This window comes from Bombyx mandarina, chromosome 07 (assembly GCF_030267445.1).
Source record: "Bombyx mandarina strain Sakado chromosome 07, ASM3026744v2".
Lineage (NCBI taxonomy): Eukaryota > Metazoa > Arthropoda > Insecta > Lepidoptera > Bombycidae > Bombyx > Bombyx mandarina.
In genome coordinates, this window is record NC_143214.1 from 2598072 (window position 1) to 2670160 (window position 72089).

A 72089-nucleotide genomic window follows, 5' to 3' on the forward strand; every position below is an offset into this window, starting at 1 on the left:
TCACAGAAAAAAATATGTTAGCTGATGAAGGGCTAAAGCTTTTGTTTTAAGCATTTTTAAAGTGCTTTTAGCTAAAATATCTTCTCATTTCATTATAGTGATGACTACAAGTCGCAACAAAAAATCTGTCCAATACGAACGCAGCTTACCTTATATCCGATACCGAGAATCGACCGATTTGCGGCTTTTTAAAATGGCCATCACAAAATCAAAACATTAACCACAATCAATGTTTGATTTCACGTGGAACGTTCTTGTTATTGTTACGCTTTTTGTTATTGTGGCGAATGTTTTGTTCGATCTCAAATAACTACTACATCTTTATTAATGTGTTATTTTCTGTATATATGTATTTCGGTTTAAAACAATCATTTTGCTTTAAAGAGTTATAGGAATGATAAGCATGATGTCTTTTTACAAGATTTACCAGTTTACAATAACTAAATGCCATAATTACCGGTTTTACGGTAGGCAGCGGCTTGGCCCCTGGCATTGCTGAAGTCCATGGGCGACGGTAACCACTCACCATCAGGTGGGCCGTATGCTCGTATGCCAACAAAGATAAAAAAAAAAAAACACGAATGCACTCACTGTCCTCTCCGAGATATGAGATTGAAGTCAATACCTCAAAATATTATTTGTTATTTAAATCAAGCATTTTTAATTACTTAGATAGGTAGACCAGCTCACGGTCTACCACGTGTTAAGTGGCTACCGGAGCCCATAGATATCTACAACGTAACACAACGTAAATTCCGCCGCCCATAATGATACATGATTTCTAAGATCTCAGTTTTTACACTACAACGGTTGCTCTATACTTCAATCTGAAACGCATTATAGCTTCACGGCAGAAATGGAGAAGGTGGTGGCACCTACCCGGATGAGCTCACAAGACGTCCTACCACCAGTAAATCAATTAAATCTTAAATCAATTAGACACATTTTGTTTTAGAGTTACAGATGACCACGCAAACTTACTTTTTACAAGATTTATCGGATTACAGTTCCAAGAGTTCTTAGTTACTCACAATACACATGGCACTGTACACTTCGAGACATGATTAAAGTATTAAGTGCGTTGGCAGTATCTAACGAATATTTACTCGAATTAATGAGTTTTTGAGTTTAATTAATAGAATATGTTTACTTTATTGTTGTGGCCGTTTGTAAATATCCTTTATATAAGCATTAATCTAAAGGTTGATGCTTGGCCACATGATTTGACCCATAGACCAATCCCGCGTTGCTCGATAGAACCAAATCCGGCATTGAGCGTTTTAATAATATGTTATTGGAACATTTATTTTTTATTTTTTACCAGTTACATTATCTGTCTTTTAAATCATTTTTATCTCGTTTATTAACAAAAAGTCAAATCAAAAGAATTTAACATAACTCAACCCACACAGTAGAGCAGATCTTCCAACGCGCTTGAAGGAGGCACAGTCCTCAAGATACTGGCTACGTTGCCTCGTTGGACAGCCAGACTCACTCTCTGTGCAAAGTACCAGCCAGCCTTAGCATCATGTGTAACCTCCTTCAAGCGTTTGGAGATTTCTGTTAAAAATTTCTTTGCTTCAGGGCCCCAAGGGCCCATCGTTATTGGAATAAATATTAGAATACGTCTTAAAAGTTGACTTAATTTATCAAAATAATAGGTGGCTTGTTCTGTCGAGTTGCATACGAGTTTTAGCGTTTGTTGACCAAGGTAATAACGTCTTATTACTTTGTTTATAGCAAAATTACAGTTGCGGAAAGTGATGAAACAAACGAACGAACTTGCACGCTGAATGCAAACAATAAGTGCCCAATAAACATAAACAATAGAAGCTCCGGGGTGTCTGAGGAGCGCACTTAGTGTTCCTGTGCATAGTTCGCTTACACTATGCTAAATAGCCCACCGAGTTTCTCGGCGGATCTTCTCAGTGAGTCGCGATTCCGATTCGGTGGTAGATTCTTTTTTATTGACGTGACAACGTCTTGTAATTCGATGGAGCCGGCTGCACGCACGAAAAAACCTGACTCATGCGGCGTTACCTCGCTCGGAGGCGTTCCACATAAGGTTTGAAGTACAAGTGAGAGCGCGCAACGAGCGAGAAAGAGGCACAATCGGCCTCCGCGTTCGGCAGCGTTCGACATCTGTCTCTCTCCTACTTGAGTGAGCGATGCATCCGCGTGGACAGCTGCTATACAGTAATACATTTACATGTTTTCGTCAAGTATGAAGTTCAGTGAAAAGTGCATGTGGTATTAATTGTCCATACAAAATATCTATCAAACAAATAAAATTAAAATTTTCTTTTGATAAATGAAACCATTCCATCAGTATTTTCTTAGGAAGTTGTCACGTTCAACTATCGTCAGTAAGCCGACTTTACAGACAACCGATTTTTTTATGATTGAAAAATTGTTGGTGGCCCGGAGGCCTTTCTAGTTTCACCAGGACAGGTGGGCGCGCAAAGGCTCAGCTAGGAGGGGTGGGATTTGCTAACAACTGCCCGAGCGCCTCTGAAGGAGACCTAACAACTCAAGAGCAACTGCTTCGCCAATGAATCTACTACCGGATCGGAATCGTGACCCACTGAGAAGATCCGGCGAGAAACTCAGCGGGCTGATGAATGGGTTAGGGGGTAGATTCTGCAACGCATTGATCTTGTTAGGGCTAGTGTTAGCAAGCTCTCTCAAGTTGAGCCTGTGAGCTCACGTACCCGTCCGGGCGTAGCTGGAATAGCCTCTTAGGCTACCAGCGAATAAGTGGGAAAAAATATATACATATATGCTAAAGATGTACATACAGGGTGTTCTTTGTTGGGGCTCCCATTAGACTAGATCAGACTCCTTAGTTCGATCGCAATAATTGTTTTGTTTATTTTTTCCAAGAAAAGTAATACATTTCATTTTAAAGCAAGCTGAGTCTTTGACTTTCATTTGCGTAGTCTGACCAATTTATAAAACTGTTTTAATTTTTATGTTTAAAAAAGTTGTCAAACAAGTATGAGCCTACTTGTTTGACAACTTTTTATACGAGATAGCTCCATTATTGCCGAATTATAGACGAAAGCATAATTTTATTTGTTCATTATGCCTGCTTAAATGTCATTACTAGTATATAAATAGGCAAGATCGATAACAAAGCTTGTACTAACAAAATGAATTACAGCATAGAGTACGTCAGTTATGGCCAAATCTTAAATGGCATTGCTCTAATTGAACTTTATTCGCGTTCCCGTGACACTTAGACTGAAATTAACACCTCGGTCTTTGTCGTCATAGCTGCTAATAAATTAAATCTACGTATATTATTGATAACAATTATATAAATAAAAAATATTAGAGCTTAGGCGTTGTGGCCTGAAAGCTAAGACTTATAATGTGCTTGTATCGGCGAATTTCTTGTCATTGAAATCCCTCAGATATGTAAGTACCAAATTTTCATAAAAAAATACATACCGTACCGAAAAAAGAGGTAATTATTAGAATACGAAGAAGTACCAGAAAAAAAGGATCGCATTTCAATAGTTGTAGCAGTCATGCCTTCCAATTTGGAGTTTAGGACAGTGGATATTATAATATTACCTATATTATTAAAACTCCGACTTTTTCTCAAGATGTGTGACGAGGCTTACGATGATAAACCTCATCATGAAGCAGCAAGTCGCCTGTGAGTCTGCCCACTTTATAGTCATGGACCTACATAAATAATAGCTTCACTAAAATTATGACACAGCAAAATCTTTACTTGATAAGAAATTCAATGTATAATAATTTTACTGGTAGGACCTCTTGTGAGTCCGTGAGGGTAGGTACCACAACCCTGCCTATTTCTGCCGTGAAGCAGTAATGCGTTTCGGTTTGAAGGGTGGGGCAGCCGTTGTTACTATACTTGAGACCTTAAAACTTATATTTCAAGGTGGGTGGCGCATTTACGTTGTATATATTATGTTTAAGGACTCCAGTAACCACTTAACACCAGGTGGGCTGTGAGCTCGTCTACTCATCGAAGCAGTAAAATAAAAAATGTAAAATTTTCTTGTTGAATTCTGTGAGCTAACAAATTAAATATCTGTAGCAGTTACCTTGTTATTACAGACGTCTGCTTAGCAGGTGGTGTTCAAGAACATTCACCTCAAGCATTACCTTGAATTCAATTTGTTAATTTCAAGATTTCAAATCGTATCTACTTCTACAGGGAATTTCTCAATAACACTAACCTTCTAACTTTATTAACACTTGAAAGTGATGTTTTAAATCTACCGTTAATTCGATAAGATTTTACTTAAATAGTACATCGGTTTGTTGATTTGTTTGTATGTATTCTACGCATTATTTTCACATCTATCAGACGGTTTTCTGATATTTCTGTTTAATTGAATATTTTATTTTCAATGGTCCCAAAATATCGACATTTTTTCCAAGCATACAACAAGTAACACGCAAGTAATGACAAACAATAGATGCAAATTGATGTTCCTATTAGTTGAGATGAGATTCACTATATTCTATCTATATATTAAAACGTGAAGCAAAACCTTTGTATCCCTTTTTACGAAAATTGCGCGGACGGAGGAGTAAGAAATTTTCCACACTTATAGAGAATATTGAGAAGAAGTGCACAATGCTAATATTTTTTTAAAAATAATGCATAAAAGATACATTAAATCAATAAAGAAAACATTACACACACTTCATACCATGTATTTGACGCGCACACACATGCATACTATTATTTATTGTCAAACATTTGTTCTTGGCGTCTGTTGTCAAATTGAGAAGAGATTAAATATTGTTTGTTTTTGTTAATATTTTTTATAGTGTAGTTTTGGCGAAATTTGTGATTATGGAAGTATAAAATACAATCATAATAGTGTACAAACTTACAATTCCAATTAATTATAGTCGAATTTCGACTATCGCGGGACCTCTAGTTTAGATTAATATCCTATATATGTAACTATAGCTATCATACAGCAAAGGTTTTTCGACAAATTCTTGAATCGCGCTAATTAAATTTACAAAATAAGTTTCCATTTAAGCAATTCCAAATAATTACATTTGTGTGGTCAGTCTAGCAAGCAATTTCATTCGCTCAGTCGAAGATCTTCCCTTTGTTTGATTTTACCAAGACCTCATTACGAATAAGACGATGTTATTCACTTTATAGAAGTTATTTATAATTTACCCTTTTTAAACAGGAATGAAACTAAATCTTTTAAGCTATTGCATAGCTTTTATCGCGGGCCTTGAGTGCGGCTTACTGTAATCATGAAATTCCGTAACGAAAAAAACCTTACACCCCTCACTCCGCCTACCATGTAGCTCGCGTTCAACACATTCACACGTTGCGCTTGTGTAGTGTTTGTGAATAAGCGCGTGGCGTGACGTCACACTGCATGCGCATCATGAAAAGTCTGCCCATCTCTCTCTCTCGCGCGTTCTAGCTTATGAGTGTGCACAGGACAGTTAAGGTTTTGCTTTTATTAATGTTTAATAAAGCGTGGTCTTGTCTTATTATTGTTTTAATATTAAATTATAATTGTCTAATTATAATTGCATAAGTTGATAAAAATGCTATGCAATAGCTTTACCGCGGCGGTTCTCGAGTGCCACACGTTTTTTTTTTCTATCGCTTATCTACATAACAAGAAATTACTCGCATTTGTTTCCACAAATTCAAAACTATTGCTAATCACTCTGAACTCATAGTTTCATACTTGTTAGTACAGAGGTCACGCAAACTAAAACGTAAATTAGATACGTATTAGCTAGTAACAAAATAAGTTTTTATAAATTCATAAAACAATTCGAACAGTCTTCGAGGAAAGCAAGCGAGCTCTACGTAGAGTCATAGTGTGAGTCACGGGTCGTGTAGAGTCTTTGACCGTTGGACGTTTTATTGTAGCTAAGTTTTATTGTTACAATGTCTTAATGTATAATGGATCTTAAGTATTTGAGCTATTAAATTTATTATATTGTTTTGTATGGATTTTTACTTTTAAGTGATTTATTCAAGTAGACGTCTTCTTTTGACTCTTGTTATCATCATCAACATTATCATCATCATCATCGATAACCCTACAAAACAGACCTCTTAACCTGCGTTCTTTTTCAATACAATACTTTTAATATTACAAATATTTGTGTTTGAATATTTGTTACTGAATCACGTACAAAAATGACTAAATGGATTTGGATAAAGATTCGCACAAAAGTATCTAAGTAAGATTAACTTATAAATTTTTCTTATGTTAAATACCAAAACTCGGGCAACGTGGCGTATCATTTTATAGTAAATACGAAGATGTTTTTGATTATTCATGATAATATGTAAAAGCGAATTTAGTAATCCACGGCTTATTAGAATGGACTAGAAAAGTGACACAAGCAAACTTATCAAAACGCAAAAAAAAACATTTTATAATTCGTTATAAATTGCCAATCAAATAGGGGGGCAGGTCTGCTCTGTCAATAAAGTAAGTGGTATTGTCCAATTTTTCAACTGTTCTACTTTTGCTTATTTTTTTAAATAAGCTCTACTGGCTCTTGTGTCTATATGCAAGCGCTACTAGAGCACACTACAACAGCTGTTACAAGAGCTACTATTCTCAGGAAATGTTAGTAGCACCATTTTGTTAGTCAAATTAAACTAGAATCATATATGGTATAAAGAGGTTAAGGAATTTTTAAACAACGCTAATCAGTATTGCGAAGTTCATATAGGCTTTAATCTCAACACACTGTTAAAATGTCATGCAAACGCTCTTACTCTTTAGCAGTCAAGATTATAAGATAGGTGTATAAGATTTTCAAGGGTCGAACTGTTGAATAAATATCTTCCCAACTTCTCAAACTGGGAATATGTGTTGACTCGATTTGGTGACAGAAAGGTTAATAAGAAGTGTGTTGATATGATCATCTTCGCAAACCTTTTTTCCTCACTGTTCGCTGTTAGCCTAAGGGGCTGTTCTAGCTTTGCGTGGACGAGTAGGTGGCAATTTTGACTTAAACTCAGTCAAACATTCTATTTATAGAGATTAATAAAGTGTACCTATATATAATTTGAACGCAATTGAGTATAGATACTCAGACGTAGTCGAAACCCACGATAACTCCTTTTAAGCATGGTCTTATTATTGATTTGTACGCATAAATGTATATTTGTTAATATATTGATGTTTTGTAGTCGTCCTGGTCTAAAGGATAAGACGTCCGGTGCATTCGTATATAGCGATGCAACGGTGTTCGAATCCCGCAGGCGAGTACCAATTTTTCTAATGAAATACGTACTTAACAATTGTTCACAATTGACTTCCACGGTGAAGGAATAACATCGTGTAATAAAAATCAAACCCGCAAAATGATAATTTGCGTAATTATTGGTGATAGAACCTCTTGTGAGTCCGCACGGGTAGGTACCACCGCCCCACCTATTTCAGCCGTGAAGCAGTAATGCGTTTCAGTTTGAAGGGTGGGGCAGCCGTTGTAACTATACTGAGACCTTAGAACTTATATCTCGAGGTGGGTGGCGCATTTACGTTGTAGATGTCTATGGGCTCCAGTAACCACTTAACACCAGGTGGGCTGTGAGCTCGTCCATCCATCAAAGCAATAAAATAAAAAAATAAAACCTTTAGGCAATAAAAATAAAATAAAAAATATTTCGGAATATTTGAACGTCATTTCTATCGACTTCAAGATGTCCAATTAATTTTATAATTTGCACGCCCGTCAAGACCGGCCCTTGACGTGCGTGCAAATAATAGACAATAATAAAAAAGTTGAAATTAATCGTTGCTTTTTAAGCGGGTATTTTTAGTTTTTAAGCTACATCTATTATTTCTACTTAGCAGCAGACAGTAGTTTGAGTGTATATATCTAGGGGTTGATTTAAGCAACATTTTTTTCAATACTACATGAGAACCATTTAAAGTTTAAAATTTAGAAAAAATATCGAAACAAAAAACACTTCTTCACCTATTTGAATAGAGTAAACATAATTAAAGTTCAATTAAAAACATCGAACTGTTGATGCTGATACCAAATAAAACGGTCCTTTAATTACAAAGATAATTGTCGCGTGTTAAGTAAAATGTCGCTTAAATCAAATAGTCACCCGTCGATATGCTGGTTGTTCGCTTCATCACCGCTTATCTCGCGAATAAAAACCAAAAAAAAATGATAAGCTAATAACTAAGATATCGTAATTATTCTCACTAGTCTCTTTCAGAATTTTATGTCTAATACATACTTTTTATCATTATTTAAGTTTGAATTCTAATCTAAGGCTAATTAAAAGGTTCCTTAAAAACCAATAAATTTCTAAATTAATCGGAAGTAATAAAACATTTGTTTATTCATACATAAAATCTAATTTAAAATTAACACGATTCTAGAACGTTTACGACTTTTAAATTTTCTCTTGAGCGTTAAGTAAGGTAAGTTGATGAAACCAACATACGTTTGCACTTATAAAAATATACTTTTCATACGATTTTTCACGAATAACAATGAACTTGACGGCACATTTATATTTGTATTCAGATCGAAAAATTTGAAACTCCCCAACGTTCTATCAAAGTAGTAAAATTTTGAAGTGTTCGAATTTTAAAAGCTAATTTCGTTCGATCCTGTTTTGACGTTAACGCCTATTTCATCATTTTATTATCAAACACCCCATTTTGTTTTAGGAAATGAATTTGTCAGCAAAAGGCGATAAAATATATTTATTTTGAAATGTAACACGCTTATTTTCATTTTATTATGTCTCAATAATTTAAAGGCAATTGTTATTATTAATGGACAAAATTAACGAGATTTCTTGATAATAAGTTATGCATATTTATGTAATTACTATACAGTTGAATCACAGACACAGGTAAAAGATGGGTAGATAAAAATAAACAGTCATAGACACATCATTGCACGAAAACATAGGACAAAATTTATCACACATAATAGACTACTTTGTGACAAAAACTTTTCCGACTTCATTAATTTCCTTGTGCATTAAAAGCGTTGGCTTAATAATGCAGAAGTCTTTGTGGGGCTATAAAATCAGCGATACATTATTTTTTTTATAAATTATTTATTATATTAATACGTGAAGCAAAAACTTTGTACCCCTTTTTACGAAAATTGCGCGAACGGAGGAGTATGAAATTTTCCACACTTATAGAGAATATAGAGAAGGAGTGCACAATGCTAATATTTTTTTAAAATAATGCATAAAAGATACTTTAAATCAATAAAGAAAACATTACACACACTACCAAGTATTTGACACAACACATACATAAAAATATATTCTTTGTTTACTGCTAATTGATAAACTTTTGTTATTGTTTAAAGTCTGTGGTCGAATTGAAAATAGATTAATATTGTTTGTCGTTAATATTATTGATCTATAGTGCAGTTTTGGTGAATACTGTGGTAATATTATCGAATTATAATAGTGTTTGACAATAGAACCATAATAATGTTTAAACTTATAATTTCAATTAATTATAGTCGAATTTCGACTACTGCGGGGCCACTAGTATATTATTATTTGTTCATTCCATAGAAGCAACCCTCTATGTTTCTCGTCGGATCTTCTAAGCGGATTCCAATCCGAAGGTAGTTTCAGCGAAGCATTGTTCTTGTTAGAGCTGGTGGTAGTAAGTCAGGTTGAGCTCCATGTGCTCACATACTCAACTGCGTGTGGTTGGAATAGCCCCTTAGGCTACCAACGATTAGGTAAGAAAAAAATCTGTCTCATATTATTATTATTTACGTTAAGAGATAAGAAACAACACAGAAGTTTTAATACTTACAAACTAAATACATAAGTTACCATTGGACATTATATCTAAGACTGCCAAGAGATTTAAGTGCTATTATGAACTTTCTATCTTGTCTGTTTGTTTGTTTTAATCACATTTCATAATAATACCTATCATAACCTATAGCCTAGTCTATTCGTTTTGAGATTTTCTGTCACTGAATCTAATTTGAACGTCCTGGCAATAAGCAAAACTTCTAAATTATTTTCAGATAGTGTAATAACAAATTTCATGGCCCGATCTCACTCTAGCGACAGGATTAAGATAAGAGGATTCGTGGCCATTTTCAGTAAACATAGCATTTGAAGGATACAGACATGATTAAATACATGAGATTTAAGCTTTTCGAATAAGTAACATTTCACATTGCCGTTCTGATGTTTTGAATGTGAAATATGAAAGTAGCTAAATATTGTCATATTTAATTCGATGTTTGGTGATAAAGCAATTGTCACTTTTTAGATGCATTTTTATTCACATTCGTTGGTATGTGTTTGAATTCGGAACGTCAAAAGTGTCAACGAGCGACGTCCGCTATGACACTTTTTTTTTTCAATTCCAGCCGCCAAGGGCAACGCGTCGATTTCACATTTCATATATTCATGTCGGTACTTGAACCATTGTACCATGGTTCATTTGCGGACTAAATAATAATATTAATAATGGTTGGTTCGAAGTAAGTATCAGTTGAATGGAATATTTGAAATGTATTCAACGGATAATTACTTTTAATAAATGTATCTTTTTTGTTTGATTGGTTTGTTAATTTTGAGTATGTTTCAATGATACTATGTACACATATGGACTTATTGTTGTCTGAAATAAAATAAATCATTCATTCATTCATATATCTTTAATTTGTCACATAAGGACTAATAAAGATATCAGAACCAATAAATACAGTCCACTTTCATTAACCACAACGCAACAGTATGAGATCCGTTAAAATAACTATTTGTTGTGCTGGAATTAACACATAGGTAAAAAAATTCCTTTATTGACTTTTGACAACAAGCCAAAATACTCTATCATCATGATTACTCGATAGAACCAAATCATTCTTTCCTGTTTTCGTAATAATATGTTAAAGTTAAAAAACAAAACATAACTAAACGAACAAGTAAATGTATTTTCATTAAATCACTCATCATAATTCAGTGACTGTTTGAGTCATAATAGTGGAATCTTATCGCCGTACGTAGGGCTGCCACAAATGAACGACGAAAATGATATAAAAAAAGGAAAACTTAAATCCAAGATCCATATTAAAGATGTTACGGTGAAATATACAGGACATAGGACAATAACATATAAGACATAGGAAGAAGATCTTCGTGTTCATGTTCATTGATGCAAAATGATAAGATGCCATTCCTTAATATTATATAGAATAATTAAAAAAAAAAGTGTTATTTTGTTGATGGCTCTGAGAGTCTGTCTCCTTTATTGCAGTGACATACTAAAGTCAGTCGGGGTTGGCATACATATATTATTAAAGCTATTATCAAATCTAATTAATTTTGGCTTCCATACTACTTTTTTCTGTATAAACATTACTCCTTTGTCTTTTTGTGCATCCTTGACAGAGAGACGACTTAGAAGAATGTGTGTCTGTAGAATGAAAAAAATAAATATAACATGAACTTTTATTGTGAATTCGTTACAATTTTACAATATTTATGTAAAGGTTGAACATTTAAGACCTTATAAACAAACTCACTGCTTAATACTCAAGTGTAGCTTCCATACCCGATCCTGTAGACCAAATGGTAAGTAGTCAACGTCGCCCAAAACACGTCATTACGGATCCTCCCGATCCATTAACGGTGCTTTTAGGTACCACAAGCACTGGTCACCGTCCTCGTCGAACCCGCCGCTTGCGACGAAAGGCTCGACGAGCGAATTAACCCACAGACACAGCCCACTGAGTTTCTCACCGGATCTTCTCAGCGGGTCGCGTTTCCGATCCGGTGGTAGATTCTGCGAAGCACTGCTATTGCTAGGGCCAGTGTTAGCAACACTTCCGGTTTGAGCCCCGTGAGCTCACCTTTGAGTTAGGGTGAAGCTGAAATAGCCTCTCAAGGCTATCAGCATAGGTAGGAATAAAAAAAATGGGTCAGCAATAAAATTAACTGAATTACTCGACCGCACAATTTTAAATGAAAACCTAAACATTGGTATACGCAATCTACTTAGTAATAGTACTTGGACATTTGCTAGCATGCAAAAGGAAATACGAGTACAGCCATCACCGTTTGTTTTATAGTTTAATTTCCTTGATAATCGTAGTCGGGGCGTGTTCGCATTAGCTTTTTATGATGCCAATAAAACATAAAACTTATTCAATTTGCATGCATGCGTTAAGTTTGATTAAATTTTCGTATGTAATGTTTTCGGCTTGGTTGTTCCATAAGCTGCAATGTCTCGTGTCGTTTGTATGATAAATAAGACTTCTGTGCTTGAATGTACCCAGTGAACTATGTTGGTTAATAAAAAAAGAAGATAAGATCTTTAAATTAAAAACCCGGATTGTTTCTGACGAATCCGATAGGTGAGTCACGTGTTTTAAACTTATTGTTACATTTAAAGTAATATTTGTTGTTCATTGAATCAAACAATAAAACTAAATATATTAAGGAAATAAAAATAGGTATACCAGTCCCGCTGGTATATATGATTGTTCTTCATGGTTGTTTTTCGAATGTAGATTTACGGCCAAATCCACGGGCCATGTGTGTTAAGCGTTCCATTTTGGAAGGCGGAACAGCACTTGGATGAACGAAATTCAGACTTCGAATTTTGTGGTTCGTGGGCAGTGAAATATTTCCGCCTGTATATCATAGTAATTAAAGATACTAGTTCTCTGACCGTCCCAGTGAGCCAGCAATGAAAAACGTATTCCCATCGAAGATTACTATCACAATTGGCTCCAACGATTCATCGATTTTCATGTCTTTATTAACAATACTATTCCGATTCCCAACGTTGAGGAGGATACACAAAAGGCTTACCACCACAATTAGCTGTCATTATACGTCAAACTTACAAAGGACTATTGCGAGGCTACATGAGAGAGCGCATACCTTAAGGCGAAGTTTGACTTTACCGGATTTTTGTTTTGCACGGAACATCATAGTAGCGGGCAGGACATGCGGTGGAGGTCCAAAGCCAGAAGCCCAATGCACTAGTCGGACTAGATACGCTTTACTCTCAATACTTCAGTCCACGATAACAACCACGCAGCCGAGAATAGGCAGGGCTAATCCAGGATAGAGTTATTGAAGGATACCACGACCTTAATCATTGAGGATTGTCGTCGCAAGACGGAGGGCTATATCGCGTTCATGGTAAAATGGTAAATTGTAAGTTTTAACTATTATTTAATTTTTTATTGCCCTTGTAGGCAGACAAGCATACGGCCCACCTGATGGTGAGTAGTTACCGTCGCCCATGGACTTCAGCAATGGGCGAGCAAAGCCGCTGCCTACCTATTAATTATTAACCGCTGTCTATTAACGTGGAAGGCTTTAGATGAAGAGGTGGACCTAAAATGAATGGATTGCATGAAATACGATATGTGTAATAGGGGAGTGAACGAAGTAATGGTATACGATAGAGGAGTATGGAAGGAGAAAATATGTTCCGCCGACCTCAGGTGACTGGGAGAAGGGCTGGAGAATTATGAGTAAAAAATTGTAATATCCTGAAAAATAAAAATTAAATTTTCTTACTACTGGATTGAGGTTCGTTTCCTGATTGGAGCCCGTGTCTTTGCCAAACGTATTTTTTCAGCATTCACAACACAGAAAAAACAAGCATGGCTCGGTTAGTGTTATGACTACATACTCATTTAGTGCCTGTTCTATGAGTAGCTCATCATATCTTTTATAATGTTTTCCTCGGCTTGGTTTGTATGTACGCGGCATTATTGTAAGTTAGGAATCTGAAAGAAAATAAGCTTAATAAAATAGATGCCTACGTAATTTTAAAAATCTCCCGACACATTATTAAATTCTTTCACGTATTAAAATCGATCCACCTATTTGGGATCTACAATGGCACAGACTTAAACACGAGCAAATAGCTAAGAGCTGTAAAATTTTACCACATTACTTTTTGCTTCTTGGACCATAACTTTAAAATGTTCATAATTACATCACCAATAAGTAATTGGTACTTCAAAAATCAAGTGACAACCCTGTCCCTATAGTCCCTTTACTGTCCCTTGACATACTGTGTCGTCCCTATTTATTAAATACCCCATCCCAATAGACCCCCCAACCATACCTAAGGACCCCCGAGGCGTATCGAAAAACCTCTTAATATGTTAAAAAATTATGAGTCTTAATAAAATGTAATTTTATGATTTTAAAAGCCTTTCAATTGTACTTACATTATGATATCCAAACTCCAGAATAAACATGAACCTCGCTGATATAGTTGTTTCGATACAAAAATCACAAAAACAATGTTTAAATCGATCGAGTAATTGATGAACTTCTAGTGCACTTTCAAACAAGCAACTTCAGAATGTTGTTTTGACAATTTATTTCTACTTTCATATCAAATAGGTGCTGCTAGTTCAAAAAATAACTATTCTCCTATACATTTTTGCCATTTTTTAAGCTATGGTTAGTAGATTTTCAGAGTTATTGATATGAATATTTCAATCCCAATTTTATCCCCATTCACCCCTCGATTCCTATTAACCCCGTTTGACGGTAACTGTCCATTTTATATAAAATGAGTGGAAAATTATACTATTATATATTTTTGCCGAGACTGTTATTCAACACTAAAATTGTGATTTGGAACATTCTTCTCAAATAGTAATGTTACGTTACAATAAATAATTTTTAATAAACTTCAATTAAATAAAAAGTAAATGGCTCCCTCTGAATTTGTAATTTTTGAACGTACAATTGTAGGTTGCAGTAGGAATGAGTTTTTTAGTTTCTTTCAAACACCAATCAATATTACTGGTCAAATTGAATACTCTTCGTAACACGTAAAATGTTCTGAAAATGACTCACAATGATTCATTAGTATGTAGTACAATATTCAATTGGCAAAGAACATTAAATGAAAATATTAATTGCGAGATTAAGCTATAATATTAGTTTAAATTATTTAATTTCTCATTTGTTTGGCTCGTTTCAATTTTATGTTGTTAATTTACTGCTATTTTACTTCCTCGTTTGAGTTTCATTAGCAGTCTAATCAGGAGGCTCATCAGACCAACAATAATTCATTATTTTCGAAAACAAGTTTTCTTTTGTTTAAAAGCACCTTCTCCTTAACACGGCCACTGTTCTCGAATTTGTATGAGACTTCAGCGCTCATACAACCGCCGCAATTACACGGAACTTTGATTCGTCTCTTAATATACGTGGATACAATTTACATATTTCATTGTGATGAAAGTTAGACTTACATATTATTATATTTTACTAAACAGACAAGCATAGATTTATCCGCACAGCTTAAATTTACTTCAGGATTTGACTAGCGCACTTACACTGCACACATCCTAGTGCAACAAAAAATCAATGCAATTGAGACTTTAAGTTGTCATGTCAAGCCTAGCTGCTATTTGATGCACTTAATTTTTGTCTCATAAAAACTTAGCGACTTACCACCAATAGGCTAGAAGGCTTATGATCTTTCAGTCGCTAATTAATAAGTATCATACGCTATTCCGTTGGCAAGGCATATTTCTGCTTCTACCTATCTGTTTATTTTTCTCAGATTTGAAAGGTTTTTTTTTCTTATTTATGCTGATAGCTTTGAGAGGCTATTTCAGCTTTTCCTTGACGTGTAGGTGAGCTCACGGGGCTCTAACCGGGAGTGTTGCTAACCCTGGCCCTAGTAAGAGCAGTGCTTCGCAGAATCTACCACAGGATCGGAAACACGACCCATTGAAAAGATCCGGCGAGAAACTCAGTAGGCTGTGTCTATGAGTTAATTTATTCGTCGAGCCCTTCGTCGTAAGCGGCAGGTTCGACGAGGACGGTGACCGGATTTGAAAGGTGAGACAACCGCTAAACTATAAAATTGTAACTTAGACCTCATGCTTCAAGGTGGGTGGGTGACTGCATTCACTTTGTGATGCAGCTTTCTGGCTGCTTTCCATAACTACTCTACATCAGATAGGCCATCCATCACCAGATGGTTCATCGGTCTATGCAATAAAAAAAAAACACAAAAGCTTACGTATACCAAAATATGGATATCTAAAATAACAATGAATCCTTGTTCCGCTTAGAGACATCTGTAATGAAATAGGGCTTAGAGGCGGAAATCGTGCACCGGAGAAGTCATTAATTAATTTCCGTGTAATAATCATAGTTAAAATCTCGTTTTTGTACCCGCCTCGTGGATAACCCTATTGTATTTTACGGATGTAGAGCGAACGGAATGAGCAAAGAACGAAGATCGAGTTATAGTGAGTTTTTTGTCAACATATTCAGAATATCGCCGAAATTACCGCTAACCGAATGCTGAGCTGTGAGATCAGATCAATCCGACGTTTTGAAGGGGGTCAAAATCATGTTGTGTTCAGAGATTCCGTTACCTACTAACATACATACGTCTGAAGCTAATAAAAGCGTATTAAAAAGAAATATAAGATTACAGTGCTGTACCGATAATCGTTACGTAGGCAATAAATAAATACTTCACAAGTTCCCGATTCTTGTCTCTTCCAAAATAAAGCAACATCTTTGGTCGTGCCACGCGGGCTTCGTATCATGTCTAATCGTAATAAATTAATTAAAAACAAAAATACAAATCGGAATATTAAATAAACTGCAGTTTTGATATGCGGCCATACTTCACTAAGAACCTGTTATTAAATTTGACGGTTCTGCGGGTTTGATTTAACTAATAGAGCTTAATTGCCGTGTAGTTGATGCGTAAACAACTTGTTTATGGTGGCTGTAACGTCAGAGATGTACTTTTTCATGTTGTTAATAAATTAATAAGCTTGTAATGAGGATTAAATTGATTCACTAACAGCTGGCTTTGAATTACCAAACAAAAGTAGTATAATCCCGTATCTGGAAAGCTAGAGCTGAATTTTTAAATTAATTCTAATTCAATCGGTTTTCGCGAGTCGTGTATATAATTAAAAATACTTTTACGGTTTTATTTAATTATTTTAATCGTTTTTAACCCTTTCAAATGCTTTCCGGTTTTAGTGATTAGAAACGATGATGGTGTTCCTCATTGAAATTTGAATATTGCGCTAACTACCGTCTAATTTTCTGTAAAATATTGATATTCACGTTCTTAGCAATTAAGAACTTACCATCGCACCCCCACTACCGGAGCAGAATTCATCCAGACTATCTGGAATCGCTGTGCTCATCCACAGTGCGTTACCTTAGGTTTTTTACCTTACCTTGTGGTTACCTTAGGCTTAGGTTTTTTTTTTACCCTACATAATCGTTGGTAGCCTAAGGTTGCTACTCTAACGGACTGATAAGTGAGCTCGCGGTCTCAACCTGTGAGAGATTGCTAGCACTGAACATATGTGTCTATGGGTTAGTTCGCACTTCGAACTTTTCGTAGTAATAGACGAGCTCGATAAGGATGGCGATTGGTGATTGAAGAGCCTTAAAAAAACCGAGAGAAAACCGTAGATATAGATATGTAATTAGCGGTGGCCACGATGAGTGGGTTATGGTGTCGCGCCGCTTTATGAAAATAGTGTTCTAACGCCTACCTTTGTATCGGTTCTGGAATAAGGTCGTTGTGAATATCAAAGCTTGGGAATGAAGGGTGTTTCCCGAGCTCTATTACATGTTCTTCTTTAAACGATTTCTTCAAAAATTTTATTGCTATATTTCATCTATATTTTTATTTTTTTTCGAGTTTTAACTGACTTACAGATTGACGTTAAAGGCATTGTTTAGTGTGTGGTAAATCTTGTTAGGTAATTCGATTCTTACAAATCTGCTTTTAATTTTCTCAAATATATTCTGCTACACCTGGTAGGTTTCTCACGTTTGAAATGTCAGCTTTCGACTATCGTAAAAATCGTGAATCGATCGTAAAAAAATCGCAAAATCATCTCGAAAAATTCATCGATCGATCACAATGGGACATTACCTTTTTATTGCCTCTAATGAATAAAGTTTAAAAAAAACTATCAATCCACACACGGCACTAACAGTCTATTAAATAATAAAAAAGTTTAAGGTAACATAAAAATTTGTAAGCCTTGCCTTTGTTGTTATTATTTCGTTTTCTCTCTTTTGTAAACGGTACGTGTGGGGTGAAAAAAGATGCGTCATTAACTGTGAACTTGCCCTCTTTTTGAACACTAATCTTTGACACGGTTAACCGATGTACGTTACAAATAATATAAACCAATTTCGGCTTTATGGTTTATAGTAACAGAGTCTAAATTAGCATCGAGTATATGCTACGAGTACTTGACGTTTTAGATGAAGTCGATCCTAATCGGGATCATAGTTGAATCAAAGCATGACCAATTTGTAAAAAGTGGTTGTTTTGTATCAAAACTTTTGACTTACATTGTGGTCGATTTTTTTTCTTTATGTTTTTAAATTGTCACAGCCCTTATTACGGTACCCTTCATGTATTAGCCCCACGGTAATATTACATTAAAATTATTAAACAGTAAAATATATACTTTTGATTTCATGTCCCAAAATTATCTTCTAACACTTCTAACAGTGCAGGCAGACTCACGGTTTCGAAGTGTTTTTCTAGTTCTTTAAGCATCACAATATGAAAGTCGCAACCGATCTTAAGTCATGAAATCGAAGTTTTTATAATAGCAGCACTTACACGATTGAGTGTGCTTATTGCGAGTTTTTTAACTACTCGATCGCGTAAAAGCTAACTCAAATTTGTAGGGAGTTGAAACAGGGTCCCTATGTTTGCTGCTAGGGGCTCTGAATGGATGATAGCTTTTGAAATCAACAGTATGGTAATACTTATCCGTTCATACTTCCACCAGAAATAACGAGATAAGTACGATGTAGTTTAAAAACAACAAAAGAAAACGCTCTTAAATAGCAAATCTAACTAAAAAATATTTTCAGTACATTTAATACTGTTAAAACTGGTCAAACTATTAGAGATAAGTTATAAAATTATTGTATTATCATCAGTATTGGCTCGTGTGCAAATTTTAAAGTTAACTTACGTCTTGAAGTCGATAAAAATAACGATCAATCATTATTTTACATAAAACAAAAATACATTTTTTTATTGCCTAGATAGGTGGACGAGCTCACAGGCCACCTGGTGTTAAGTACCGGAGCCCATAGACATCTACAACATAAATTCCTCCACCCAATTTGACTTGAGATATAAGTTCTAAGGTCTCAGTATAGTTACAACGGCTGCCCCACCCTTCAAACCGAAACGCTACTGCTTCACGACAGAAATAGGCACGGTGGTGGTACCTACCCGTGCGGACTCACAAGAGGTTCTACCACCAGTAAAAGCCAAGCTAATACCAAGCTAATAAAAAAGTGTGTTTAAAACTAATAATTACGCGTTTGATCACCATACATAACACACATGTAATTATATCAAATGGTAAACAATCATGTTCGTCCCCAACTTAGTACACGTCAAAACCAATCAGATAACAAGTATCAATCAGGGGAAATTTGCAAACAAATCACAATATTCATGACACTCTCATTCGGTAGCTGATAATACGCATGCAAACTGATAATTAACACATTAACATCCGAATAAAGCCAACAAAAGGTGTGTCCCGGGCAACGTGATTCGGTTAACGTGCGCTACGACTGCGGAGAGATAATGTATGTACGGTCGATGAGGGTGCGATAGTTCAATATTAAAAACACGAATTCGCTCTGCCCCTGGCATTGCTGAAGTCCATGGGTGACGGTAACCACTGGCTAACAGGCGGGCCGTATGCTCGTCTGCATACAACGACAATAAAAAAAAATTAAACCAACTCCCACAAAAAAAAGAGTACCTATGTAATCAATGTACCCATAGATAGAATGCATTGAGTTCCTCTCTAATCTCGATCTACTGAGTGGGTCGCGATTCCGATCCGGTGGTAGATTCAGCGAAGCACTGCTCTTGATAGGGCTGGTGTTAGCAAATTCTTTCAGCTTGAGCCCCTGAGTTCACCTACCTGTCCGGTCATAGCCGGAATAGCCTCCTAGCCTAACAGCGAATGGGTAAGGAGAAAATGCCGTCTTCGCTTCACGGTAACCATCGCCAAATAACAAACATAATTTTCATTTTATAAAAAAAAAAATATAACCGCATTCGTTCCAAGTTTTATAAGTTACGTGAACCGTGCACTTTATTCATTCGCATAGCTTTTACCAACCCACTCGCGTCTGAAGTGGTCTGATTACCCTATTTATTCTATCAAGTTGGTAATTGTTTATTGAATGAGCTTCACCGAGGCCCGCCATTAGGCATATTGTTCCTTTGTTTAACTATTGTACGGGATTCGTGTGTGAGATGGGATGGTTAGAACATTGTTTGGTTATGTTGGTACCTATGCGTGACGTAAACACAATTCTGTCCTATAGATATGGACTCGCTTTTCTGAGAATATGCGCGCTGATACTCCATTTTATTTTTTTGCTCGGATAGGTGGACAAGCTCACGGCCTACCTGGTTTTAAGTGGGCACCGGAGCCCATAGACATCAACCACGTAAATATGCCGCCACCCACCCTGAAACATGAGTTCTAAGTCTCAGTTTTGACAGTACAACGGCTGCTCCACCCTTGAAATCGAAACTCATAACTGTCTCGCGGTGGAAACGGTAGGCATCAGCTTGGCTCTGGCCCTGGTATTGCTGAAGGCTATAGGCGACGATAACCACTCACCATTAGGCCGTATGATTGTATGCATACAGGGGCAATTCAAAAAAAAAAAATAGATAGGGTACTAACCTACCGGTACAGGCTTACAATATACCCTACCACCAGTAAAATTTGATAGGCTGACGACTTGTAGGACAGGATATCATGAGGCAATCAACAATTTTGAAATGGTGAAGTTTCTATTATGATCCAGTAAAATCACAATTTCAAGTTTCAAGGCATCTTGTATTCACTTGTTAAAAATATGACACAATCAAATTACGTATAGTTTTATATATATGCGAATGTACTGTTTTTGTGTAGCGTACCGAGAAGTTAATTTTTTTCGATCTTATAAAAAGGCCCGCTCGCTTATTTTATGTCTAAGGATAGCTTTAAAAACTAACTTCCCTGCGAAATTCCACCTTTACGATTCGACGCGCCAATAAAATGTAAAATGTCATCATTACGAGGAAAGTAAAATAAATAAATAAAAAAATCTATAAAAAAACAACATTCCCACGACATAGAATCAATAAAAACACTTTGACACTGTAATGACGTAGGCAACCGCGGATAATAACACAGCACCAATATTTACAAGGTCAAAACCTCCGCAAAAAAGTGGGGTGGAAAAAAAACCGACGGAAACCGAAATTGAATGATTTCAGGGTAAAATAAAAACATTATTTATTGCAGATGGGTCCTTTAGAGTATTTTGGGCGTAACGGTAAAGCCAAATTTAAACAAAACTTTATCTTAAAATTGAATTTGGGCAAACAGTAAATAAAATGAACGGTAGGTATATTAAGTTGATTAATGCAATAAAAACAAAACAATTTGTATTGATAGTTAAAATATTAAACAACGAAATCTAGACCATGTTTTTTCGTTTAAAAAGATCTTAGCATTTTGTTTCAAAGTTTCATCTATACTCTAGTTAGTTAATTAATAAAATTTTGTATTGAATGCTATATTCTTGGTTGACCAATATACTTGAGTATACCACAATAGAATAGGATCATCGACGAGCTATATAATTATAATATAATATGTATGTATAGGTGTTATCCAAGTTTCATCTATTTTTTAAAGCGCCCTTGTAGGGAGACCAGCATACGTTCCAAATGGATAGTAATTGGCAAAAAATACCTTTGGAAGCGAGCGCACTGTGGATGAACGTAGTAGCTAATAGAGGTATTTCACATATTAAGGTCACATAGAATCAGGTTTTAGTGCTGAAGGACAAGAGAGAATGCAATGTTGCTGACGAGGATGTCGAAGACAGAGCGAAGTGGAGGAGTAAAGTCAGGAAAGCTGACCCCACCACCATGTGGGATAAATAGCTGGGAAGAGAGAGATAGAATCGGGTTTTACAAACGGATATATAATTAAAAACACTTTTTTTTCTACTACCTTTACTAGAAAAAGTAGTAGAAAAAAAGGGTTTTTTAACCTCGAGGGGTTATTCTAGATTCACCGAACTTAGTAGGTGAGCTCACGGCTCTCAAACTGGGAGTGTTGCTAACACTGGCCCTAGCAGTGCTTTACAGAATTTACCACCGCATCGGAAACGCGACCCACTGAGAAGATCCGACGAGAGACTTAGTAGGCTCAAAAAAAAAAACACTACATACAAATTCATTGAATAAAAAAATTGCTTGACGTTCATTGTTATAGTCAGAAAGGTGCCACACTTATTTCAACTTTGCGACCCTAATGAACCCATATTTTTTTGTATCCGTTTTTATAAAAACTTGTTTGACCCACAACGTCTCATGAAAGCGTTAGACCGTGTATTTTAATGACAACATGATTATAATCTTGTTTTTTTCTATGACAAAATCAGCCTTTGATAAATTGTTTTTATTTGGACTATCGTAGCGCGTATTGTACGTAAATTTGGATCCGTATGAAATTTGATGTGAGCGTGTATAGTAAAAAAATAGTTTAAAAGGGTTTTATATCATTTAAAAATATAAAGTATAAAAGACTTTATGAGAATATCGCTTTAAAAAGCACTTACAAAAAATAGGTTGCTATCAGTGGTGGTTTGTGTCGTAGGCACTCAGGCGGTTAGGGCTCCAGAGTAAGATTAATATAAGAATGAATGCTTACTGCATCAGACACTTAACCTAGTTACACAAAAACTACATTTTAAGGTTATTTAAATTACTTTTACTAAGTAATTCGTAAGTGTAGTTTACCTTTATTATTTACTAGCTGACCCGGCAGAATTCGTAATGCTTCAATCGATAAATAATAGACCTAAACTTTTGTTTAAAATAAACTTACAACAAACAAAAGAGGACACATCAAAGGAAAAACAAAATTGTTATTTCTATTAATTCCTAGCATTTTCATAATTATCTACCTTTTAAACCTTCAGTGGACTTTCACAAATAATTCAAGACGAAAATTAGCCAAATCGGTCCAGCCATTTACGAGTTTTAGCGAGACTAACAAACAGCAATTCATTTTTATATTTAAAGAAGGAGAAGATAGAAGATACGAATCGCGAAAACCGAATAAAATATTGTAATTTATTAAGGTGATGTTATTATTTTTCTTATGGTGTAAAACTTTCATTAGCCATTAGCAAGTACCGGCTTTGTCAAGCCTCAGACATTGCTGATGCCCATGAGCGGCGGTGACTACTTACCGTCAGGTGGGACATAGGCTGGTCTACTTCCGGAGGCAATAAAAACAAAGGAAAAAAATCAAAACATTGTTCAAAAATCATAACAAAATTGACTAAGTAGGTCTTCATGCCCACTGAGTTTCTCGCCGGATCTTTTCAGTGGGTCGCGATTCCGATCCGGTGGTAGATTCTGCGAAGCACTAAAAAAAAGGTCTTCATAAAAAAAATAATGTTAAATAATTTTTTTTAATACGATTCCCTTTAATGTGTACATTTTAGACAAAAAAACTATGCTTGCGAGATTTGATCCCCGGTATATTTAAAATAATCAATCGATACGAATGCATCGGCCATCTTTTAGGCCAAACGATCGTATTAAAGTGATACACAAACCAACTTTGCTTTGGCTTTATGCATAAATAAAACACGGAAGTGTTTACAAACTAGAACAAGTGCACAACAGTAACCAACTGTTAATCTCCCTGATGATAAATGGCGGTCCTTTGCTCTACATCGAACTTTTTATATACAGCGGGTTGCTTTATCATCAGTTTTTTATTTATTGCTTAAATGCTTGGACGAGCTCACAGCCCACCTGGTGTTAACTGTTAAGTGGGTACTAGAGCCCATAGACATCTACAACTTAAATGCGCCACCCACCTTCAGATGTAAGTTCTAAGGTCTCAAGTATAGTTACAGTGTTTTGATTATTTTTTATTGACTTTGTATGCTGATGCGCATACGGCCCAGCTGATGGTAAGTGTTTACCGTCAGAAATTCCAGAGGCACAACCAAGTCGCTGAGTCCAATTGAGTACTCTCCGCAAGCAGTGATCATTTACTATCACATAGGCCGCATGTTCGTTTACAAAGACATTGAAAAAAAATAAAACATCTCATGAATACAAACTTTATATTAATTCGACCAATATGCCACGGGTCTCTCTACTCTTAGAGACTGATGTGGACCACTGGTGGTAGGATCTCTTGTGAGTCCGTGCGGCTAGGTACCACCGCCCTGCCTGTATCTGCCGTGAAGCAGTAATGCGTTTCGGTTTGAAGGGTGGGGCAGCCGTTGTAACTATACCTGAGACCTTAGAACTTATGTCTCAAGGTGGGTGGCGCATTTACGTTGCAGATGTCTATGGGCTCGAGTAACCACTTAACACCAGGTGGACTGTGAGCTCGTCCACCCATCTAAGCAATAATAAAAAATATTAAAAAATTGTTTGAGATGATTCTATCATACCATCGAACCGCCCGCCACTGGAGCAGAGCTTATCCATACTACCTGGAGCCACCGCGTTCATCCACAGTGCGTTTCCGGAGATGTTTTTTGGCACGTACCATCTGGCTTTGGAATGAGCTCCCATCCACAGTATTTCCCGAGCGCCAAGACATGTACTTTTTCAAACGAAGCTTCTGGAGAGTACTTAACGATAAACAGACCGTGCGAAAGACAATTCCAAGATTTCACGAAGCAATTCGGGCTAAAACCAAGCTCTCCGTAAATTTGTGGCTTATAAATGTAGTATTTATAAAAAAAAACAATTTTAAGGTCTAGTTGTCTAGTAAATAAATTCTAGTGGTCCCGCAGTAGTCGAAATTCGACTATAATTAATTGGAATTGTAAGTTTGTACACTATTATGATTGTATTTTATACTTCTACTAGCGACCCGCCCTCGCTTCGCTTCGGAAACATTAAAACACACATGAAACCAAAAAAAAAAAATTAAAAAAAGTAGCCTATGTTCATCAGGGACAATGTCGGCGTCTAATGGAAAAATAATTTTTCAAATCGGTCCAGTAGTTTTGGAGCCTATTCGAAACAAACAAACAAACAAATATTTCCTCTTTATAATATTAAGTATAGATAATCACAAATTTCGCCAAGGCTACTCTATAAAAAAATATTAATAAAGACAAACAATATTTAATCTATTCTTAATTTGACCACAGACGTCAAGAACAAAAGTTTGACAATAAATAGAATGCATGCGTGTGTGCGTCAAATACATGGTATGTAGTGTGTGTAATGTTTTCTTTATTGATTTAATGTATCTTTAATGCATTATTTTAAAAAGATATTAGCATTGTGCACTTCTTCTCTATATTCTCTATAAGTGTGGAAAATTTCATACTCCTCCGTCCGCGAAATTTTCGTAAAAAGGGATACAAAGTTTTTGCTTCACGTATTAATATATAGATAGAGATCACAAAAAAAATGACAATTTACATTTTTTTATTATTATCCTAGCACTACCTGTGTGTATAATGGTCGTGACTTAACAAACGTCGTAGAGATTATGTGCGTAACTGTATTAAACAGCTTACGAGTACTTAGTATCGATTGTTGGGTATTGAAAAAATAATACATGCATAAATTTTATGTATGTATATAAAATATGTATTTTTACGAAAGTTCAATGACCTTTGTACTTTTTTATTTTATTGCTTTGATGGCATTAAGTGGTTATTGGAACCCATAGACATCTATAACGTAAATGCGCCACCCACATTGAGATATAAGTTCTAAGGTCTTAAGTATAGTTACAACAGCCGCCCCACCCCTCAAACCGAAACGCATTACTGCTTCACGGCAGAAACAGGCAGGGTGGTGGTACCTACACGTGCGGACTCATAAAAGGTCCTACCGCCACTACTTTTGACAGTTTTGTCGGAAAATTTATTTGTAACTTCTAAATGAAAAAGAAGAGCCTGAAGATTCATCCTGTTCTAAAATATCAGATCGATTCCATAGTGTCTATGTTCCATACCAATGATTCTCGATCATTTTTGTCGCAGTACATTTTTATTGAATTCAAAATCTGACAGCAAACAAAGAAAAGCTTACTACAAATTTCACAAGCAAATTTCGATTAATCACCATTTAATAATCAAAATACTTTTAATGAGAAATATATAGGCACATTATTTCTGAAATTTGGAGGTACTCTTTTAAACGTATGCGGCAAATTGCAAACCAAAGTGTCGCGACACGGTGGTTCAGAATAACTGTTCTATAAATATGAAATAACTCGTCCTAACTGATTTATTAAAGCAGAGTCCTATCAACGGGCTAAAATTTTGAAAATTTGGGAGTTGTTACCTTTTATGTTGTAAAAATATTGACTCACTCATCATCATAATAGTCGGTTGCTCTTGGCAGAGCAATCGTGGTCATGTGGAATTCTTGTTTATTAAAGCCTTGATAGATGTTATCCATAGTCATCGTGGCCCAAAGGATAAGACGTCCGGTGCATTCGTATGTAGCGATGCACCAGTGTTCGGATCCCGCAGGCGAGTACCATTTTTTCTAATGAAATACGTACTTAACAAATGTTCACGATTGACTTTCACGGTGAAGGAATAACATCGTGTAATAAAATCAAACCCGCAAAATTATAATTTGCGTAATTACTGGTGGTAGGACCTCTTGTGAGTCCGCGCGGGTGGGTACCACCACCCTGCCTATTTCTGCCGTGAAGCAGTAATGCGTTTCGGTTTGAAGGGTGGGGCAGCCGTTGTAACTATACTTGAGACCTTAGAACTTGTATCTCAAGGTGGGTGGCGCATTTACGTTGTGGATGTATATGGGCTCCAGTAACCACTTAACACCAGGTGGGCTGTGAGCTCGTCCACCCATATAAGCAATAAAAAAAAATATTGCGAACTGAGGCTTGGCGCACGCACTCGTTAAGTGAGGTTTCAGTAAGGTCTTTCACCTGATCAGTCCAGCGCATGGGAATTCGTCCACGTGATCTCTTACCATTGACCCTACCCTGAACAACAAGTTTCTCGATAGACTCTGATGGCCGTCGCGATACTTGTCCAAAATATCGAAGAATGCTGGATTGCACTGTTGACGACAACCTTTGAGAGATATTTAGTTCTTTTAGGATCGACGCGTTGGTGCGATGGGATGTTGACTCACTAATATCATAAAATATGAAATGTTTATTTAGTGAAATAAATTGTACTTGTTTATTAATACATACAGTAGTACATATAGTAAAAATGCCTTTGTTACAAAAAAAAAACTTTTGAAGACAAAAAAGCCAACATCACGTGGTGTTCCCAGGCGGTCACCCATCCAAGTACTGACCACGCCCGACGTTGCTTGACTTCGGTGATCGGACGAGAACCGGTGTTTTCAACGTGGTATGGACGTTGACGGTTGTAAGATACAAATTATTGTTGTTAACGTAATCATTCTCATAGTTCGTCTTTGTGTATTTCATAGCTAATAACGATGTCATATTATTACGTGTACAAGTTATTATAGGAACACTGTTCACATAACAGAAATATAATAATATAACGTACATATTACGGTATGAGTGAAGATAAATATTATTCTTTTTACACGCTTTATATTAGCTTCACTTTCATGTGTGTTTTTATGTTTGTAACTGACTCCTTTAGACGCGATTTTGACCCACTTTAAACGGCCAGATTTCATTCCAACTTTTTAGATTTATCGAAGACAATACACTAATTTGATAAGATTATTCCATTATTCAATTAGAAAAATAAGATTTTTGCCAATTTATATAATTTTTATCTATAGTCGATAAGACAGGAGTTGATGTCAAAGTACTTAATAGTTTTAAAAATACGCTTTTATAGAAAATGTCATTAAAAAATTAAAAATAAATAATAGTTTAAAGAAACTTATAAACACGCATTATATAAAGTTCGACTAAAAAATAGAACATAAATTTGAATATTTTTATATTGAAAATAGTGTAAAATATATTTTATTTAAAAAAAAGCTTGGGGTGCTTTTTAAGATATTATTGAAATAATAATTCTTCTACTCACATCTGTCAGAAAAATATTTATAACTAATAACACCATGCACTCCACGCTTTTTTACAATAAAATATATTTTACACTATTTTCAATTTAAATTTATTAAAATTTATTTATTCGCTACCTAGTTGCTGGTAGCCTAAGCTATACAATCTGCTCACGGACCGATATTCTCAAATTTTAGATATGTCTCGAATTTATGCTTTCCAAATATTAAGTAAGGGATTATTTGCTACCATCATGGTAGGACGCTATGATCCAGACGGATAGTTAGTTACCAGTAACACGGGCAGTTTGTAGAATGACTTTTGTAAAATAAAATTTAAGAGCCAAACTTATAGTCATAGCTCTGATAGTCATAAAACTGCAATGTTTGCTTCTAGACCACGAATACAGGCTCATGTACCCAACAGAAACATTTCTGCTCCGGATCCACAACGCCCATCGTAGAAAATTACCTAATATTTCCGAACACTGTCAATTTGGCACGTTAAGTACATAATACTATACACAAATAAAGCCTTTGACTGCATTCAGTAATACCAAGTACACATACAGGCCGAAACGCGTATTAAGCTCGCACACAAATATTCGGACAAAGGTACTATCGCAAACACAATTGTTGCCTTATACAGAAATAAGTCTAAGAAACAGCGTATGTCAGGATCTATCTGAATGTATATTATAAATGATTACCTATGATAAACAGCACTTATAGCGTAAATTTCCATAAAAAATACAAAGAAATATAGAAGACTACACGTGTTTTATTAATGAAATCAATAGGATTTTTTTAAATTGATTTCTATATTCCGATTATTACAATTACAACTTTTTTTAAAAATCAAATCAACATTAATTATAAATTATAAATATAAATGTTATTGTTCCTGACGGTACCAGGCCGCAGATTAACATTTGTCGGCGCATCGCACGCTCGATTGAAATCTACCTTGCACAGAATTAGGCCTGCCGTATTCTAACCAACCATAATTCGATGTTTGATTTTCAACTAAACATCGACATGAAAATGATAATATTGGTTCCGTAAATACGAATTAGGGACGTAGCTGCATCATTTACCCGTTTTTCCAAAGAGGCAGCCATTAAGTCTATTCTAAATAGAGCCTACAGCTTTAAGAGGCAGCAAAACTCAGTTGAGGATCTTCCCACTGTCGTCCCTTAAGAATGTGGAGAGGTTTTGGAACGAAGTTCCTTATGTGACGATGCGGAGGGGTACCCTAACCGGGAAAAAACGTCCGTAACGTAAGATTTTTATTAGTAATGCACACAGTGTACGACTTGACTTTATAATAACTTACAAAAAATAACAATTTTTTTATCATATATTTCGTATAAATCATTGTGAATAAAATAAAGTTGATAGCTTTGTAGTTTTTATTTTATTTTTATCAATAAAAATATCATAATAAAAATGTATACCCGAATAATTATTTTCTTTATACCTCGAATAGAACTTAAAATTAAAAATTTTATATTAGGGAACTTCGTTCCTATCCGGTGACCCACGACACCACACATCTTTTTAATTGTAGATGTTGTAGAAGTTATTTTTATTAGACTTTACAGAAGAGGACTTTGATAGTATGGACGAACGCTGCTCTATTATTATACAACTTGGACTGAGGACCTTCGAATTGGAAATTGCTTATCATAGCAAGGTGGCAGCACTTTGTGATTTTCATGAGCTCTGTTAACCACATAATACTCATTCTTGAATATCTCGTTTCCTCTAAGCCTTCTATTTTGAATAATAATAAACATTTATTCCAAACATAAATTTACCAAAAATTTTAAAAAAAATAAAAGAAAAACAACGAGGCTTGGAAATGGTTACGGCTCAGCAATGCCTAACAGTACCGAGAAAATCGGTACTGGGGCGGTGATTTTTCGCCGGCACCTGCGGAGGGACGTGCGCACCAGCATCAGACCGACCAATCATTATCTGAGCTTAGAATAACAACAACAATAACAATAAAAACAATGAAATACATATTATTATATTAAATTATAAAAAAAATACAATTACAATGCACAATTACAGTACGGTGAATACTAGTTGTTTTTTTGTTCCATTTTGAAGATGATGAGATAATACCATTGTCTGTTAATAGGAACTAGTGATCCCGCAGTAGTCGAAATTCGACTATAATTAATTTGAATTGTAAGTTTGTACACTATTATCATTGTTTTTTATACTTCTATAATCACAAATTTCGCCAAGACTACATACACTATAAAAAATATTAACAAAGACAAACAATATTTAATCTATTCTCAATTTGACAACAGACGTCAAGAATAAAAGCTTGACAATAAATAGTATGTATGTGCGTCAAATACATGATGTGTAGTGTGTGTAATGTTTTCTTTATTGGTTTAATGTATGTTTTATGCATTATTTAAAAAAAAATATTAGCATTGTGCACTTCTTCTCTATATTCTCTATAGGTGTGGAAAATTTCATAATCCTCCGTCCGCGCAATTTTCGTAAAAAGGGATACAAAGTTTTTGTTTCACGTATTAATATAAATATCACATTTGACGCAAACACTAAATTCTAAAAGCTGCACTCGTCTCATCGGCTGCTTTATCCGCAAAGCCCTAGATCGTTATCGCATACAAGGATTATTGTTTACAAAGCCCACGGCTAGATGGCTTGCATTAGTTAAGTCAATACAATCTGAGTCTGCGATTGAATCCGCTTACAATCGCCCCTAACGTTAGTGATGAACGCAAACACGCCACGAAGTGATACTATAGGCAGTATTTTTTAATGTTAACAGAAATAGAATCGTATGTGTTCTGATTAAAAAACCCCCACTTTTTTTTTATTGCTTAGATGGGTGGACGAGCTCACAGCCCACCTAGAGATATAAGTTCTAAGGTCTCAAGTATAGTTACAGCGGCTGCCCCACCCTTCAAACCGAAACACATTACTGCTTCACGGCAGAAATAAGTAGGGTGGTGGTACCTACCTACCCGCGCGGACTCACAAGAGGTCCTACCACCAGTAACTCTGTGTATCAATTTGTAATTGTAGAATCATTATCAAACTTTGTAATGATTGTACCATAATTTCAATGACAATTATAATCTATCACTGACAATGCTAACGGCTATTATCAGCTTAGAATTGAAATTCTAATTAAAACTACTTCGTGATGACGGACGACTGAAAGACTGTAAAGTTTTACGAAACATCGGTCACCGTCCTCGCCGAACCCGTCGCTTGCGACGAAGGGCTCGACGAGTAAATTAACCCATAGACGCAGCCCACTGAGTTTCTCGCCGGATCTTCTCAGTGGGTCGCGTTTCCGATCCGGTGGTAGATTCTGCGAAGCACTGCTCTTGCTAGCCAGTGCCAGGGCCAGTGTTAGCAACACTCCCAGTTTGAGAGCCGTGAGTTCACCTACTTGTTCGGTGAATCTAGAATAGCCCCTCGAGGCTACTAGAATAGGTAGGAAAAATAAAGGAAATAATATCGAGGAGTGAAAGATTGTTTGGTTTAAACGACATTTCGCTTAACAGGTGACATTTATCTTTGTAATTAAAGATGCATTTTATTTGGTATTAGTATCAACAGTTCAATGTTTTTCATTAAACTTCAATTATGTTCAATTCGTGCAAATAACTGAAAAAGTTTTTTTGATGTGAAACATCTATAGCCGCACGTAAAACCGATTTCTGGCGTGGCGACGCGTCGCCACGCTATATGATGGTATATATATACAGTCTATATGCAGTAGTGTGTACGGTGTGGCGACGCGTCGCCATGCGCAATTGACTGTGCAATTCTCTCCCACTCGATCCGGCGTTAAGCCATCTCTCTCGCTACACTGAGCTCGGATACCTATAGTGTAAACTCCGTTCTTTTCTGCATATTACTTTTACAAAATAATGTCGATGTTTCACATTTGCCAGGCGTCCGTGACGGCTCATTTTTTTTTTGTCATGATATTTTTTCCAAATTTTCTACTTTAAATGGCTCTCCTGTAAAGTTGAAGAAAAATATTACTTAAACCACCCGTCGATATAATGACTGAGAAAAACACGAGATTAAATCGTAAAAGTAATTCGAATTATATCTACGACCTGCAAAACTTCGGTTTTAATAAATACTGCATAATAAAAAATATAATAATAATGCATAATAAACGCAGACGTCAATATGATTCATATGTCTCATAATCGGAGGGGGGAGAATATCTACAAGTCATGAGATATAATGCTTTAACTTAGATATATCTTGCAACACATTTATAACCGTGCAAATAACGAAATGCTTTTTATTTGTTTGGGGTTGTAAATATATTTTTTTTTAAGATATTTTTTTCGAGCACTTACTTTCTTATATTTTGTTTTTGTTTAACATATCTTTATTTAAAAACAATGACACTATTATTCGTGGGGATGCTACAAACGGATAGCTTGTTTATTCAACAACAGCGAGAGAGCTTTTAAAGTTTGTCTGTTACATGACGCGTACTTTTTAACATCAACGTTGATGTTAGAATGTGTAATCTATACTAATATTATAAAGAGGAAAGATTTGTTTTTTTGTTTGTATTGAATAGGCTCCGAAACTACTGAGCCGATTTGAAAAATTCTTTCACTGTTTGGAAGCTACACTATTCCCGAGTGACATAAGATATAATTTTATTTTTTTTAATTAGGGATCCTTACTAAAACTCAAATAATGTAACCCAACGTGTCAAAAATTATCTAAAATACCCTTTACATCGCGTGCCCTGCGAAAATTATTGATGATAGAATAAAATAATGTACTACTTTGTAGAACACATTATTATTTACAAAAAGTGTCGCGACAGCATATGTCTAACTATTATAGTTATGCCGCAATAAGTGTTATTTTATTTAAAAAAATAATACAACGTCAAATATCGTTGAAATTTTTGTTAAAGACCCGAGCGGAGCCGGAGCGGGCCGCTAGTTAGTTTATAAAATCATTATACGAATGTCCAATAAAACAAATTATACAATAATATGAAAAATAAATGCAAAGGTACAAGCGGCGAATAATTTAAGTTAAAGAATGAAAAGACATCCGCGTGGTAAACATTTCACACAGAGAAACAGGGAAATATTTAGTATAGGTATGGACACACTAAAGAGCAGTGACGGATTTATGCCTAGGCTCGTGACGCACGGGCGGTATGATTTGAGGGGCAGAATTTTTAAAAGAAACAATTTCAGTGACCTAGAAATGTAAAGACAGTCTCATTTAAGAATGAGTTCAGATTAATATTTATAAAAAAATATATATAAAGTTACTTTAAATTTAAAAATAAATATATTTGATCAATATTAATAAAGTTTATTCTAACTTTAAGGGCGGTGCGATAAACATGGCTTAGGGCGGCATCAAGCCTGAATCCGTCACTGCAAGAGAGTCGAGGGCAGCGGAGAAGGTGGGTACGACGGAATAACAGAGCGTCACACGGTTGCCGCCACGGCACCATGGTTCGATTATACTGCCAGCACGCATCAATAGATGCATCACATCTACTTATTTATCGTTAAACTATTACCGGTGTCCAAAGACTACAATTTTTTTATTGCCCTGCTTTTGCCATTTGGCCTTATGGTGAGTGGTTACCGTCGCCCATGGACTTCAGCAGTGCCAGGGGCAGAGCCAAGCCGCTGCCTATCGTTAAGTACTCTTCACAAGCCTCGTTTGAAAAAGTACATGTCTTGGCGCTCGAGAAATACTGCGGAGGGGAGCTCATTCCAAAGCCACATGGTACGTGGCAAAAAAGATCTCTGGAAATGCATTGTAGATGAACGCGGTGGCTCCAGGTAGTATGGATGAGCTCTGCTCCAGTGGCGGGTGGTGCGATGGTAAACACGAGATGATAGAATCATCTCAAACAATTCGTCAGAGCACTCCCCATGGAACATACGGTACAAAATACAGAGAGTAACAAAGCCCCTACGCAGACCCAGAGGTTCCAAACGATCCGTGAGAATGGGATTATCGACAATCCGAACAGCCCTCTTCTGTTTGGAGCCAAATGGAAGTAGCTTTTAGAAGTCGTTGTGGCCTAAAGGATAAGACGTCTGGTGCATTCGTATGTAGCGATGCACCGGTGTTCGAATCCCGCAGGCGGGTACCAATTTTTCTAATGAAATACGTACTCAACAAATGTTCACGATTGACTTCCACGGTCGTGTAATAAAAATCAAACTCGCAAAATTATAATTTGCGTAATCACTGGTGGTAGGACTTCTTGGGAGTCCGCGCGGGTAGGTACCACCACCCCGCCTATTTCCGCTGTGAAGCAGTAGTGCGTTTCGGTTCGAAGGGTGGGGTAGCCGTTGTAACTATACTGAGACCGTAGAACTTATATCTCGAGGTGGGTGGCGCATTTACGTTGTAGATGTTTATGGGCTCCAGTAACCACTTAAAACCAGGTGGGCTGTGAGCTCGTCCACCCATCTATGCAATAAAAAAAAAAAAAACTGGTATTTGGGAGCCCCAGCCCAGACGTGAGAACAGTACTCAACGCGCGGCTGAACTTGTGCTTTGTAAAGCGAAAGTCTTTGTCCAGACGTGAAGTACCGTTTCGCTCTGTTGAGAACTCCCAGCATTTTGAACGTCAACTTGGCTTTGCCCTCCAAATGACTCCGGAAACGTAAATATGGAAACGTAAAATCGTACAGGTAAATGCCGCTATCACCTTGGGTCATGGATCCGAAATGAATTTCAAAATATTATGTATATTGTACACTTTACTTCAAAAAAACGGTATCAAACTCAAATAAAACAACAACTGTGAATAAGTGTGTAAAAAAATTAAAGATCTGAGAGGAAAAATCCTCAAACAAAACATTCGAGTGTGACGTCAAAAACGATAATTCTTCATTACTATTGTTTTAGAGGGTGATTGTTGTTCGTTCACTACATTACAATGCAACTATACAATGCTATAAAATTAATATTAGTACTAAACAATAGTGTCTCTCAATTAAATAATTAAATTAATTTCTAGAATTATTAGTATTAAATGTATTATTATTAGGTAATTGGTAGGACCTCACGTGAGAGTCCCCACGGGTAGATACCACCACTCCGCCTATTTCTGCCGTGAAGCAGTAATGCGCTTCGGCTTGAAGGGTGGCCCAGCCGTTGTAACTGTACTGAGACGTTAGAACTCATATCTCAAGGTGGGTGGCGCATTTGCCTTGTAAATGTCTATGGGCTTAACCACTTAACACCAGGTGGGCTGTGAGCTCGTCCACCCATCTAAGCAATAAAAAAAAAAAGGAAAAAGGTAGTGAATGAGCTAGCGGGGCTTCTGGAGCCCAAAGACATCAAGTAAACACTGTTTCGGCAGAAATAGGCAGGGTGATGGTACCTACCCGTGCGAGTACAGAAGACGCCTCACTAGCAATATACCATTCTAATCAACTAGTACTAAGTACTAGAAAGAGTTAGGACATGTCCCGTACGACGAGGTGTCACCATTGTGGACACGACCTGGACACGGCGGAGCATACGCTCGCTGTCTGCCCCGCTTGGGAGGTGCAGCGCCATGTCCTGGTCGCAAAGATAGGACCTGACTTGTCGCTGCCTGGCGTCGTGGCGTCGATGCTTGGCAGCGATGAGTCATGGAAGGCTATGCTCGACTTCTGCGAGTGCACCATCTCGCAGAAGGAGGCGGCGGGGCGAGTGAGGGAAAGCTCTCCTCACTACGCAGAAACCCGCCGCCGCCGAGCAGGGGGTCGGGACCGGGGTCGTATCCGTGACCTGGCCCCCTAAGAGCTAGGGGTCCCACCCGTTTTGTGCGGGGAGAGACCCAGACGTGGGGTGACGTGCTTTGCACGCTCACCCGCAATAGGAAGCCGGGTGATGGTAGACCGCGTTCCCCCGACCGCTCTGGGGGAAGGTGTAACGCGGCGCCATCAAAGCGGGCTCTCGGCCCGCTGAACGAGGGAACCGGTGGTCGTGTCGCTGGCGGCCACCGGTCCGGCGTCCGTGGGACGGTGGGATGGATGTAATGTGCTCTGCGTCAACCCTGTCCCGCCGTTTCAATAGCCCCGACTGGGCTCCGGCCCGGTCCGAGGTAGGGCGCCGGTTGTGAGCGGCAGGAGTTTTTAGTGAGGTTCAACTCCCACATACCCCACCTGCCGCGCGGGTGGGGATCCGGCGATTTTCTACTGCGGAAAAAAAAAAAAAAAAAAAGGACATGTCCCGTGTCACTTAAATGTTTATTCATATTAGTTATCCATTCTTATTCCTATTTCTGCTGCAAAGCGATCATGCGTTCAGTTGTTAAAGGTTAAAGCACCAATACATTTGAAGTTTTAATCTCATATCTCAGTATGTGATATTGACGTAACGCTATCACTAAATGTTAAAAAGAGATATATTCTTAATTTTTAAACAATCTCTTTTTCTTAAAGACTTAAAGTATTTTTACTTATAATTTCACCTTATTTTAGCAAACGTATTTTAGGACAAGTGCTTCAATGTGCAACACGCATGTGGGTATGTGAACGCGCAGGTGTGCATTCGAGGGGCAGCTTATAGTTTTTGTGGCCGCCACTATAAGCGTTATACGTAATAAGTCGCTATTTAGATTGATAATAAGTGAAAATGTTTATTTAAAAAATAGCTTAAGAAGAGGCACTACAGAGGATGTTTTTTTTCCGTTCCAATTCAAATCAAATCAAATCAAAAAAGTTTTATTCAACATAAATGAAAGTACATACTTGTTGAACGTCAAAAGAACTACCGCCAATTCACAAGAATTAGCCTCCGTCCTGAGAAGAATTGGCAAGAAACTCAGCGGGCATGTATTTTTTTTTTTTTTAAATATTAGATTTTTTTTTATATTAGATTTTTTTTAATATTCATTTTTACTATACGTAATTATAACATAACAATTATTACAATATTGAAATGCCCGGAGCGAGCAACTCATTCCCACTTTGTGCAATCTTCTAGATAATCATTGACTTTATAGTAAGCTTTATTGCACAGATGTTCTTTAATAGTTTTCTTAAACCTATGTATATGTAGGTTCTGAACATCTTGTGGGATTTTGTTGTACAGACGCACAGACAAACACCCGAATGAATTTCGTATCTTATAGGTATAACCTACTCATCGGCACAACAAGCTTGTGTTTGTTCCTAGTATTTCTATTATGTATGTCCGACATTTTACGACGTTTACGAACATACATCAAATTTTCAAAGATACCCACATAAAATTCCCACATACCCCACCTGCCGGAGTCCGGATCCGGCGATTTTCTCCTGAAAAAACCACAGAGAATGCAAACAGTCAACTTTGCGATGAAGCGATTACTTGAAATTGGATGATTAAAAATAATGGAAAATATATAGAATTATTTCTTCTATAGCTTAGCACCTCTGGCCTAGACCGGACTGGACCGGACTGCTGATATCATAAGCACCAGTAGTTAAGAAATTACCTTCAACGGGGAAGTAGTGACGTAGCGTTGTCATACACATTACTGAGCTGTGGTAACTGCTCACCATCAGATTCCCATTCGTTTTCGAAGGCAATTAAATCTGAAAACAAAATCATACCACAACTATCGGATTTTAATTGTTGTGTATTTTTATTAGAAATTCGCACCAGTGCCGAGTTTCTCGATGATAAAAAACTTAGAATTTGGTGGAAATTGGACTGACTATTGGTGTTCTACTGGGACCTGCAAATCCAGCGGCGAAGAATTGGCTAAATTAAGTTGGGTCTTCAACTCTGTATGTCGGAGTAAGTACGTAAATGCAATTCCCAAAAATGAACATCGTGTATTTATTTATTTTGTGATAGTGGATATAATAATAGAAACTGATATTAATAGGTACTACTTACAGCTATGGAACGCTACTATTATTGCATACAAACACTTAAATTTATTTAACTAAAAAATTACTATATAAACTATGTATATATAAATGAGTGCAGTAGAATGGCCTCGAGCAGGGAGAGATGGCGCGACATCGTGAGACGCATCAAGTCTGCCCCTTCCAACACTACATGACGATCACGACCACTCTGTCAAGAGTGACACGACTGAGAAGAAGAAGAAACTATATACTTATACCAAACTAAAACTAAAACTAGATAATGTAAAAAATCGACCCTAAATGAAAATGAGCAAAGTTTATAAAATAAAATATCCAGTGCAAATGTAGCATGCAAATAATTACGCCATATTTATTTTTCATTTTAAATCCTATCTATAGATCTAGATCGGTTTATCTTTCAATCGTTCAGGCCATATACGTATGCGAGGGTAAAAAAAACACACCAAATAAATTTGTTATAGTCTGAAGCGAACCGCGTTTTATTTTTGTTTCCTTCGATTAGAAATGTACTTTTAGGTAAGATAGACGTACATTCTTTGTTAATTGTTTCCAGTTCATAAATATCGTGAAATCCTAAGATCGTAAAAATAGGTAGTATAAAAAGCCACCTCTTACCACTGAAGACTCCTTTTAATCCTCTAAGAAGGACTTAGCGTAGGGCGTAACGTTAACGAAATATTGAGGCTAGTAATTTTATCACAATTCTCGAAATTGAGGTATTTTGATAATATCATTATTAAGCCTTCTTATGAGGAATTTGTAAAATATCTGTGCATAGACGATAATTTTTGTTAATTTAATTGTAGAAATTATTCGCGAATGTGTGTTATGTACATAAGACAAGAATGGCCGTCAATTTAAAGTCAAATCTAGAACATTCAAATCAAAGAGTATTGTCACGCCACAATCTTTTAACGGATTGGATTCTCCTCACTCTAGCTTTGTCCTGACTATTTTCTGTAAACACAGTGTACAAAATAAATTTTAGGAGTACAATAGTACTTTTTTTTACTTACTTAACCTGATAGCCTTGAGAGGCTATTTCAGCGTCACTTTAACTAGTAGGTGAGCTCACGGGGCTCAAACCGGAGTGATGTAACATTGACCCTAGCAAGAGCAGTGCTTCGCAGAATATACCACCGGATCGGAAACGCGACCCACTGAGAAGATCCGGCGAGAAACTCAGTGGGCTGTGTCTATGGGAAATAGTACTAAAACGTCATGAAAGAATTACTATTCAAGCATATGGCAGTTTTAAAAGTCTACCAAAATAAATTTTCCCGCGAAAAATGTCAAAAAAAGAAAACAAAAAAGAAATGCGTCAATAAATACATTAAATCTTATTAGACCGTCTGTTCGATAAATCCTCTGAGTTTTATGTCCATTCATCACGAATAGTGAAGCGTCACTACACACGAATGCACTTAGAAACGTAACTACCCACCATTGTGGCCTACGCGGAGGAAGCTATTTAGAGCGATCGAAAATTTATGGCTCCAAAAAAGTCAGTACTAATACTTCGGGTTTCGCGGTGTTAACCATTTAAATATTAATAATACAATGGACTAATATTCATATGGACTCAATCAATACAACACTGGTGGTAGGACCTCTTGTGAGTCCGCGCGGGTGGGTTACCTATTTTTTATATCTGCCGTGAAGCAGTAATGCGTTTCGTTTTGAAGGGTGGGCCAGCCATGTAACTATTACTTGAGGCCTTAGAACTTATATCTCAAGGTGGGTGGCGCATTTACGTTGTAGATGTCTATGAACTCCAGTAACCACTTAACATCAGGTGGCCTGTGAGCTCGTCCACCATCTAAGCAATAAAGAAACTCAAATGCTCATCAAAAATGCAAATATCTGCGAACTGTAAAAAATATTGCCGAGATTTTCTAAAATCATAACTGCCAAAAAACAAGCTGATAAAAGACTAAATCGACTCTCATAAAGTTAAATATAATATATAGATATTAAATATAGTATTGATTAAAAATAGCTTCGCAAAGCGTAGCTTGGTGTATGCCGGCATACATTGTAGTCGAACATCGCCATATGTGCAAGACAGTGGAGTACGCCCACCGGTCAAATTTGATTTACGCTCAAATTACGTGTCATAACCTGTGCATATTAACGCACTCAATTTTTCGAGCCACAGCCTAAAAATACGTTTTTTTTTATTATTTCTAATTAATTTTAACATATCATTTTTATCAGTTAATAATTAAATGATATACTGAAAATATTAAAGTATTTAATTATTTAAAATTTTGCACGGATGGAATCCCGAAACGCAATTTGTCAAAGTTCATAAAAAAAAATATATATGTATTTCCAAGTCATAATTGATACTATTTCAATTATTATATTTCAATTGTTATCATTATTCTATCCAATCCAAAATACCATATAAACTTGATTTAATTTGCTGCATCTTCCAAAATTATATTTTAAATGTCATAATTTTTTAACTTTACTTAAAACAACACATTTGATTTTTTTAGAATGGAACATGAAAAAGTTTCTTACCAATATTTTTTTTTTCGTCTACTATTATTTTTAGTCTGCGATCGAAAGGCCTCAGTTTAGCATAGTGAGAAGTCGTGACACTCAACCCCACGCACCTTTGTATCGTTGTATCGATAACGCATTAATTTGAATATTCGCGGTGTCAGATGTCAAATGGTTTGTAATTTTCTATTTGTGAAGTGCATTCACGTGATTTCAAACGGAAGTAATAAAGAAACGTGTCTGTTTGAATTTGTAGTGAATTGTGGTGATAATATTTGAGGTTTTATGGTACCTTGCTCTTTTTTTTGAATTAGGAATTCTCAGGTTTTTTTTCCTTTTTTTATTGCACATTTGGTTGGTGGGCTCAGAGCTCACCTGGTGGTTAACAGAGCCCATAGACATCTACAACGTAAATGTCGCCACCTACCTTGAGATATGAGTACTAAAGTCTCAGTATAGTATAGTTATCTATTAAATTTTAAACATAGCATTTTAACATTTGTAAAATATCTCTGGTTCCCACAGTACAAAGAATCTTAAAAGGGGGCCATATGATCGTGTTTTATTACTAATTATTTATTGATTACTCTTTATGTATTATTCTTTTCTAGAGCCGAATAGAACCAGTATCAGTAAGAAAAAAGTTATACATAATTACCATATTGAAATCAAATTAGTCACAGGGTTGCGAATGCTTTTGGCAAAATGTAAAACAGGCGAAAGTTGAAGACGCTGCTACCGTCATAACAGCTGGAGATAACAAAGCTTTGAGCCATAAAATCAATTAGCGTGCGTCATGCCAAAGTGATTTCCTTCGTGCAAAATCTAATTCGTAAAGTCCATCCAGAAATTCGATACAATCCATCAAAATCGACTTCCTCACTCCTGTTATATCATATGAATATGTACTGTTACTATACATTTATCATGTCTACTCACCCCTGCACAGAGTATAGTCATGATGACTCGTCCTATAACATTTGGTATCTATCCATCGGTATTAAGCTGAGATGGAGAGGCCTGAGTCACTCGTGGTACAATGAGAGCAAAAAATCAAATGAAACCTACTACAGTCAAACCTGGGTAAGTGAGAACTGGATAAGTGAGAAAACTCTATAAGTGAGAGTAATAGCCAGGACCCGTCATTTTAAGCTCCCAAAACCTCTATTAGAGAGAAACAGAAACCTCTGTAAGAGAGAGTCATTTTTCCCTCATGGACCTCCGTAAGTGAGACTGCTACTTATCTATACCTCTATAAGCGACAGTCGAGCTTTATTTATTTATACTATTTAGGAGGAACAACTGAAAAAATAAATTACAAATTTAACATCTGCTATTTTATGACTCATTCTTAACTTTTGTGGAACTTCCTTCCATTGTTTTTGAATTATTTTCTCGTCAATATTGAACCTACTCTATTTCGTGGAACTAAATAACGTTGTTATTTTATCGCATTCTTTTCGAATGGACACGTGTGCCTGTGTCCCGTCCTGTTTGTCAGACTTACTCAGTTTATCGTTAATCAATTGCGAAGGAAAGTTCTGTTCTGCATCATGTCAAAACGGAAAATTAAAGTACTGTCATTAAGTGATAAACTTAAAATAGTGAATGCGTTTGAATCCGGAAAATCGCGAATTGAAATTCAGAGGGAGCATTAGCGAGAAACTCGGGTTAGTGAGAAACCTCTTTAAGCGAGAATGAGATTGTGCTTCCTTGAACTCTCTCTTATCCAGGTTTGACTGTATTTGTTTTAATCTAATATAATAATTTAGTTTTGGTATTAAGCAACAAATCTAGTTATGGCGATAACTGCCTAGCATTTAAACTGTAGGAGCATTAAATTTTTATTAAAACAAGCTTGCTCGTATTCGTGATCTTTAACCACTTTATCAACAAATGTAATACACCATATTACTATTCTATTATTGAGTTTCCAGTACCGGTATTCGTAACTACTAGCTAGTATCCATTTTCCGTCAAACATGATCTTTTGCCATAGCAAAATTAACATTTGTGATGATTTCAAAGTCGAAAATATTAATTATTTGAGCAAAGTTGACCAAAACAGAGTATGTCACTTTGTTGAGGAAGGTGATAGGCCTAGTCAGTCAAAACTACATGGAAAAGGAGTAGAAGGAAGGTTGACCCGTTTTAAATAGGTTTACCGGTCAAGAGTTATCAAGTTAAATTGGTGGTCACTGGAAAGGTCGAGGGCAAGCGACCAAAAGGCAGGAACCCGACCCGTTGGACGGACCAGATTCGCGCAGCCCTGGATACCACAGTGCACGATGCTCTGCACTCAGCTGCAGATAGGAACAGATGGCGGTGCACTATAAAAAACAAACTATTTCAAGGCCATGACCACGACCCTCAGTAATGAGGAAACCGACGCAAGGAGGAGACCGGTCAAGTCAATTTTTTTTTCCTTAACAAATATTTTCCAAAGCAACAATATTCACAATAGCTCTCTCACTATACCCACATCCTTTATTATCGTTCGCCATTTACAATGATTTCACATTTTGAAAGTTCAAACATTTTAACTCAACGCCGAACAACCGAAGGGTGAAATATGGAGGGTTATACTCATCGCAAATGCTATTTGCGGATTTAAAATTTCGTTTTTTTCGTTCACTAGTTTTAGAGTTAAGTGGTCTGTTATGCAACGAGAATAGAAAGAGCCGTCTGTTGCTTGACGGTAGACCTGAGCGCGGGTCAATTTGAGTTTGGCGTCAATAAATGTAACACATGTAAGCTTTGATAAGCTTAAGGCGATTTTTCAATTTATATGAAGCCTAATTTATTATTTTGGCACAAAATAATATGTTCTTGCCGTAAATAAATTTATAAAGAATATTAGTAATTGTCAGCGCCAAGGTAAGACCAATTTAGTTTTAAATTTTTTACAGATATTAAATCCATGAAAGCACTTCGAACTGAACTTGACATTTGAAAGTTTTTATATCCTCAACGTAAGCGGAGTAATTTTTTGCTCTCGTACGAGATCTTTAAATTAATTAGGTACATGGTATATTCATAGATTTTTAATAGTAAAGGCTAGATTCAGATAGGTGTTACCTAAGACCAGAATAGTAAATTTCTTTTACTTATATAAAAAAAAAATATTGGCCTTACCACATCTTGACATAAGATATTCAGATAAGATTATATAAGTTTTTCCATATGAATAACAACTATTCCTAGTTTAAATAATACTTTGTCTTTTTCGGTCTTACTTTAAACTGACTTTTCCCGTAGGAAAATTATTTACGAAACAACTTTAAAAAAAAGCACATTCGTATTAAAATAAGCTTATTTTCATATAAAAACGAACAGGTGAGCTCATTACAGATTACTCATGCTAATTTGGCATACAACGCCATCTGTCGGTAAGCGGAACGTCGATTACGATCTATCATTCAATCATTCGGTCCGTGAACTACGCAATCCGCACTTTTAGGGTTGAATGTAATTATGAATTATTTTGGTTAATTAAGTATGGAGTATGGACAAGTTAGGTCTTTTGTACATTTATTAATGAGGATAATCTTTTTAGGTTGAAGTTACATATGAAGTTTTAATTGAAACTAGAGGTCCCGCAGTAGTCGAAATTCGACTATAATTAATTGGAATTGTAAGTTTGTACACTATTATGATTGTATTATACTTCGATAAATAAATTTCGCCAAGACTACACTATAAAAAATATTAACAAAGACAAACAATATTAAAATTTAATTTCAATTTGACAACAGACGTCAAGAACAAAAGTTTGACAATAAATAGTATGCATGCGTGTGTGCTTCAAATACATGGTATGTAGTGTGTGTAATGTTTTCTTTATTGATTTAATGTATCTTTTATGCATTATTTAAAAAAAATATTAGCATTGTGAATTTCTTCTCTATATTCTCTATAAGTGTGAAAAATTTCATATTCCTCCGTCCGCGCAATTTTCGTAAAAAGGGATCAAAGTTTTTGCTTCACGTATTAATATATAGATGATTTGTTTTGTTTTGAAGGTAGATCCTAATAACGGAAAAACCACGGTGCTTAACGTAGACGAGCTATGCCACTAAGCCGTGGTTTTAATTCTGGAGCGGGGATAGAGCATCCTACGGGTAGATAGAAGCACCGGGCGCCCCCTCAACCGGGACTCGACAGGCCTGTGCAGAAGCCGGGCAAGGTCCTTCGCTTCCCACATCGCATACTCCACCTTCCATGCCGACGAACCGAAGATCACAACCTCCTTCTCCAGACTTCGTCTTCGGTTCTTTGGCGGCCTCAGATCTTCATTAGCTTCTGGACTTATTTCTTGAAGCAGTAATGCATTTCAGCTTGAAGAGTGGGGAAATCGTAATACTGAAAATTGAGGCTTAGAACTTTCGTCTCTGGATGGGTGTAACCAATCAGGTGGTCCGTGAGCTCGTCCACACATCTAAGCAATAAAAAAACGTTACATTCAATCTCTTTCTATTAAATACGTACCTGCCACGTATTTAGAACGACTTGACGCTGAAGGAATAGATTCGTGCTAAGTCACTATGGCTATTTACTGATACCGTTAAACTACATGGGTAGGAATATTCTGTCAATTTTCGCCAGGAAGCAGTAATGTTCCAGTTTAAAGGGTGGTTTTTTTCCTACCTATGCTGATAGCCTTGAGAGACTATTGCAGCTTCTCCCTAGCACGTAGGTGAGCTCTCGGTGCTCGAATCGGAAGTGTTGCTACTGGCCCTAGCAAGAGCAGTGTTTCGCAGAATCTACCATCGGATCGGGCTCGCGATCCACTATGAAGATCCGGCGAGAAACTCAATGGGCTAGGGTGGGTACTGACGTCGTACAATATCAGATTCCTGTAACCCTTTAAGATGAGTTAAGCCGTGGTTTAGATTGTCCTCTTCTTCTTCTTTGTCTCCACCTTATCCTACTAGGTGGGGTCGGCACAGCAAGTTTTTCTTTCCACTTCGTCTGTCCATCAAGAACAATTATAAAAAAAATTGGTTTGGTAGACAGAAGGCCAAACAAAATCTAGGCATGCTTAATAGCAATGAAACCTCTCAATCGATTTCCCCCAATACCAAAAAATCATATATTAATCAAACGTAAATCTTTTTCCGAGAAATACCAGCGGTAATTTGATTTGGACATATTGCGAAGTCATCACGCTAACCATTTTTCTTCTGCGTTCGTACTCCCCGAAAGTTCACTTACAACGACTTAAGGGCTCAACTTTGACGTGTTTATAAGTCTCACTCACACGTATGCTTAACAAGCACTGTGTGAGAGGGAAGACATGAAAATCACTCTTGTAGAATTAGCACTGATAGTAGTGAGACTAATTTAGTAATGATGAGAGTGATGAGGCGAAATAAATTGATTATTCGTATAATAATATTTTTAGAAGATTTTATTTGTTTATTATTAATAATATACCTAAATTATTTTAAGTTAATATATCGATGTAGAGATAAAACCATACATATGATAAGAATGAAAAAAATACTAATTGAGATTAATTTTTTTGCAGAATGACACACATGTTAGATGTAAACATTTTTTATTGCCCTTGTGGACCAACGAGCATACCCACCTGATGGTGAATGGTCACAGTCACCCATGGGTCTCAGCAATGCAGGGGCTGCCTCTGCCGTTGCAATATTTATAAAGTTATCTATACTAATATTATAAAGAGGAAAGATTTGTTTGTTTGTTTGTATTGAATAGGATCCGAAACTACGGAGCCGATTTGAAAAATTCTTTCACTGTTTGGTAGCTACACTATTCCCGAGTGACATAGGATCTAATCTTTTATGAAAAAAATCAGGGATCCTTATTAAAACTTCAATAATGTAACCCAAGGTGTAAAAAAAATACCTAAAAGATTGGCCTGCGAAAACTATTAATGATAGAATAAAACAATGTACTACGACTTTGTAGAAAACATTTTTATTTACAAGAAGTGTCGCGACAGCATATGTCTAACTATTATAGTTATGCCGCAATAAGTGTTATTTTATTTAAAAAAATAAAACAAAGTCAAATATTATATCGTTGAAATTTTTGTTAAAGTCCCGAGCGGAGCCGGAGCGGGCCGCTAGTTATTTATAAAGGCTTGAAATTACAGGTAAAGTGGATAGAAGTCGGAACCAAAAAAGACGGAGTGACCAAGTGTCCGAAAACCTGGACACAATACTCAGCGACGCACTTCACTGTGCCACTGACCGACATAAGTGGCTACTTAGAGTATTGCTTATGTATACTCTAAGAGTGGCTACAAATCACCAGAGAAGATCCCAGGCGGGCGCATCATGATGCTCAACAATGAGCGATCGATTGGAAAAGTGGGAGGAGTCTTGAAATTTTTAGAATCTAAATTTTAACGATAACAACGCTTCGGTATCCGTCTCTTCTTGAATTTTTTAGAATTTTTTAGGTGGATGGCTCTAATTGGGGTTTGAATAAATAGTGAAAGAGAAACTGATCGAGGAGAGAGTATTGATACTCAAGATCAGCTTAATGTAACGTAGGAGTTAGTAACTACAGCTGCGTATTCATAACTGGTTGGATATCGAAAATAGCCTTTTTTTTCCTACCTATGCTGATAGCCTTGAGAAGCTATTTCAGCTTCGCCCTAAAGTGTAGGTGAGCTCACGGAGCTCAAATCGAATTGCTGCTAGCACTGGCCCTAGCAAGAGCAGTGCTACGCAGAATCTACCACCGGATCGGAAACGCAACCCACTGAGAAGATCCGGCGAGAAACTCAATGGGCAAAGACCGTAGATTTGTCAGAATAGTATTATCTATTTATGGCCAAAAAAAATGCCACCCAAATACTTAACAATAAGGCAATTAAACGAATCCATTTGAGCCGACAATTAGGCACGGTACACAAGACCACACAAATATAACCATATTTTAGAGTGAGCTTCGACTAAGCGATACGGAACATATTTTTTTAACCATTTTTTTTTTCTTAAAGAGTAAACGTGATTACTGCCCAAATTATAATGAGTGGTCTCCGATGACTATGGATATCGGCAATATCGGGCACTTATGAGCGGCTACCTACTACTTAGGGATCTTTTTTGAAGAAACACAAATTCCAGCCCTCAGAAAGCACCGTCTATTCATTCTAGAGTCTAGTCTATTAGTGCATAGAGTCCATCATTTAATTCTAGAGCTGTTTTTCCCCACTTACTCTGGTAGCTTTAAGGGGCTATTCCTGCTACGCCCTTGCGGGTATAGAAGCTCACGGCTCGACCTGACAGAATTAGCTAACGCTAGCCCTAGCAAGAGCCCTTCTAAAATTTAAGAGTTTCAAAATAACATGCGTATTACGTATAAGGCTTATTTTTGGTACATCTATTGTATTTATAAAGAAAAAAATATTGTGTCGTAAAATGCAACATTAAAATGTCATATATGAGCTTTGGTGGTAGGGCATATTGAGAACCGATATGGGTAGGTACCCCCACCTAGCCTCGTTCTGCCATGAAGTAGTAATACGTTTCGATTTGAAAGGTGGGGCAGCCGTTGTATTACAAAACCGAGACGTTGTTGATGTCTATGGGCTGAGGTAACTAATTAAAATCGGGCCTGTATATCGTCCAACCACCTAAGCAAGAAAAAAGAGCTGTGACAGAACAAAATAAGAAAACATATTCTATAAAAGCTTTTCAGTTTTAAATCCTCTTACAATGCCCCCAACAGCAACGTAAGTATGATTTTTACGGTAAGTTTCATATTGGTACAATTTACTCAGTGGCAGATAACTTCAAAACTGTCCAACGTCCTTTGCTATGAAGTTGTAAAATCTGTTCCACGCACAATGACCGCTCGTAAATTTCAATATCGACTCTCGACTGTGCTTTCATCGTTGAATTCGCTAACATTGTTGCCTCACGGAGGCACTCTATAATGGTACCAAAAACAATATTTTTTTATAATTTGGATTTTAACTAACAATTATAAATCGAAATAATTCGTCGCACTTCAGATAAACAAACAAAAAGTATACATAATTAATAAATAGAAAAAAAAGGTACATAAATATCGGTCTCAAAATTTTAATGTTTCCGCTAATAGCTGATTTGGTATTTAATAGATTGCGAGTATGGATATATTTGATTGAACACTTGATTTCTGAGTTTACGGCCCGGCTTTTTTTTTATTGCCCTGTAGGCATACGAGCATACGGCCCACCTGATGGTTAGTGGTTACCGTCCCTCATGGACGTCAGCAATGCCAGGCGCAGAGTCAAGCCGCTGCCTACCGTTTAAATATTAAGTGGTTACCGCAGTTCAAAGACGTCGTAACGTGAATATGTAGTCGTCGTGGCCTAACGGATAAGACGTCCGGTGCATTCGTGTTTGAGCGATGCACCGGTGTTCGAATCCCGCAGGCAGGTACCAATTTTTCAAATGAAATACGTACTCAACAAATGTTCACGATTGACTTCCACGGTGAAGGAATAACATCGTGTAATAAAAATGAAACCCGCAAAATTATAATTTGCGTAATTACTGGTGGTAGGACCTCTTGTGAGTCCGCGCGGGTGGGTACCACCACCCTGCCTATTTCTGCCGTGAAGCAGTAATGCGTTTCGGTTTGAAGGGTGGGGCAGCCGTCGTTACTATACTTGAGACCTTAGAACTTGTATCTCAAGGTGGGTGGCGCATTTACGTTGTGGATGTCTATGGGCTCCAGTAACCACTTAACATCAGGTGGGCTGTGAGCTCGTCCACCCATCTAAGCAATAAATAAAAAAAAATAAAAAAAAAAAGATTGCCACTACACGTCAATGACTTTGAAAATAGCCCCGTACGTTAATTTAGTTGTTTCCGGGAGCTCTATTACACCATTTATAAATAGCAAAGTATTCCTGAAATATTTGAAAATTTCACACACACTAATGTATATATTTTCGACGTAACCATTCACTGAAATCAAATATTTGTCTTCCAAAACATTACGATATTCAATCACTTCAATATTTTTTTAAAATGCCTAATCTCTGCGACCATTGTAGACCCAACTAAGGTCGTACACGTCCAATGTTAGCTCGGAGCGACGTTTTCATATTAACGTACTAAAATTAAATCCTGATATACGACCTTATAAATTACACGCGACATGATTCGTCACCCATTGTACCAGAATGCATTACTGTAATTGCATTCTTGAAACTTATTTTTGACTGCAAATTGTGAAAAGGTTAGTTAAAGGAACGAATAGAGGGAAGGAAATGGATGCTACTTCTTGTCCTTTTCTGGCCAAGTAGGATCACTATCTATTTTCGATATCGCTTTCAGTTATAATACCTCTCTTACTTCACTACGTCATTTCGGATCCTCCCGATTCACTAACGGTGCTCTTATGTACCCAAAGTACCGGTCATCGTTCTTGCGGAACCACTTGCTTGCGACGTAGGGCTTGGCGAGTAAATTAACCCACAGACACAGCCCACTGAGTTTCTCGCCGGATCGTCTCAGTGGGTCGCGTTTCCGTTCCGATGGTAAATTCTGCGAAGCACTGCTCTTGCTAGGATTAGTGTTAGCAACGTCATCAGGTTTGAGCCCCGTGAGCTCACCTACTTGTTAAGGTTACGCTGAAATGATCTCTCAAGACCATCGGCTTAGGTGGGGAAAAGACCTTACTTCGGAATGATAGACCTGGAATCGTCAAAGTTTGATAGAAATAAGTGCTATTTGACTCATTTGATAATTTTTTTACTGGTACCACCACTCGGCCTATTGCGATCGTGAAGCAGTAATGCGTTTCGATTTAAAGGGTAGAGATACAGATAGCTACAGAAGAGGTACAGACTCAAGTCTCTCTCACGTCTCTCTCACGTCTCAGCGTGTGTGGCGGTATTTACGTTGCTGATGTCTATGGGCTCCGGTAATCACTTAACACTAGGAGAGCTAAGCAGTGTGAGCTCGTCCACACATCTAAATAAAAACCGTGCAGAAGAAAGCTAATAGTAATAAGTGTCAATCTCACAGATGGTTTGGAATCTCTGGCATTAAGAATCATTATGGTTCTTTTTATGTTTTGTACTTTTTACAAAGGTCCGTTTAACGCTTTGAAAGTCTGAAAGAAATTCATAAATACTGCGTTTCCAGAGATAATTATCATCACGTACCATTCCGTTCCGTGATGAGTTTCTTTTAACATATATCTCAGATCCTATCTCAGAATTTCTTCTTCAAACTAGGCGTGATTGCTTAGTATTGATGGCTATGAGCGTCAATGATCGCTAGCGGTGCTAATACATATCTTTAAGCCAATAAAATCATTAAACAAAAGATAGTCTCAATCTCGCTCTTATTACCGACATTTTGCACACTACAGTTTCACCGAACGCCCAAAGTTCGTTTAAATTTGATTACGTCATAAGAGTGTGGACAGGAGCCGCGAAAACTGTGAATAATCAACAATTTAAATGAGTAGGTACGCCGTAACGCACTTGTATGCTATTAACATAAAGTTTCGTTTTAATATCTCTAACACATGTTCGGTTGCACAGCAATTGAATAAAATCTAAATAATTATTTGAAGTAACAGGGCACGTGTGTTGTTCTTTTCAATTTCAATTTATGACTACACGTTTGGAAGTAAATGAACTTCTAACTCTAACTACAGTGGAAGGTAGATTTATAGCTCTCCACTGAAACAGCATGAGTAAGAAAAAAGACAAGTAATCTTTAATCATAAAAAGTTTGATTCTGGCTTATTTCTTAGACTTTTTTTATGATTGGAGGATTACTGGTGGCCCGGGGCCTATCCAGTTTCACCAGGACAAGTGGGCGAGCAAAGGCTCAGCCAGGAGGCGTGGGATGTTCTAACAGCTGCCCGAGCGCCCCCGAAGGAGACCTAAAAACTCAAGAGCAACTGCTTCGCGAATGAATCTACTACCGGATCGGAATCGCGACCCGCTGAGAGAGCGCCCGGCGAGAAACTTAGCGGGCTGATGCATGGGTGAAGTCTTAGACTCTTCGAGAAACTTCAGTACTGGTGGTAGGACCTCTTGTGAGTCCGCGCGGGTGGGTACCACCACCCTGCCTATTTCTACCGTGAACTAGTAATGTGTTTCGGTTTGAAGAGTGGGGCAGCCGTTGTAACTATACTTGAGACCTCAGAACTTATATCCAACCATCTAAGCAAAAAAAATAATTAAAAAAATATATAAGAAGACAAACTAGAAGTGATGTATTTCTTAGCATATGCTTATCAGAGAAACGCGATTTGAAAGTATAGATTTCATCTTCATTGTAGAATCGAGCCTCCAATGCGTTTAATTAAATTATATAGACCGGAAATTTTACAAATAATATAATCGGTTTAAAGATAAACCAAAATAGTATTAAAATTATTTTAAAACTCATTTCTAAATTTATCTCTAACCTAATAAATGTTATTTCAACTTGAAATATAGATATGAAACTAACAGCCGACTTGATGATTGAACATAAAAATTGGTGCTGCCATTGATACTATAACTTAAAGTTTTAATTACTTCCTGTTAGATATAACTAACATGTCAGGAACAATTTATAAGGGATTTTTAATAGCCTAAATGGACACACAAGCTCTCAGCCTGCCTGCTGTTAAGCAGTTGCCTGTCGCTCGTCTTGGGATATTTAAGATTAAGGTTAGAGCTCACGTTCTGAGCGGAGGTTAAAGTATCAATTGTTACAACTCTAACAAAGCTCGCTGCTTGCGGCAAATATAATGATTCTGGTATCTATCCATCCCTTTGTAGTCGTCGTGGCCTAAAGGATAAGAGGCCCGGTGCATTCGTGTCTAGTGATTCAAGTGTGCCAGTGTTCGAATCCCTTCCTCCTTGCATCGATAATCCTGAATCAATGCTGAGGGTCGTGGCCTCATGAGGCTTTCTTGGGAAAATACACATAGAGGGGGCCCGCGTCCTTCTATGGCAGTGTTTCTGGAACCACCTTCGCTTCGATTCTGGTGTCGCTGAAGTCTTATTTTGGTCCGGCTAATTAACCGTCGCCAGATATTCGGCGTTGATTGTTTTAGAGTGGAAATGTCGAATTCCAAATCAAACCTCCTCTTTTCTCATGCGGGCTTGGTACCAGCATTTGCAGAGCTCGAAGTTCGAATCCCTTAGGCAGGTACCAATTTTTCTACTGAAATACGTAATTAACGAAATGAAGTTCACGATTGCCTTCCACGGTGAAGGAATAGCATGGTGTAATAAAAATGACCGCGCAAAAATTTGGATAATATTATCAGTAATTAGTAACCCAATAAATTCTACCACAAGATAGGACGTTGAACCCGCACGGCTAGAGACCACCACCCTGCCACTTTTTGCGTTTCAATTTGAAGGACGGGGCAGCCGTTGTAATGTAAAACTGAGACCTTAGATATAAACTATTTCTGCCGTGAAGCAGTAATACGTTTCGGTTTGAAGGGTGGGGTAGCCCTTGTAACTGTACTGAGACCTTAGAACTTATATCTCAAGGTGGGTGGCGCATTTGCGTTGTAGATGTCTATGAGCTCCAGTAACCACTTAACACCAGGTGGGCTGCGAGCTCGTCCACCCATCTAAGCAAAAAAAATAGATATAAATAAAAAAGCCTGATAATACACCACCACCGGGATCCATCAGTATTCTCTCTAGCGTTTTTTGAAACATTACCAACACTTATTCTTTAGAATGAAAAAGTATTTAGATGTAGTAATAAATATTTTTCAACTTTTTCTCGACTCATCTTTTTGGAATTTCCATGTAAAGGGACAAATTTTCAAGTATACTCATTTCACTGAATTTCGGGATTGATTAATCGTTACATTAATGGTGGTAGGACCTCTTGTGAGTCCGCACGGGTAGGTACCACCACCCTGCCTATTTCTGCCGAAAAGCAGTAATGCGTTTCGGCTTGAAGGGTGGCGCAGCCATTGTAACTATACTGGACCTTAGAAGTTATATCACAAGGTGGGTGGCGCATTTGCGTTGTAGATGTCTATGGGCTCAGTAACCATTTAACACCAGGTGGGCAGTGAGCTCATCTACCCATCTAAGCAATAAAAAAAAAAAAAAAAGAATGACGTACTAATGTTTTTATTAATATCTTTGCATACCCTTCTTCGTATCTGAAGTAAAACACTACAATCAATCAGCCTATTTCGAGAACAGTGAGCGCTTCTTAACAATTAAACGAATGTCAGCTGTCAACAGAATAAATGTAAGACGTTCAAATGAGTCTTGTAAAAGTTGGGATTTTAATTTTTGATTGATCATTTAAAACGTGTTTCTGTCGACGCCACATGTGGCGCATTAGGGGAGATGATACAGTAATTGAGTAGGCTCAAGAGAACAAAATTATGTTTACAAATATAAAGTCTTCTTCTTTTTTCGCCACCTTATTCCACTAGGTGGGGTCGGCACAGTGAATTTTTATATTCCATTCTCTTCTATCAGCCGTCATCTCAACACTCACTCCTCTCTCTCTCATTTCGTCATTCACACACTCCATCCTTGCCTTCTTCGGTCGACCTCTTCCCCCTCAAAGTTTACAAATATAAAGTGCATAGAGCATAAGTACATAATTTATATTCAATAATTGAGTGTTTTTAATGATAATAGCGCGGTGATCGTGAATAGTGTCGTGACTAATTAGGTCTATGGTTCAAATCTTACGATAAGTACCAACTTTTGAAAGTATACTGGTGGTACAACCTCTTGTAAATCCGCACGGGTAGGTACCACAAACCCGCCTATTTCTGCCGTGAAGCAGAGATGAGTTTCGTTTTGAAGGGTGGGGCAGCCGTTGTAACTATATTGAGACCTTACAACTTATATCCCAAGGTGGGTGGCGCATTTACGTAGTAGATATCTATGGGCTCCAGTAACCACTTAACACCAGGTGGGCTGTGAGCTCGTCCACCCATCAAATCAATAAATAAAAATATGTATATATACATACATATGGACATAAGAAGTGTTCAATTGTGCAAACGAGCAGTAGTTCCCTCAGTGATTGACGTAAATATCTGCCTTTCTTACGCTTCTCTACTTACAAATCTAATATTCATTTTCAACAACATCCTTAAACTGTATCCTATTTATATACATACTTACAATTAACAAAACGTAACATAAAAATACAAATTTAAATTTACATTATTTTCTTTTCTGTTTAACGTGAAACGTTTTTAACAACAAACAAAAGGCAATTACCGCGCCAAAGATACGTAACAATTATTTAAACAAGACAACCCTTGTTGGGACACGGATTGATGCAAATGACACCTCAGAATGACGTTACAACAGAATATGCATGTTTACTGAGGGAGTATTCCGAATATTTTTAAATTTCCAAGAATTCTTTCTTCGATTTCAAATTTAGAAGAATCTTACAAACATTTTAATATAGAGCTAGAGCTAATTAAAATGCTTATATGGTCTTTTATTTATGGTTATACATTCTTATATACAAATTTCATTGTTTTCGGATTTTTTTATTTTTTTTTTATTGCTTAGATGGGTGGACGAGCTCACAGCCCACCTGGTGTTAAGTGGTTACTGGAGCCCATAGACATCTACAACGTAGACGCGCCACCCACTTTGAGATACAAGTTCTAAAGTCTCAGTATAGTTACAACGGTTGCTCTACCCTTCAAACCGAAACGCATTACTGCTTCACGGCAGAAATAGGCAGGGCGGTGGTACCTATCCGCGCGGATTCACAAGTGGTCCTACCACCAGTAATTACGCAAATTATAATTATGCGGGTTTGATTTTTATTACACGATGTTGTTCCTTCACCGTAGAAGTGAATCGTGAACATTTGTCGAGTACGTATTTCATTAGAAAAATTGGTACCCGCCTGCGGGATTCGAACACCGTTGCATCGCTTCAACACGAATGCACCGGACGTCTTATCCTTTAGGCCACGACGACTTCAAAGAGAGGTAAGGAACACCATTTTACATAGGGGACAAGTTGAAAAAGTATCCATCTGTAAACAGTAACTTATCGTTGGAAGAATCACCGAAATAGCATTCGTGTAGGAAGTGGAAATGATATGAATATAGCAATTTTGACAGATTATTCACAATATTTGAAGATATGGCAATCTTGAAATATGAGGTTTTTTTTTTTATTGCTTAGATGTGTGGACGAGCTCACAGCCCACTTGGTGTTAAGTGGTTACTGGAACCCATAGACAGCTACAGCGTAAATGCGCCACACACCTTGAGATATAGTTCTAAGATCTCAGTATAGTCACAACGGCTGCCCCACCCTTCAAACCGAAACGCATTACTGCTTCACGGCAGAAATAGGCAGGGCGGTGGTAACTACCCGTGCGGACTCACAAGAGGTCCTACCACCAGTAATTACGCAAACCATAATTTTGCGGGTTTCATTTTTATTACACGATGTTATTCCTTCACCGTGGAAGCCAATCGTGAACATTTGTTGAGTACGTATTTCAAGTAGTTTACAGGTAGTTTTATTTACAAGCGTTCAGTTTTGCTTTTAAGCTGACATATGACGATAAAATCATCTCACAAAAAAGACAACGGCTGTGTTTTATTAAGCCACCGTTAATACAATAATATTGTAAAGCATCTATAATATCAGTACAGTTCCTTATGTCTGCTTGTGAGGGGTGACATGTCAATGTCATTACGAGTGTTTGCCCAGGGGGTCGATTCTCATTCTTTACGTTTCTTTTATAATGCTTAACGATTAGCGTGTATCCTGTTTTTGATAATTGGGGACCAATTTGAGTGTAAATAGTTTAGGGTTTTCTTGTTTTGTTTAATGTTATATGATAAAAGGTTTTCTAGTTAATTGATTATGTACTGATCTCAGATTGTTTCGATATGAATTATTTACTGTCTTCATTCGTAAAGGCATTGGCAATATTAGAGGCACAAATTATATGGTGCTTAAAGTTCGCAACCTAGCTGATATTAAGCACTTAACAGAGCTTTTAAGCGTCAAACCTAAAGTTTACTATCGATCCTGTGATATGAGTGTAGGTCTTTTTTCCTAGCCTTGAGAGGCTATATCAGCGTCACCCTAGCGTGTAGATGAGCTCAAACCGGAGGTGTTTTTAACACTGACCGTAGCAAGAGCCGTGCTTCGCAGAATCTACCACCGGATCGGAAACGCGACCCGCTGAGAAGATTCGGCGAGAAACTCAGTGGACTGTATCTGTGGGTTAATTTACTCACCGAGCCATTCGTCGCAAGCGACGGGTTCGACGAGAACGAATACCGGCACTTGAGGTACCTAAAAGCTTGTAAGAGATGCAATATTCCCTTCTACTATTTACATATGCCATGTATGCGAATTTGCAACGGGAGCAATTCTCCGATTCGATCTCTAATTTTCACTTTCTAACAATCAATAAACAATGCTAAATCACGATAATATTCCCTATTTTTGTTTATAAAACTTATGTAAGTGGGTGTATAGGTAATGATTTTTATCTAATACACACAGTGGCCGGTGCTATCGTGATCGTAACATTAGAATAATGCGGGTCGCGTGCGGCTCACCTACGCCGAATTTTTGAATTTTGAAAAAACGATTGTAGTATAATTTTCGAGGAAAAAAAAACTGAACGACAAATCAGTATCTAAATACGTTTTTATGTGTATTTGCTTTACAAATACATAGTTTAATTTAATTTTTTGTTTTTAAATTTCAAATCACGTCGTGAACATTTTTATAACACTCCCCAACATTGTAAATCAAATTGAATTCATTGATAAATCATTTCTATTATTAATCTTCAAATAATCTAATAGCAAGCAAATTTTATAAGTTATTTACGTCAATAATATGTTCAAGTATTCTGAGCCTTTTTTATTACTAAGATGGGTGGACGAGCTCACAGCCGACCTGGTCTGGAGTGATCACCGGAGCCCATAGACATATAGACACCAACAACGTTAATGCCGGCACCCACCTTGAGAGATGAGTTGTAAATCTCAATTTTTTTAAACGATATCGTAATTTCCACTTGTCCATCGCTTAACTAGCCACCGTAACTCATTACTATTACTATTGCTATCAGATCCGAGATCATTTCTTTCACGTACCATCCGGGTTTGTAAAGAGTTTCCCTCCTCGATGCTTTCCGGATACTATGATCCTCCTGCTCCGTGCGTAGTGTTCCTCAGTGCTGCGAGTCGTGAATAGCTCATTTTGCATAGAGACGTCAGCTGTAGAAAGCCCCTAGCATTACTAATGTCGATTATTGAAGAGGATTCTCACCAACATATAGATCATATAGATGTCCATCTTCTAAGGCAAGAAAAAAGTCTAAACAAACTCTTAATTACTTTAATCGAATTATATTTCGTTTTTTTTTTTTTTACTTTAGAGTAGGTATTCTAGATTAAATGCAAAATATGGAATCTATACTAATATTATAAAGAGGAAAGATTTGTTTGTTTGTTTGTTTCGAATAGGCTCCGAAACTACTGGACCGATTTGAAAAATTATTTTTCCATTAGAAGCCGACATTGTTCCTCATGAACATAGGCTACTTTGTTTTATTTTATTTTTATATTTTTTTTTGGTTTCATGTGTTTTTTTACATTTCCGAAGCGAAGCGAGGGCGGGTCGCTAGTATTAAATATTTTAGAATTAAAATACAAAAGGATTCGGCGTATTCAGCCCGCACGCGATGAAGGGAAGTGTTTTATTATTTCTTTTATCTTTGAGATCAACATTTTTTTCCCTCTATTTCATAGCTCGTCATTTATATCGCGAGTGCTAACAATTAATTTAATTAAAACCGTATCGCATGGGGCGATTTTACTGGATGTTTCTGATGTAATCATTAATTATCTAAATATAACAGGTTGCCGAGTCGTCGTGTGAAATGTACCGGAAAATGAACACGGATAAAACGTGGTACTGGAATTGGGAAATCTTAGTCACTTTTGAAGTCATCAGATGTGACTCTGACCGCTACATTACTAGACCTGGTACGTCGAAGTTCAATTCCAGTCGAAGACAGTACCTCTGGGAATTTTCTCACATGGCGTATTATTCGCCTACTTAGCTACTACAATATAATATATTATAATAATATAATGATATGGAAACTTCACAATGAATAACCAATAACAGACTTAGTTGCAATTTCTGTGATATTGAAAACCTATCTCTTTTTAAATTAATACAATAAAAATTTAACAATATTATTAAACTATACAAAACTGATATTTCTTTTCACTAAACGACAAACAGGTGAGTGATTTCGTCTAAGAAAAATCTTTTTTTAAAACTAAAGAGTTTTAAAGGTTTAAAAGGTTTTTCTTTACATGTATAGCTACATTATACAGCTTTACATATACACGATATACAGATTATGATTCTGATAATTGCCATCAATAAGCTCGTCAATGTGAAAAACAAACCGCGGCTACTGCGAGGTACTTTGTGATTATTATTTTTTTCATACCATTTGATTTACCAGAACCATAAACTAGATATTAACAGCCCGAGTTTTTTTTTCTGTAATGGGTAGACGAGTTCACGACTCACTTGTAGATAAGTTGTTACCGGAGCCTTTTGATGCATGTGAGAATGCCTGCCGCCTCCCACCCCGAGATGCTTGGTCGAGTCTCAATTGTCAATTGACTCATCAGAATTGGAACGCACGTCTGATTCGCGGCAGAAATAGACGAAATGATGTAGCACATATCATTAAATTTCTAGTGGCATCGTAGCCATCGATATGTTCAATATACAGGAGAGGAGTTCAGTGTAGACCTTGGTTGTATACTGGAATGATTGATGCCACAGTACTGGCAAACTCCTATCATGTTTTATAAATTGATGTTTTGTATTAATGACCACGTAAATGCGTGTTTTTTTACGAGATCAACACACCCCATGGCGTTATGGTGAATCATCAATTTATTCCGTGGGAATGCACGCGATTACATCGAAGATTTTAGCAGCTTTATTCGATAAATTGGTTGTGTGAAAACGGTTTGTGGTTACGGAAAATCGATTCGCGTTTAAATTAATATTTTGTTGAGTTAATTTCTTTGTGGTTAATTAAACTATATGTTATCGATTTTTTATTTCATTATTTAATGCGACTGTATTACTTGACGAGTGGAATAAACGTGTTATATGTTTTATTTTGACATTAATTAAGTATGTTACTTAACAGTTATCGTTTTCAATTTGTTATGTATTAGTGGGCTATTTCGGAAATAAAATCAATTCAATGAAATGTCAATTCAGTCATTTATTTTTATTTGACTTCACATTACTTTACTGTAAAGACAAATGAAAAAAAAAATGCTACTTGGAAATTCAGTTTCGTCATTGAGAGTAATAAGCAATGTACTCAGTGCTTAAGCTTTTCTAAATAAATGTACAACTACGTCTTTTTGTTTGTTCTTCTAAATAGCTTTTACAATTTAACCCTTTGAACGCGAACTGTCGATAGATCGATTCTCTATTAATGCGTTTAAAGTACGGAGCGTCGGAATACTGACTATTTGTGTAATATGATTGTGGTATTAGGTATCGACTTGTAAGGACGTGTCTTCGCGCGCATTTAAAAAAGTTAGTAACATTTATAAATCACAACTAAAAAAAAAAATTGTGTGTATTTAGCATTTATTTTTATTTTATTTATTTGGTTAAAGTTTTTTGTAAGGTAGTTTTATTTTCTAAAAACTCCTTAGCAATTTATACAAAATATGTGAAAATAAATGTGGGCAAAAGAAGAAGAGGACGACCAAGGAGCAGATGGATCGACGAAATAATAGCAGCAACTGGAAGATAATGGAGAAACAAAGCCAAGGATAGGGAAGAGTGGAGTAAACTGGAGGAGGCCTATACCCGAACGAGGTTCCAATAACACAAGTTTTTATTTAATTTTGTAATTTTTTATTTGAAAAGGTGTTTTTTTGGAAATAAAATTGGGCTTATTATTATTGTTATTATGTGAAAATAGGCAAGACCTTAGCAGTAATAGGTTGAAACAAATACAATTTAAATATGTATACTTCTCATAAATCTTTTTCTTTTTTTATGCTGTTTGCTGAACACTGAAACCAGTTTTTTTTGTTAGCATAAAATGCAAAACAATTTTAATACAAACAATTAAAGAGTTAACATAAAAAATTAATACAATTCCAGTCAACACCACGCAGCGGTTTAAAATCCGGCGATTACCGGCCTCCGTAATAAACGAGACATCATAAAAGCAGGCGCTACGACCGCGTGTGAATCGCTAACACCTGTGCCGAGGGCGTCGCATACCGACCACAGACCTACGAATCAACTAAACAGAAACTCTATAATATTGTCTATGACTAATTGATGGCTAATTTTTTACTGGTGGCCTATTTCTGCCGTGAAGCAGTAATGCGTTTCGGTTTGAAGGGTGGGGCAGCCGTTGTAACTATACTTGAGACCTTAGAATTTGTACTCAAGGTGGGTAGCGCATTTACGTTGTGGATGTCTATGGGCTCCAGTAACCACTTAACACCAGATGGGCTGTGAGCTCCTCCACCCATCTAAGCAATAAAAAATAAAAAATAAATTGAACAAAGATTATGTAGTTTAGTTAGCAAAGAGATATGCTAGGCATTTCTCTACCTCATAGAGTTTTTCTAATTAAATACGTACTTGACAAATGTTCTCGATTGACTTCAACGGTGAAAGAATAGCATCGTGTAATAAAAATCAAAACCCGTAAAATTATTATTTGCGTAATTACTGGTGGTAGGACCTATTGTGAGTCCGCACGGGTAGGTACCACCACCCACCCCGCCTGTTTCTGCCGTGAAGCAGTAATGCGTTTCGTTTTAAAGGGCGGAGCAAGTTTTACTTAAAACTCATGTCTCAAGGTGAGTGGCGGCATTTACGTTGTAAATGTCTATGGGCTCCGATAACCACTCAACACCAGGTGGTGTTGTGTGGTGGTGGAGCCAACAACACCAGCTCATCCACACAACTAAACAATAAAAAAAAAAAATATTAATTATTTTTAGTATCAGTATAGTACTTATTATATAGTAATACAGTAAATAATTGATATAGTATGGTAGGTATTATTAATTATTTATAGATTATTTCTTCAGTTTTCATTCTTCAAGTATACTTGATTTTTTACTCGTCGAGCCCGTGGCTTGCGACGAAGTGCTCGACGAGTAAATTAACCCATGAACACAGACACAGTCCACTGAGTTTCTCGCCGGATCTTCTCAGTGGGTCGCGTTTCCGATCCGGTGGTAGATTCTGCGAAGCACTGCTCTTGCTAGGGCCAGTGTTAGCAACACACCCGGTTTGAGCCCCGTGAGCTCACCTACACGTCAAAAAGAAGCTGAAATAGCTTGTCAAGGCTATCAGCATAGGTAAGAAAAAAAAGTGAGCTTAGGATTCGAGACCAAAATATGCTAAGCCCACTCTGATAACTGTCGCTTCCTACTCTAGTGCCAAATGTTTCTACCATCTACGCAGAAAGGTTGTTCAAGTTGACCGATTTATTTGGATTGTTAAAAAACCTATTCTAAACATTCTATCGACAACGGAACGTTACAATAATGAGGCGGCACAAACAAAAAAAAAAACACGCCGGAAACAAGCCAGAAACGTGACGAACGAAATTTCTTAGCGATTTCTCATTTCACCCCCACGAACAATGAAACCATTTGATTTGTGTAATCAAATGCGGGCATTCGAAATAATTAGTTAGTTACGCACCTGAGCTTCGAATGTATTGTGTTACTTTACATGTTCCACTAACAATGGAAAATCGACCTACCCTCCCACTACATATAAACGAAAATAGCTTAAACTTACAAACATGGAAAATGTGTAATTAAATTTAGAAAATTTGTTTAAACGGGAATCTTGCGCTTATTCCCAAGTCAATAAAGTCTAAAATGAATTTCATTAATTGATGACACGTTTAATCAAATGTTGACAGTTTCTGACTATTGTGCATAGGTTTAATGGCATGTTCCAATAGCATATTTGTATGGTCAATTACTTTTTAATATAAGCTTTTGATTTTAAATTGGTAACCACTGTGTATTATTATTATGTATTTCAAATTGACGTTACTAACAAATCAATGTTGGGCGGCTCAAACATGTCATTATTGGCACTGCACTGCACTGCCCATTCATTATTTTGATTTGACATGATCTTTAAAACAAGTATTCCGGTTTTTTTATTTTAATTGTACTGGAAAAATTGGTGTAATATAGTATACTGGTGGTAGCCCCACTCTGGTAGGATTCAGTATCCTATGTCAATTGCGAACCGGTCATACATATAAGTCATAGTCAATCAGAAATTTACACTTCGGCCTCATGCTTTAAGACAGGATTTGATGTGTGTGATGATGTTCGACTATTGATGCAGGTGTAGATCTTATTAAAAATATTTTTCAGGCTTGGGAGGAATCGCATAATGCCCTTGGGGTATTCTGCGACTTATCTAAAGCTTTTGATGGTGTTGAGCATAATACATTGTTGAGGAAATTACACCATTATGGTATTAGGGGCGTTTCATTAGAACTTATTAAATCTTATTTATCCGGAAGAATCCAAAAGGTAGACGTTAAAGGAAAGAGATCCTCCGGTGTCTTACTCAATATGGGTGTTCCTCAGGGTTCCATATTGGGTCCCTTCTTATTTCTTGTGTATATCAATGATTTACCAAAGTTTATTGAAACCCGTCACGAGGTCGTATTATTCGCTGATGATACATCCTTATTGTTTAAAATTAAACGACAATTGGAAGATTATGACGATGTGAACGATGCTATCTCGCGCGTGGTACATTGGTTTAGTGTTAATAATCTGTTATTAAATAACAAAAAAACAAAATGTATAAAATTTACCACACCTAATGTTAGACAAGTAGACACTAATATCATTGTAAGTGGAGAGACACTGGAGCTTGTTGATTCGACAGTTTTTCTTGGTATAACAGTTGATTCCAGGCTGCAGTGGGGTCCTCACATATGAAAGTTAGCGAATAGACTTAGTTCTGCAGCGTTTGCGGTAAAAAAAATACGAACGTATACTGATGAAGATACGGCACGTCTAGTTTATTTCAGTTATTTTCATAGTGTTATGTCCTATGGCATTTTGCTATGGGGCAATGCTGCCGATGTCGAAACGATTTTCATCCTGGAGAAGAGGGCTATTCGTGCTATTTATAATATGCACCCGAGGGAATCCTTGAGGGACAAGTTTAAGGAAATCAAAATTCTAACTTTAGCGTCCCAATACATTTTTGAAAATTTATTGTACGTGCGTAAAAACATTGTAGAATTCCCCAGAGTCTGCGATTTGCATAATGTGAACACTAGGAACAAACATAGGCTTGCGTTGCCGGCGGCTCGAATTAAGAAAATAAGCAACTCTTTCAGGGGGCTGGGTGTACAACTTTTCAACAAGATCCCACAAAACGTTCAACTACTACCTGTTCATAGATTTAAGAAAACTGTCAAGGAACGTTTGTGCAACAAGGCATATTATAAAGTTAAGGATTTTTTACTAGATGGCACTACGTGGGAATGAGGCGTTCGCTCCTGGCCTTTTCATTTTTCATTATTATTATTATTTATTTGAATTGTATTTTTTTGACTTGTTTTTTCGTATACTGTAAATAAGTTTTCTTGTTTAAAAAAAAAAAGAAAATAGTTGAGAAAATACAAAAAAAAAAAGCCCGCTGAGTTTGTTTCGCCGGTTCTTCCCAGAACTGTGGCTTTTTTTGGAACCGGTGGTAGAGTTAACATTTTCTTTTACATTTTGACATTCAACAAGTGTGTTTTTGATGACATCCAAGTTGAAATAAATGATTTTGAATTTGAATTTGAATTTGGATGCATGTGTGATGTGATATGATGCATGTGATGCCTATGGGCACCGGCAGCTACTCAACAGTTGTCTTTTCTAAGCATGTTCATATATTTCGTGCAATCATATAAACTACTAGCCGTACTCGTCGGTTTCGCTGGACATTTAAAATTAACATTATTATTTATTTACATTATTATTAGAAAGTCCAACACTCATATAAATATTAGCCTATCTATTAAGTACATGTATTTTCTACACGGATACCAAGTTTCAAGTCAATCGGATGCATGGTTCAGTAGGTATAACGGAACATTCGTAAAAACCACTGTAGATTTATATATTAGTGTAGATTATGCTTCATACACATTATCTGATTCACGAAAACCATATAACAATAAACACGAGAATAAATACGTAAAGCAGAACCAAGCTTAGACAAAATTAGAGCTTCATAAACTAAAACCCAGCTTTGTAATCTAACAAATCCTCGTACAAAACTTCCTTGTCGTAAACGCTGTCGTTACTGCCCCCCACTTGTAAGCTCTAAGCTCTGTTTACGATCAAGTTTTTAATCCGAGAGCAGTAAATGTGTGATGAGCATTATGCTAAGAATGTTTTGTTAGTTTGTTGCATGTTCGCAAAAAGTTGCGTGATACATTGTGGAAATCGAGTATTGATTGTAGTCATAGTTATTTCAAACATGATGGCAATGAAAATTGTGGAAGGAAAAACTTTTTTTTTATTGCTTACGTGAATGGATAAACTCACAGTCCACCTGGTGTTAGGTGGTTACCGAAGCCCATAGACATCTACAACGTAAATGCCACCACCCACCTTGAAACAAGAATTCTAAGGTCTCAGTTGTAACAGTACGACGGTTGCCCCACCCCTCAAACCGAAACACATTACTGCTTCACGGCAGAAATAGGCAGGGTGGTGATTTCTACCTGTGCGGACTCACAAGACGACCTACCATTAATTACGATTTAATCTCATTCCTATGTTATTTAATTTTTTTAAAGCCAATAAAATGTTTTAAAATTTTTTGTACGCAATATAACCATCCAATACGTGTAATTTACATTTTGGAACGAGCGTGGGCTGCTTTCGCCAATTGTCATAACAATATGATATTTGGCTGAGTGCAGTTGTTGACCTCTAAATTTGTATGAGTTCATTGCGTGTTCACATAATATGAAATTTCTAAAAATTTTTCACTTTAAGGTTACAGATTAATGTATATTGAAAATTTAAAATTAGTCACTATATAATATTATAAATCAAAATATATAAAGCTTTATTTATATCTATATATATTTAGAAGTATCTTTTATCTAGTTTACCCGTCTATGTGATTTAAAAAATGGGCTCGCCTGCGAAACCCTGGTCAAGAGTTGTTATCATTGAAAGCGTCAGTCTATCTTGTTGAAGACCGTCCTTTACTCTTTTTTAGTGATAAATATACAAATAATTGGGATGGTATGGACATGTGATGAGACGAAATGAAAATGGGGTTGTTAAGAGAGTGCTAACTATGAATGTGGAAGGATTTAGAGGAAGAGGTAGACCTAAGAAGAAATGGATGGATTGTGTGAAAGACGATATGGGTAGGAGGGGAGTGAGCGAAGAAATGGTATATAATAGAAGAGTATGGAAGGAGAAAACATGTTGGGCCGACCCCAGGTGACTGGGAGAAGGGCAGGATAATGATAATGATGACGACTTTTCTTTCAAAAATTGTATGAGTCTAGAAATTAATTAAAAAAACTTTCGATCTTCTGGTAACGAATAAGATTCCCTGTCTGCCTACCGCGTGTCTTTAAAGATACTCCAAAAACTAGATAAGTTAAGCGAATTTTTGAAAAAATTGATCTTGCAAATGACATTACTCCAATTAGATCGTAACAAATATGATATTTTCAAATTCTTCAAATTTCATCTTAACAAAGTGAAAGAGTATCCATAAATCGACGTAATTCACCGACAAAGACCTCGTAATCTCGGCATCATGCCTACTGCACGGTATCCAGGTTTACTGCCCAATTTGCTCTTACATTTGCATACTCGTAAAATTTACTGCCTATGCATTTTTGACTCTAATCCCGACGTTTCGGCACACTCCGGCGAAAATAACATCTTAAGCTTTCGTTACGACTACACGAACAACTTAAAGTGTTTGTTATTTTGCGTGAACTTTTTTTTACTAGCCTCAGCTTGCATTCTATCGACTATCTGTTACTAAAATCCACCACAGTATACGTAACCACGAAAACTTTAGAGTATTCGAAACATCAGATATAATATAGTTATAATTACCATAATACCCGACTCTATTCCGCACAAACAGTTTTACTTAAATTTTTTACTAATTTCGATAAATTGGTGAGGATTTGTTTGCTCGTAAACACTCACTTTTGTAGGCAGCGGCTTGGCTCTGCCCCAGGCATTACTGAAGTCCATGGGCGACGGTAACCACTCACCTTCAGGTGGGTCGTATGCTCGTCTGCCAACAAGGGCAATAAAAAAAACTCATGAACATTAAGAAGTGAAAACTAAAAAGTTTTGTTTCAAGTGAAGTAGAAAGAGATAGAGAGTGAAGTAGTATACCATTCGGCTATGGAATGAGCTCCCCTCCACGGTTTTTCCCGAGCGCTATGACATGTCCTTCTTCAAACGAGGCTTGTGGAGATTATTGAGCGGTAGGCAGCGGCTTGGCTCTGCCCCTGGCATTGCTGAAGTCCATGGGCGACGGTAACCACTCACCATCAGGTATGGTCGTATGGCCGTATCCTTTTTTGTCTACAAGGGCAATAGAAAAAAAAGGAGCACGCACCTGATGCATTTATCCTTTTTTCTACTCTAGATAGGTATATGTTGTTTATTTGTTATTGTAGCTCATTAACGTCATGCAATCAATACCGCCGCCGATCTTGACTAGACTCAAGAATTCGAGTATCATCATTGTCCTGCCCTTCACCCAGTCACCTGGGGTTGGCGCAACATGTTTTCTCCTTCCATACTCTTGTATCATATACCATTTCTTCGCTCACTCCCCTCTTACCCATGTCGTCTGGCACGCAATCCATTTATTTCTTCTTAGGTCTACCTCTTCCTCTATATCCTTCCACATTCATAGTTAACGCTCTCTTACCAACCTCATTTTCATTTCGTCTCATCACATGTCCATACCATCCTAAACGCGCACTTCTCAGCTTCTCTGTCACAGGTGCCACTTTCAGACTTCCTCTAACATATTCATTCCGTATTCTATCCATTCTCGTTACTCCACACATCCATCGCAACATTCGCATCTCTGCTGCATGCAATCGTCTTTCATTCGAGAAGAATTCTAGTATGTTTTTACTCTAATTAACGAACATCCTAAAACGAGATAATTAAGATTTTTCTCATCAGCATTTCCCCTTGCCCAATGCACCGTTGGAGTAACGACGCATGCATATGGCAATAAAGATCTCACATAACAGCCACTCATAAACTCGCCCTTGATGAATTTCATGCAAATGTCAGAGCCGATAAAAATTTCGAGAGCGCTATTGTCTGTGGGGAATCCGTCGCGTCGATATTACATTTTAGTGGACGTTTTCAAATCGGGTACCTATACTCTTTAATAAATTTTAAAATGTTTAAAGATCTTTTTTTTTGGTGGCATCACCGCTTTGTTTATTTCGGCCGTGAAGCAGTAATACGTTAAGGTTTAAATGGTGGAACAGCTGTTGTACTGCAAAAGTTGAAATGTAGAATTCGGGTTTCAAGATGGGTGGCAGCATTGACGTGGTTGGTATCTATGAGCTCCGGTGAACACTTCATACCACGTGGGCCGTGAGTTTATCTTCCCATTACAGTAATAAAAATGTATGGGTCGGTTAAAGGTGTCCATAAAGCCTATGACGTGGATGTCACTAGTCTTACATTTTACATGACATGACATGGGTCCGAAATCACAACGTCTGAAACCTTCGCGGTAGACATAGCTTAGTGGTACCCATGAAACTCATAGTACCTACGTTCTGCGTGCATTTTTTTTATTGCTTAGATGGCTCAACGAGTTCACAGCCCACCTGGTGTTAAGTGGTTACAAGAGCCCATAGACGTCTATCTACAACGTAAATGCGCCGCCCACCTTGAGATATAAGTTCTAAGGTCTCAGTATAGTTACAACGGCTGCTCCACCCTTTAAACCGAAACGCATTACTGCTTCACGGCAGAAATAGGCGGGGTGATGGTACCTACCCGTGCGGACTCACAAGAGGTCCTACCACCAGTAATGCTGCAAATGTACCATTTATATTCAATTTGACTGTCATGAAGTGTTTAACTTGGGCAAAAACTTGCGACGAATCGCCTTTAACCCAACCTGTTCTAAGGTATCTACGTCAAAGAACATGGCTGTTGTTAGATGCAGGAACAAAAATACGTTGATCTTATGCTTAGTGTGCAGTGTCCTTTTGTGCCAGCCAGTTTTCGCACTCTGGGTGTCTCGCCAGATTATTTCAGAGAGTAGCGATTCCAATCCAAAAAAATTCTCTCAGGTTGAGCTCACTTACCCGTCCGCGCCTAGCTAGAATAGCCCCTTAGGCTACCAGCGAATAGGTAGGGACAAAAAGCCAGTTTTTCTTACCAAAGCTCTCAATTTCCATCTCCCAGATAACAAATCCACGAAGCTAATTTACGGGAAATTCGTCAAATAGGATTACTAGATTTATCAGATCGTCAATACCGGCTTACGAATACCCTAATTTAGTTTACGAGCATCTTCGATGTGATCCAACGCAGTTTTATAGTTGTCTTAATTTTACGAGCTCTGATTGGCTGGCGTGGTGATTCGCTTTGATTTTGCAAATGCCTTTTTTTTTGGGTAATAAATGTTTAATTTCGTTCGAACTTTGTTGTATTGTTTACTTCCTTAAAGTCGTCCGTCTTAAAGTCGGGACGCCTTTTTGGGCGTACATAGATGGGGTAGATCGTGTTCGTTTTAGAGTTAAGTACTTACTGAGGATCATAGAAATTACAACTTACTCAAATGTCTCAATTTTGTCAATAGTCTCAAAAATTAAGTGCCATAGTTCCTATATTTAAACAGGTACCCATGACTGTTTTGAGATACTAATATGCGGGATGGCTGTTCCCACCCTGCCACTATTATTACGTTAATCTATATACATATAGCACGATGTTATTCATTCACGTGGAAGAAACTTCGCGAATGCGTGCTGCTATTTTCGTATTTCCTTTAAAAACTGGTAGCTGTTTGCAAGACTTGAACACTAGCATCATCGACTATAGATTTACAATTGATATTAATGTATTGTTTAATTGTTACTATTGCACTCGTGTGTGGGTTCTAGTCGTAGAGACAGATCTGAGCCCACAATCTGACGAAGCGATTAGGGGTTTGAAAGCTATGAATTTCTCTTACATCCGAATATCGGCAAGATAAAGACAATAAATACTACATACAGTTCTGAAATACTACAAATCAGTACACTAACTAGTTATTGGATAAAATGTTGATCTGATTTTGGCGACACCCACTGCCCTGGTGACGTCACGAGTTTTTAATGATACAGAGTAAATACTATTTCGGGTCTTCCAAACTTGGTCTTCGTTAGAACGAATGCGCAGTCAGATGTTAACAATCAATTGCAACATTTAACTTCACGGTTACGATTTCGTGTTTCAACAAAAGTTCAACCCTAAATTATGAAGACGTCGAAGCACGAATACAAAGGAAGCGTGATTAATTGCTTTCAGCGGAGAAGCACGCGCGGTGGGTGGCAACAAGTAAATTTTCTTTTGTGATCTAAGGCGATGGATTGTTAATGTTTTATTTGGAATTTTGTAATGGTAATCAAAAGTCATCAAATTAACTGTTTTTTTTATTGCTTAGATGGGTGGACGAGCTCACAGCCCACCTGGTGTAAAGTGGTTACTGGAGCCCATAGACTTCCACAACGTAAATGCGCCACCCATCTTGAGATATAAGTTCTAAGGTCTCAAGTATAGTTACTGTATAAGTATAGTATAGTATATAGTATATAAGTATAGAATATAGTATAGTATAGTATAAGTAAAACTAACTGAACTAGAGAAAGTTAGAATATGGCAGTTTAAAAAAATGTACACTAAGCATTTACAAATATTGAACCACAATTAATTACTGATCGCAATATGTCTGATTTTGGGGGGTAATTGGACACTGCAACATCTAAGAGGTTTTTTTCCGGGTAGAGGGCGGAAGCTACATGAGGTTTCTGCGCTTAGGGAGCACGCGGGGTATAAGGGTCTTAACGGTCCGCAGACGTTTGAGCAGACCCAGGGATGTTTTTCGAACACTACCCATCAAACGACTCCCTTTGCGTTGTCTCAGCCGACGCCTGATATCCGGGTCAGACCCGGTCAGAGTAGGGAAAATTATCGCGGTCAACACTAGAACCAGACTCGCGGTTCCATCCTGGGGATACCAGAACGAAAGGTCGTCAAGGACCAACCACGCCAGTCTCACATCTACGGGCTCCAGTAGCTGCCCAACGACTAGGAAACAGTTATCGAAACATAAAAGAACTTGTTGGTATTTTTTATTTATTGCTTAGATGGGTGGACGAGCTCACAGACCACCTGGTGTTAAGTGGTTACTGGAGCCCATAGACATCTACAACGTAAATGCGCCACCCACTTTGAGATATAAGTTCTAAGGACTCAGTATAGTTACAACGGCTGCCCCACCCTTCAAACCGAAACGCATTACTGCTTCATGACAGAAATAGGCAGGGCGGTGGTATCCACCCGTGCGGACTCACAAAAGGTCCTACCACCAGTAAAAAATTGACTCAGCTTTAAATATAAGGCTTAAAGAACATTAATTCAAAGAACATTAACGTTCTCAAATCAACTTTGATCTCGAACCTTAAGGCTGTTTACAACAAAATATTGAATAAGCCGTTACCGGAATAGAGACGGAGTCAGCCCCGGGCAAAATTTACAATTAGACGAATTATACTTTCAAAACGATTTCGTTAACTTATTTGCATAATATGCAATGACAATATTTTATCTGAGGGGTAGAGCGGCTCTTAATAGAGGCGTGTTGTTACAGTAAACAGCTATCTAGATTTTTTATTTTTTGTTTAGATTATGAGTTCTTTCGTGAAGTCTCCATCATCTTATTTTAATTGGATTGATTGTGAGATAGAAAATGCTTGCTAAGCCATATGTGGCTACCAAAAGACTAGCAAAGTTGGAGGGAAATACAAATTGGATTCAGAGGCTTTCTTCGATTCGAAAAATCGGAAACTATTTAAATCTTATAAAAACTAAACAACTTTTCGGTAGGCAATTGCAATGATGGTGTTGTTCTTTAAAAATGTAAATATGATATTTTATAATTTACTTTTGGTGCCTAACTTTAAAGTCCTTAATAATTCTCTCTCAATATTATGTTCAGTTAGATATAAAAGCGATAAATATCAATATATTAGTTATTATGGCTATAATTCTTGAAGCAAAACAAGTATTTTCGGTGTTTAGACAAAAGATCAGAAATAAACTATACCGCACACTTAAAGCATAATTCAAATAATTATTAGTTTTAATGGTACGTGTATAACTGAAAGCGTATTGCTATTAATCATAATGTTTCGGTCTACTTAAATTATAATTGGAACATAAAAGTTATCAACGAATTACTTAATTATTTCGAACACAGTAT

At 37.0% G+C, this 72089-nt stretch overlaps 1 non-coding gene across 1 annotated transcript; it reads right to left on the reverse strand.

The window, feature by feature from the left end:
* Positions 1 to 27358: 27358 nt before the first annotated feature.
* LOC149502600 (5S ribosomal RNA) lies at positions 27359 to 27477 on the reverse strand. Its single transcript, XR_016323360.1, has one exon. It is a non-coding gene; the product is annotated as a 5S ribosomal RNA (ribosomal RNA).
* Between the last annotated feature and the right edge of the window lie 44612 nt (positions 27478 to 72089).